The sequence below is a fragment of the Sminthopsis crassicaudata genome, chromosome 2 (assembly GCF_048593235.1).
Source record: "Sminthopsis crassicaudata isolate SCR6 chromosome 2, ASM4859323v1, whole genome shotgun sequence".
Taxonomy (NCBI): domain Eukaryota; kingdom Metazoa; phylum Chordata; class Mammalia; order Dasyuromorphia; family Dasyuridae; genus Sminthopsis; species Sminthopsis crassicaudata.
Genome location: NC_133618.1, coordinates 4906092 through 4962203, shown reverse-complemented (window position 1 = coordinate 4962203; position 56112 = coordinate 4906092). Strand labels below are relative to the sequence as shown.

The 56112-nt window shown below is 39.9% G+C and overlaps 1 long non-coding RNA gene and 1 pseudogene across 1 annotated transcript; both read right to left on the bottom strand.

Moving 5' to 3' along the window:
• Positions 1 to 20485: 20485 nt before the first annotated feature.
• Positions 20486 to 21869, bottom strand: LOC141552555 (tripartite motif-containing protein 43-like; annotated as a pseudogene).
• Positions 21870 to 45095: 23226 nt separating this feature from the next.
• On the bottom strand, positions 45096 to 47079 carry LOC141553929 (uncharacterized). Its single transcript, XR_012485724.1, has 3 exons — positions 46931 to 47079; positions 46611 to 46760; positions 45096 to 45537 (listed from the first exon to the last, which is right to left on the bottom strand). It is a non-coding gene; the product is annotated as an uncharacterized LOC141553929 (long non-coding RNA).
• Positions 47080 to 56112: the final 9033 nt, after the last annotated feature.

Sequence of the window (56112 nt, the reverse complement as noted above, 5' to 3'; positions counted from 1 at the left end):
CCTTCTTGCCTGGTTCCATTTTACCCGGCTTCTTTTTTTGCTGCTTGGATTTGATTTTTTCTGTGCAGCACAAGACTTGTATCAACATGTTGGCATATATCAGATTTAAGATATCTTTCTCCTCTGGCTAACACATATTGGATTACTCGTCATCTAGGGGAGGGCGGGAGGCAAAGAAGGGGAAATTGGAACACAAGGTTTTACAAGGGCTAATGTTCAAGAATTGCCAGGCATATGTTTTGAAAAATCAAAAGCTTTAATAAAAATATTTCTAAAGAGAAAGAGTAAAAACGGAATTGTGGATGAAATGAAGAACCCCTAAAGAAATCGAGGTGAAATTGCCAGAGGGAAGAGGAAACTTGGAAGAGGAACCAAAGGAGTCCACAAAAGCACCCCCAGCAACTAAGTCCCTTAGTTGACACCTTCTTCCAGATAAGAATAGTCCTGTGCGTCCATAAGCCTCAAAGGCCAGAGCACAGGTGAAAGTCCCCAGCGAAAACAAAGTAGCCAATGAAAGCCCAAGCAGGGGATAAGTACCTTAGTTAGAATAGAACTAAGTGTAAACAAGCCTCAGGGTCAAGAATTCACACCTTGAAGGAAGGAGGGCCTTCAGAGTCCTTTGTAGAAGAATATAAAAGGCCCAGGAAAGAAAGTCTGCCAATTTCTGTATGCTGCAAGCAGAAGAGTGAGGCTGCAGGAGAGGTCCCAGAAGAAAAAAGGAAGAGTCATGGCTGGTGAATTGGAAGGGTTCGAGGTTCGTGTCTTTGAAGAGTCAGACGATCCTATCTGCATCATTTGCTTGGGTCCAGACACTAAGCCAATCCCCCCTGGATGTGGGCACTGTATTTGTTCGTCTTGCCTCAGCAATGAACCCCTTCCCGCCTCCTGCTGTCCTGAATGCCAGGATTTCTACCAGCTGGATGCTCAGGCAGATATGGCCCTGTACCCCGAAGGAGAAGGCAAGTGTGAAATAGACAGCGAAGAGGAGCTGTTCTGGGATGATGGCGAGACCCCGCTGCGTGGGACCTGGCCTGAGTCAGAGGATGGTGAGGATCCCCCACTTTGGCCCATTGCGGTGGCTGCTCAGCACCACGGGGAGAAGATCCAGAGTAACCTGCAACTCTTGTGTGCAATGGGGGGGAAAGTCCAAGAACCTCTAGGAAAAGAGGAGGAAGAACCCCTCGTGGACTGTGACATGGATTGACTCTCAAAATGCAAGCAAGACCACTTTGGGAAATGACAAAGTCATCTAGCAGGACTCTTTTCTTCCAGCACACCTGGAGCCTAAGCAAATATTTGTGTGTACATGTAGACATGGGTCTAGATGGTGTGCAATCCATTGTATGGAAGAAACCTCTAAACAACCTGCACTAAGCTTGAGGTCACTCTTCCCTAAAGACAAAAGGGATATTCAATACATTGTACCATGGAAATCTGGTCAAGTAATGTCTGTACTCTTGTTCCTGCTATATCTTATCAATAAAGAGTGTTTGGCAAAAGCTCATTTTTAACGTTGTTTTCCATTCTTTCTCAAATGACTTTGGGCACGTCTGGCAGTTGTTTGCCAGCGGCATGGTGTCTTTCATCTGGGTCAGGGAACTTGAATTGTTCAAAGGGAATCAGTTGCTCTCGTATCCTCTTCTTACAAAGGCGGATATCAAATGAAGCTAGTGTACATCACTTGTGTTTCTCATTCCCAGTGCCAAAGCCATCCTCATCGGTGGGGAAAACAAAATAGAAGTAAGGTAAAAACCGAACCCTTCTAGCTTCTTTTACTTATCAATGATCTCTATCTCAGCGATCCCCAAGCAAGTTCCCATCATTTCGTTCTATATATTTTCTTCCATGAGAGCAAACAAGATTAGCATCATTTTCTTTTCTTTTATGTCCCTCATCAGCTTCGGGTTATTAGGAGATTAGTAATTCTGACATTGTCTTTCCATGACTAGGCCATTTTCTTATAAGTCAAAACAACATTCGTTCAAGTCTTGTTGTTTCAAAGGTGAGGTTTTTGTCCCCACAGTGGATAGGCCCAGGCAAACTGAATCTCACCTATGAGGGTGTTGGAAAAAATAAAAAAAATAGGGGCGGCTAGGTGGCGCAGTGGATAGAGCACCAGCCCTGAATTCAGGAGGACCCGAGTTCAAATCTGGCCTCAGACACTTAACACTTCCTCTCTGTGTGACCCTGAGCCAATCACTTAACCAGAGCCTCAAAAAATAATTAAGTAGATAACTAACTAACTAAATCAATAAACAATAAAAACAAATAAAGCAATAAAATCATAAAAACCAAGGAGAGGGCAAAAGAAATTAATTGTAGCAAATGGAAGGATGGCTGCCCAGTTTTTCTCACGGGCAAATCACAGAGTTGATAGGATGCCTCCTCAACAGGAACGAATCTGGATAAAAATCTAGCAGTGGAGGCTGAGCAATCAGGCTTGAGGTTTGGTCCATTGTGCCACCTAGCAGCCCGAAATCACCTACAAGCACAATCCTACAAGAGTCAAAATGAACATCCATATTTCAGGATGAGAGGGCTTAGCATCTGATATTCCAAAAGGCTAAGGACCTTGGTCTATAGCCAAGAATACCTCACCCGTCCACAATGAGCATTTTGTCCAGGCAAAAAGATGGAGGTTCCATGAAAGCGTAGAATTTCTTCTCTTTCTGATGAAACAACTGGAACTAAACAAAAAATGTTGGATTCTCAACATGGCAGAACTGTACTGTTCTGCACACATATATTGATATTGTATCTAGGATGTGCTATAACATATTTGACATGCATGACATTGCCTGCCATGGCATGGAGGGCTTGGAGGGAGGGAAGGGAGAAGTCAGAACCAGAAGGGAGTGCAAGGGAAAATGTTGAAAAAATTACCCATGCATATCGTCTATCAATAAAAAGTTATAATTCAGAGAGAGAGAGAGAGAGAGAGAGAGAGAGAGAGAGAGAGAGAGAGAGAGAGAGAGAGAGAGAGAGAGAGAGAGAGGAGAGGGAGAGACAAAAAGAGAGAGAGAGAGAGAGAGAGAGAGAGAGAGGAAGAGAGAGAGAGAGAGAGAGAGAGAGAGAGAGAGGGACCCTCAAGGGCCAAAATGTTTGTGGCGGCCCTCTTTGGTAATGGCAAGGAAATGGAAGCTGAGTGGATGTCTGTCATTTGGGGATGGCTAAATAAGTTACCTTATTTAGGAAAATGATGGAATATTAGTGTTGTGTAAGAAACCACCAGCAGGATGATTTCAGAGAGCCTCAGCAGAGACTGACATGAGCTGATGCTTAGTGATATGAGCAGAACCAGAAGTAGGGCACCATGCATGGCAACAACAAGATCATACGATGATCAATTCTGATGGACGTGGAAATCTTCCCAATGAAGGATTTCAACCACGTCCACTTGTTGAGAGATGAAGAGAGGCATCTACCCCCATGGAGATGACTGTGGGAACCGAGGGTGCTGCCCAATATTGCATTTTGACTCTTCCTTCTTGCCTGGTTCCATTTTACCCGGCTTCTTTTTTGCTGCTTGGATTTGATTTTTTCTGTGCAGCACAAGACTTGTATCAACATGTTGGCATATATCAGATTTAAGATATCTTTCTCCTCTGGCTAACACATATTGGATTACTCGTCATCTAGGGGAGGGCGGGAGGCAAAGAAGGGGAAATTGGAACACAAGGTTTTACAAGGGCTAATGTTCAAGAATTGCCAGGCATATGTTTTGAAAAATCAAAAGCTTTAATAAAAATATTTCTAAAGAGAAGAGTAAAAAGGGAATTGTGGATGAAATGAAGAACCCCTAAAGAAATCGAGGTGAAATTGCCAGAGGGAAGAGGAAACTTGGAAGAGGAACCAAAGGAGTCCACAAAAGCACCCCCAGCAACTAAGTCCCTTAGTTGACACCTTCTTCCAGATAAGAATAGTCCTGTGCGTCCATAAGCCTCAAGGCCAGAGCACAGGTGAAAGTCCCCAGCGAAAACAAAGTAGCCAATGAAAGCCCAAGCAGGGATAAGTACCTTAGTTAGAATAGAACTAAGTGTAAACAAGCCTCAGGGTCAAGAATTCACACCTTGAAGGAAGGAGGGCCTTCAGAGTCCTTTGTAGAAGAATATAAAAGGCCCAGGAAAGAAAGTCTGCCAATTTCTGTATGCTGCAAGCAGAAGAGTGAGGCTGCAGGAGAGGTCCCAGAAGAAAAAAGGAAGAGTCATGGCTGGTGTATTGGAAGGGTTCGAGGTTCGTGTCTTTGAAGAGTCAGACGATCCTATCTGCATCATTTGCTTGGGTCCAGACACTAAGCCAATCCCCCCTGGATGTGGCACTGTATTTGTTCGTCTTGCCTCAGCAATGAACCCCTTCCCGCCTCCTGCTGTCCTGAATGCCAGGATTTCTACCAGCTGGATGCTCAGGCAGATATGGCCCTGTACCCCGAAGGAGAAGGCAAGTGTGAAATAGACAGCGAAGAGGAGCTGTTCTGGGATGATGGCGAGACCCCGCTGCGTGGACCTGGCCTGAGTCAGAGGATGGTGAGGATCCCCCACTTTGGCCCATTGCGGTGGCTGCTCAGCACCACGGGAGAAGATCCAGAGTAACCTGCAACTCTTGTGTGCAATGGGGGGAAAGTCCAAGAACCTCTAGGAAAAGAGGAGGAAGAACCCCTCGTGGACTGTGACATGGATTGACTCTCAAAATGCAAGCAAGACCACTTTGGGAAATGACAAAGTCATCTAGCAGGACTCTTTTCTTCCAGCACACCTGGAGCTAAGCAAATATTTGTGTGTACATGTAGACATGGGTCTAGATGGTGTGCAATCCATTGTATGGAAGAAACCTCTAAACAACCTGCACTAAGCTTGAGGGTCACTCTTCCCTAAAGACAAAAGGGATATTCATACATTGTACCATGGAAATCTGGTCAAGTAATGTCTGTACTCTTGTTCCTGCTATATCTTATCAATAAAGAGTGTTTGGCAAAAGCTCATTTTTAACGTTGTTTTCCATTCTTTCTCAAATGACTTTGGGCACGTCTGGCAGTTGTTTGCCAGCGGCATGGTGTCTTTCACCTGGGTCAGGGAACTTGAATTGTTCAAAGGGAATCAGTTGCTCTCGTATCCTCTTCTTACAAAGGCGATATCAAATGAAGCTAGTGTACTTCACTTGTGTTTCTCATTCCCAGTGGAAAAGCCATCCTCATCGGTGGGGAAAACAAAATAGAAGTAAGGTAAAAACCGAACCCTTCTAGCTTCTTTTACTTATCAATGATCTCTATCTCAGCGATCCTCAAGCAAGTTCCCATCATTTCGTTCTATATATTTTCTTCCATGAGAGCAAACAAGAATAGCATCATTTTTTTTTCTTTTATGTCCCTCATCAGCTTCGGGTTATTAGGAGATTAGTAATTCTGACATTGTCTTTCCATGACTCGGCCATTTTCTTATAAGTCAAAACAACATTCGTTCAAGTCTTGTTGTTTCAAAGGTGAGGTTTTTGTCCCCACAGTGTATAGGCCCAGGCAAACTGAATCTCACCTATGAGGGTGTTGGAAAAAATAAAAAAAAAATAGGGGCGGCTAGGTGGCGCAGTGGATAGAGCACCAGCCCTGAATTCAGGAGGACCCGAGTTCAAATCTGGCCTCAGACACTTACACTTCCTCTCTGTGTGACCCTGAGCCAATCACTTAACCAGAAGCCTCAAAAAATAATTAAGTAGATAACTAACTAACTAAATCAATAAACAATAAAAACAATAAAGCAATAAAATCATAAAAACCAAGGAGGGCAAAAGAAATTAATTGTAGCAAATGGAAGGATGGCTGCCCAGTTTTTCTCACGGGCAAATCACAGAGTTGATAGGATGCCTCCTCAACAGGAACGAATCTGGATAAAAATCTAGCAGTGGAGGCTGAGCAATCAGGCTTGAGGTTTGGTCCATTGTGCCACCTAGCAGCCCGAAATCACCTACAAGCACAATCCTACAAGAGTCAAAATGAACATCCATATTTCAGGATGAGAGGGCTTAGCATCTGATATTCCAAAAGGCTAAGGACCTTGGTCTATAACCAAGAATACCTCACCCGTCCACAATGAGCATTTTGTCCAGGCAAAAAGATGGAGGTTCCATGAAAGCGTAGAATTTCTTCTCTTTCTGATGAAACAACTGGAACTAAACAAAAAATGTTGGATTCTCAACATGGCAGAACTGTACTGTTCTGCACACATATATTGATATTGTATCTAGGATGTGCTATAACATATTTGACATGCATGACATTGCCTGCCATGGCATGGAGGGCTTGGAGGGAGGGAAGGGAGAAGTCAGAACCAGAAGGGAGTGCAAGGGATAATGTTGAAAAAATTACCCATGCATATCGTCTATCAATAAAAAGTTATAATTCAGAGAGAGAGAGAGAGAGAGAGAGAGAGAGAGAGAGAGAGAGAGAGAGAGAGAGAGAGAGAGAGAGAGACAAAGAGAGAGAGGGACCCTCAAGGGCCAAAATGTTTGTGGCGGCCCTCTTTTGTAATGGCAAGGAAATGGAAGCTGAGTGGATGTCTGTCATTTGGGGGATGGCTAAATAAGTTACCTTATTTAGGAAAATGATGGAATATTAGTGTTCTGTAAGAAACCACCAGCAGGATGATTTCAGAGAGCCTCAGCAGAGACTGACATGAGCTGATGCTTAGTGATATGAGCAGAACCAGAAGTAGGGCACCATGAATGGCAACAACAAGATCATACGATGATCAATTCTGATGGACGTGGAAATCTTCCCCAATGAAGGGATTTCAACCACGTCCACTTGTTGAGAGATGAAGAGAGGCATCTACCCCCATGGAGATGACTGTGGGAACCGAGGGTGCTGCCCAATATTGCATTTTCACTCTTCCTTCTTGCCTGGTTCCATTTTACCCGGCTTCTTTTTTTGCTGCTTGGATTTGATTTTTTCTGTGCAGCACAAGACTTGTATCAACATGTTGGCATATATCAGATTTAGGATATCTTTCTCCTCTGGCTAACACATATTGGATTACTCGTCATCTAGGGGAGGGCGGGAGGCAAAGAAGGGGAAATTGGAACACAAGGTTTTACAAGGGCTAATGTTCAAGAATTGCCAGGCATATGTTTTGAAAAATCAAAAGCTTTAATAAAAATATTTCTAAAGAGAAAGAGTAAAAAGGGAATTGTGGATGAAATGAAGAACCCCTAAAGAAATCGAGGTGAAATTGCCAGAGGGAAGAGGAAACTTGGAAGAGGAACCAAGGGAGTCCACAAAAGCACCACCAGCAACTAAGTCCCTTAGTTGACACCTTCTTCCAGATAAGAATAGTCCTGTGCGTCCATAAGCCTCAAAGGCCAGAGCACAGGTGAAAGTCCCCAGCGAAAACAAAGTAGCCAATGAAAGCCCAAGCAGGGGATAAGTACCTTAGTTAGAATAGAACTAAGTGTAAACAAGCCTCAGGGTCAAGAATTCACACCTTGAAGGAAGGAGGGCCTTCAGAGTCCTTTGTAGAAGAATATAAAAGGCCCAGGAAAGAAAGTCTGCCAATTTCTGTATGCTGCAAGCAGAAGAGTGAGGCTGCAGGAGAGGTCCCAGAAGAAAAAAGGAAGAGTCATGGCTGGTGTATTGGAAGGGTTCGAGGTTCGTGTCTTTGAAGAGTCAGACGATCCTATCTGCATCATTTGCTTGGGTCCAGACACTAAGCCAATCCCCCCTGGATGTGGGCACTGTATTTGTTCGTCTTGCCTCAGCAATGAACCCCTTCCCGCCTCCTGCTGTCCTGAATGCCAGGATTTCTACCAGCTGGATGCTCAGGCAGATATGGCCCTGTACCCCGAAGGAGAAGGCAAGTGTGAAATAGACAGCGAAGAGGAGCTGTTCTGGGATGATGGCGAGACCCCGCTGCGTGGGACCTGGCCTGAGTCAGAGGATGGTGAGGATCCCCCACTTTGGCCCATTGCGGTGGCTGCTCAGCACCACGGGGAGAAGATCCAGAGTAACCTGCAACTCTTGTGTGCAATGGGGGGGGAAGTCCAAGAACCTCTAGGAAAAGAGGAGGAAGAACCCCTCGTGGACTGTGACATGGATTGACTCTCAAAATGCAAGCAAGACCACTTTGGGAAATGACAAAGTCATCTAGCAGGACTCTTTTCTTCCAGCACACCTGGAGCCTAAGCAAATATTTGTGTGTACATGTAGACATGGGTCTAGATGGTGTGCAATCCATTGTATGGAAGAAACCTCTAAACAACCTGCACTAAGCTTGAGGTCACTCTTCCCTAAAGACAAAAGGGATATTCAATACATTGTACCATGGAAATCTTGTCAAGTAATGTCTGTACTCTTGTTCCTGCTATATCTTATCAATAAAGAGTGTTTGGCAAAAGCTCATTTTTAACGTTGTTTTCCATTCTTTCTCAAATGACTTTGGGCACGTCTGGCAGTTGTTTGCCAGCGGCATGGTGTCTTTCACCTGGGTCAGGGAACTTGAATTGTTCAAAGGGAATCAGTTGCTCTCGTATCCTCTTCTTACAAAGGCGGATATCAAATGAAGCTAGTGTACATCACTTGTGTTTCTCATTCCCAGTGGAAAAGCCATCCTCATCGGTGGGGAAAACAAAATAGAAGTAAGGTAAAAACCGAACCCTTCTAGCTTCTTTTACTTATCAATGATCTCTATCTCAGCGATCCTCAAGCAAGTTCCCATCATTTCGTTCTATATATTTTCTTCCATGAGAGCAAACAAGATTAGCATCATTTTTTTTTCTTTTATGTCCCTCATCAGCTTCGGGTTATTAGGAGATTAGTAATTCTGACATTGTCTTTCCATGACTCGGCCATTTTCTTATAAGTCAAAACAACATTCGTTCAAGTCTTGTTGTTTCAAAGGTGAGGTTTTTGTCCCCACAGTGTATAGGCCCAGGCAAACTGAATCTCACCTATGAGGGTGTTGGAAAAAATAAAAAAAAAATAGGGGCGGCTAGGTGGCGCAGTGGATAGAGCACCAGCCCTGAATTCAGGGGGACCCGAGTTCAAATCTGGCCTCAGACACTTAACACTTCCTCTCTGTGTGACCCTGAGCCAATCACTTAACCAGAGCCTCAAAAAATAATTAAGTAGATAACTAACTAACTAAATCAATAAACAATAAAAACAAATAAAGCAATAAAATCATAAAAACCAAGGAGAGGGCAAAAGAAATTAATTGTAGCAAATGGAAGGATGGCTGCCCAGTTTTTCTCACGGGCAAATCACAGAGTTGATAGGATGCCTCCTCAACAGGAACGAATCTGGATAAAAATCTAGCAGTGGAGGCTGAGCAATCAGGCTTGAGGTTTGGTCCATTGTGCCACCTAGCAGCCCGAAATCACCTACAAGCACAATCCTACAAGAGTCAAAATGAACATCCATATTTCAGGATGAGAGGGCTTAGCATCTGATATTCCAAAAGGCTAAGGACCTTGGTCTATAGCCAAGAATACCTCACCCGTCCACAATGAGCATTTTGTCCAGGCAAAAAGATGGAGGTTCCATGAAAGCGTAGAATTTCTTCTCTTTCTGATGAAACAACTGGAACTAAACAAAAAATGTTGGATTCTCAACATGGCAGAACTGTACTGTTCTGCACACATATATTGATATTGTATCTAGGATGTGCTATAACATATTTGACATGCATGACATTGCCTGCCATGGCATGGAGGGCTTGGAGGGAGGGAAGGGAGAAGTCAGAACCAGAAGGGAGTGCAAGGGATAATGTTGAAAAAATTACCCATGCATATCGTCTATCAATAAAAAATTATAATTCAGAGAGAGAGAGAGAGAGAGAGAGAGAGAGAGAGAGAAAGAGAGAGAGGGACCCTCAAGGGCCAAAATGTTTGTGGCGGCCCTCTTTTGTAATGGCAAGGAAATGGAAGCTGAGTGGATGTCTGTCATTTGGGGGATGGAATATTAGTGTTCTGTAAGAAACCACCAGCAGGATGATTTCAGAGAGCCTCAGCAGAGACTGACATGAGCTGATGCTTAGTGATATGAGCAGAACCAGAAGTAGGGCACCATGAATGGCAACAACAAGATCATACGATGATCAATTCTGATGGACGTGGAAATCTTCCCCAATGAAGGGATTTCAACCACGTCCACTTGTTGAGAGATGAAGAGAGGCATCTACCCCCATGGAGATGACTGTGGGAACCGAGGGTGCTGCCCAATATTGCATTTTGACTCTTCCTTCTTGCCTGGTTCCATTTTACCCGGCTTCTTTTTTTGCTGCTTGGATTTGATTTTTTCTGTGCAGCACAAGACTTGTATCAACATGTTGGCATATATCAGATTTAGGATATCTTTCTCCTCTGGCTAACACATATTGGATTACTCGTCATCTAGGGGAGGGCGGGAGGCAAAGAAGGGGAAATTGGAACACAAGGTTTTACAAGGGCTAATGTTCAAGAATTGCCAGGCATATGTTTTGAAAAATCAAAAGCTTTAATAAAAATATTTCTAAAGAGAAAGAGTAAAAACGGAATTGTGGATGAAATGAAGAACCCCTAAAGAAATCGAGGTGAAATTGCCAGAGGGAAGAGGAAACTTGGAAGAGGAACCAAAGGAGTCCACAAAAGCACCCCCAGCAACTAAGTCCCTTAGTTGACACCTTCTTCCAGATAAGAATAGTCCTGTGCGTCCATAAGCCTCAAAGGCCAGAGCACAGGTGAAAGTCCCCAGCGAAAACAAAGTAGCCAATGAAAGCCCAAGCAGGGGATAAGTACCTTAGTTAGAATAGAACTAAGTGTAAACAAGCCTCAGGGTCAAGAATTCACACCTTGAAGGAAGGAGGGCCTTCAGAGTCCTTTGTAGAAGAATATAAAAGGCCCAGGAAAGAAAGTCTGCCAATTTCTGTATGCTGCAAGCAGAAGAGTGAGGCTGCAGGAGAGGTCCCAGAAGAAAAAAGGAAGAGTCATGGCTGGTGAATTGGAAGGGTTCGAGGTTCGTGTCTTTGAAGAGTCAGACGATCCTATCTGCATCATTTGCTTGGGTCCAGACACTAAGCCAATCCCCCCTGGATGTGGGCACTGTATTTGTTCGTCTTGCCTCAGCAATGGACCCCTTCCCGCCTCCTGCTGTCCTGAATGCCAGGATTTCTACCAGCTGGATGCTCAGGCAGATATGGCCCTGTACCCCGAAGGAGAAGGCAAGTGTGAAATAGACAGCGAAGAGGAGCTGTTCTGGGATGATGGCGAGACCCCGCTGCGTGGGACCTGGCCTGAGTCAGAGGATGGTGAGGATCCCCCACTTTGGCCCATTGCGGTGGCTGCTCAGCACCACGGGGAGAAGATCCAGAGTAACCTGCAACTCTTGTGTGCAATGGGGGGGAAAGTCCAAGAACCTCTAGGAAAAGAGGAGGAAGAACCCCTCGTGGACTGTGACATGGATTGACTCTCAAAATGCAAGCAAGACCACTTTGGGAAATGACAAAGTCATCTAGCAGGACTCTTTTCTTCCAGCACACCTGGAGCCTAAGCAAATATTTGTGTGTACATGTAGACATGGGTCTAGATGGTGTGCAATCCATTGTATGGAAGAAACCTCTAAACAACCTGCACTAAGCTTGAGGTCACTCTTCCCTAAAGACAAAAGGGATATTCAATACATTGTACCATGGAAATCTGGTCAAGTAATGTCTGTACTCTTGTTCCTGCTATATCTTATCAATAAAGAGTGTTTGGCAAAAGCTCATTTTTAACGTTGTTTTCCATTCTTTCTCAAATGACTTTGGGCACGTCTGGCAGTTGTTTGCCAGCGGCATGGTGTCTTTCACCTGGGTCAGGGAACTTGAATTGTTCAAAGGGAATCAGTTGCTCTCGTATCCTCTTCTTACAAAGGCGGATATCAAATGAAGCTAGTGTACATCACTTGTGTTTCTCATTCCCAGTGCCAAAGCCATCCTCATCGGTGGGGAAAACAAAATAGAAGTAAGGTAAAAACCGAACCCTTCTAGCTTCTTTTACTTATCAATGATCTCTATCTCAGCGATCCTCAAGGAAGTTCCCATCATTTCGTTCTATATATTTTCTTCCATGAGAGCAAACAAGATTAGCATCATTTTCTTTTCTTTTATGTCCCTCATCAGCTTCGGGTTATTAGGAGATTAGTAATTCTGACACTGTCTTTCCATGACTAGGCCATTTTCTTATAAGTCAAAACAACATTCGTTCAAGTCTTGTTGTTTCAAAGGTGAGGTTTTTGTCCCCACAGTGTATAGGCCCAGGCAAACTGAATCTCACCTATGAGGGTGTTGGAAAAAATAAAAAAAAAAAATAGGGGCGGCTAGGTGGCGCAGTGGATAGAGCACCAGCCCTGAATTCAGGAGGACCCGAGTTCAAATATGGCCTCAGACACTTAACACTTCCTCTCTGTGTGACCCTGAGCCAATCACTTAACCAGAGCCTCAAAAAATAATTAAGTAGATAACTAACTAACTAAATCAATAAACAATAAAAACAAATAAAGCAATAAAATCATAAAAACCAAGGAGAGGGCAAAAGAAATTAATTGTAGCAAATGGAAGGATGGCTGCCCAGTTTTTCTCACGGGCAAATCACAGAGTTGATAGGATGCCTCCTCAACAGGAACGAATCTGGATAAAAATCTAGCAGTGGAGGCTGAGCAATCAGGCTTGAGGTTTGGTCCATTGTGCCACCTAGCAGCCCGAAATCACCTACAAGCACAATCCTACAAGAGTCAAAATGAACATCCATATTTCAGGATGAGAGGGCTTAGCATCTGATATTCCAAAAGGCTAAGGACCTTGGTCTATAGCCAAGAATACCTCACCCGTCCACAATGAGCATTTTGTCCAGGCAAAAAGATGGAGGTTCCATGAAAGCGTAGAATTTCTTCTCTTTCTGATGAAACAACTGGAACTAAACAAAAAATGTTGGATTCTCAACATGGCAGAACTGTACTGTTCTGCACACATATATTGATATTGTATCTAGGATGTGCTATAACATATTTGACATGCATGACATTGCCTGCCATGGCATGGAGGGCTTGGAGGGAGGGAAGGGAGAAGTCAGAACCAGAAGGGAGTGCAAGGGATAATGTTGAAAAAATTACCCATGCATATCGTCTATCAATAAAAAGTTATAATTCAGAGAGAGAGAGAGAGAGAGAGAGAGAGAGAGAGAGAGAGAGAGAGAGAGAGAGAGAGAGAGAGAGAGAGAGAGAGAGGGAGAGGGAGAGACAAAAAGAGAGAGAGAGAGAGAGAGAGAGAGAGAGAGAGAGAGACAGGGACCCTCAAGGGCCAAAATGTTTGTGGCGGCCCTCTTTGGTAATGGCAAGGAAATGGAAGCTGAGTGGATGTCTGCCATTTGGGGGATGGCTAAATAAGTTACTTTATTTAGGAAAATGATGGAATATTAGTGTTCTGTAAGAAACCACCAGCAGGATGATTTCAGAGAGCCTCAGCAGAGACTGACATGAGCTGATGCTTAGTGATATGAGCAGAACCAGAAGCAGGGCACCATGCATGGCAACAACAAGATCATACGATGATCAATTCTGATGGACGTGGAAATCTTCCCCAATGAAGGGATTTCAACCACGTCCACTTGTTGAGAGATGAAGAGAGCCATCTACCCTCATAGAGATGACTGTGGGAACCGAGGGTGCTTCCCAATATTGCATTTTGACTCTTCCCTGTTGCCTGGTTACATTTTACCCTGCTTCTTTTTTTACTGCTTGGATTTGATTTTTTTCTGTGCAGCACAAGACTTGTATCAACATGTTGGCATATATCAGATTTAAGATATCTTTCTCCTCTGGCTAACACATATTGGATTACTCGTCATCTAGGGGAGGGCGGGAGGCAAAGAAGGGGAAATTGGAACACAAGGTTTTACAAGGGCTAATGTTCAAGAATTGCCAGGCAGGTGTTGGAACTGAGCAACGCTTCCGGCAGCAGAGGTATCTGTCGGCGCAGGTGAAGATCTGGTATCCAAACCGGCGGTACAGGTGCACGAGGCAGCCACAGGACGTGTCCCTGGTTTCTCACCTCGCAACTTTGAGTGAATCTCATCCGCTCCAGGGGCCTTGGTTTCCTCACGGATTAAAATAACAGCAGCGGGCTGGGCTGAGGTCTAAAATGCCTTGGAGAAGTACACCAACGGCTCGAGGCCTCGCTGCTCCCCGGGATTCGCTGGATCCATCCCTTAGGAATCACTGCTGACACTCAGATGCGCTTTTAGACAGCGCTCGGGTTTGCCAGACGCTGTCCTAACTCAGCGTCCTGATGGGGGAGTTAGTCCGATTTCTGTTTTGCCACTGACGTAGCCCCGACGTGAAGAGACCTGTCACGGTCCCAAAGCTAGTGGCGGTCAGAGGTGGAAGCGGAACCAAGTTTCTCCTGCCTGCCAGTCCAAACTTCTCCCGATGCACCCTGCGCTCTGGGACGCTCCCTTTGGGACCGATGGAAAACTTGAAATGGATGCTTTAGATCCATTTGAATCATTTAGATCCAATTTAATACGAAATTGGACAAGGGAGATCAGGAGAAGAAAGAGGTGAAAGTGGGATCTCTCAAGACCGCGGAGCAGCCCTTGGAGGTGCAGAGCTACTGAGGGACAAACCCCTTCCCTAACTCGGGTACATCAAAGAGAGGGCGTTTCATTGGTGACAGCCCACTCCACTTTATTTCCAATATCCCTAGAAAAGAGATTTCTTTCTCTTTTGTTTTTCATCCCTTTTCCTCAGCCTTATCTCCAAGTAAATTCCAGGAAGGAGTAAGTTGTTTTTTTGTTTGTTTGTTTGTTTGTTTGTTTGTTTTTGTTTTTTAAAGGGAAATTGTTGCACAATTCTCTATGGAAATCATTCAAAGCTTTCGTCTCATTTTTTTTTCTCAAACTACCACTTATAAATAAAAATTTTAAGGGAAGGAGAACTGAAGTTTCAAGACGGAAAGCCATGAATTCCCATTCCTCCGACGGGATATTTGCAGGCATGGGAAAAAATAATGCAGCCTCTGGAGTCATTTTTATCATGTTCCTTCTCTTCAGTTTCATCCCAAAGGTTGCTTTCAGTCCATACTGTCATACTAAGTGCATACTTAGTCATACTAAGAAACAGGAGGTGGTGAAGTAAGATGTGTCATCTGGTGATTGGCAAATAAACATAGGCTTCCCGGGATGACTATAGTTCTCCAGACAATGCCCTGAGAATAAGATTCTGAGAGCTGTTTAGACTGAAAGAAATGAAATCAAATGTACACACACAAGAACGCGCGAACACACACACACACACACACACACACACACACACACACACATTTATTAAGATCCAGGACTCAGTTGGGAAATGTTCTTTTGGTAAATGGGTGAGAAATCCAGTCCTGATGTTTAAATTCTCCACGAGGCAAATGGGAAATGTTTGGATGGCCATGGAACATCAGACACTGTGATGCATTATTGGTGAGTCTTGTGAATTGATCCAACCCTTCTAGAAAACAACTTGGAATTAGATATTTTTTGAGTGAATAAGTTATTTTTAAATTATTTTTTGAGTTTGGTGGGGTTTATTTTATTTTATTTTAAAATAATAGATTTTATTTTCAAAGTATTTGCAAAGATAATTTTCAACATTCACCCTTGCAAAACTTTTTGTTCCAAATTTTTCTCCCTCCCCTAGACAGCAAGTAATCCAATATGTTAAATATGTGCAATTGATTCTTCTATCTATATTTCCACATTTATCATGCTGCACAAGAAAAATCAAGATCCAAAAGAAAAAAATGAGACAGAAAACAAAAAGCAGGCAAACAACAACAAAAAAGGTTCTCATGTTCAGTTCCCATGAGCTCTTTCTGGATGCAGATGGCTCTCTCCATTACAAATCTATTGGAGGAATTATATATTTTTCAAAATTTACTAAACCCATCCTTCGACCCAGAGATATCAATCCTAGATCAAAGACAGGAAAAGATCCCGTGTCTATAGAGCTTTATTTATAGCAACTTTATTTTTCTTTTTGGTGGTAGCAAAAATCTCGAAGCAAAGGAAATGCCCAACAATATGCTTGTTTATTTTTAATATGGTAGATGGGTGTAAAAATGAAATATTATTGAACTAGAAAGAAAAAGAAACATGAAGAATTTAGAGGAAATTGGGAAGACTTGGATTGAAGCAGAATGATATGAGCAGAACCAGGAAAGCAAGATATATAATGATTAGAATGATGCAAACATGAACATTGAAAGGCAAGCCATGTCTGACCAGTATTGATCAGTCTTAATTCTCATAGCAATGAAGAATGCCTCTCTTCTCTCAGCAGCTCCAAGTGATGAATGAAGCTCATGTGATCAGATATAGGCAGGATATTCCTTTGTTTTGCTTATCTACAGTTCTTTGTGAAAAGGAAGGGATTTTTTTCCCCACACTATTTGAGCAGAATCATTTAGAGGTTATAACAATCAAAAAAGGCATCAGTAAAACTTACACTTAAAATTATTCACTTAACATATGTAAAAATTGCCAAACTGCAAGGACAAGATTTGCCTTCTCTAAATTCCCACGGGGGAAATGACTTACTCATCTGACAAATACCTGTGATCTCTCTTCAAGTTTCAGTGTGACTTGGCTCATTTTTGTTCAGAAGGAATGGGAGGGAAGGAAGGGAATGAGAGGGGAAAGAAAAACTCTTCTACTTTTCTGACAGACCTATCTCTCTGTTAAGATTAATTTAAAAGGCTATATTCCTTGCAGCATCCTCCGCCAAAGTCCCCCTGTCAATTTTCCATGCCTGTAATCTTCTTCCCATCAACATCTGCTCCTTTTGTGTGGGCATCCCTTCTCAACAACTTCTTATCCTTGTAAGAGGTTTCAGCAAGCAGGATCTCCGGAGGTAATCAGTCTTTTATCTCTGGAACCCACTCAGACCCATCACTCCAGTCTCCTCTTAATGTTCCCAACCTCCAGAGATGGGAAGTAATTGACCTCTAAAGAAAACAAAAAAGGTCTCAGGAAGATAGCCTCAGTCCTTTCCTGACAGTCTTGAATCTGGGGGCTCACCTAGGGCAGGTGGATAAGTCAATAAAATCTCAGACTTCCTGACTCCTCTTGGCCTCCTTTCCCCTTTCCTTCCATCCTTCCCTCTTTCCAAGTTCCCAATGAGTCCAGCTTTCTCCTGAGATCAGCTTTAGATTACCTGTAGTTCACATCTCAGGGCTGATGTATGGAATCCTCAGAGGATAATAAGTATCTAATAAGGATTATTATCATTTCAAATTATTAAATTCTCATATTTCAATGGGGTCAGACATAATAATAAAGTATTAATAAATGATTGTTATTATTATTGAAAACCATTTACCTCATCTTGTTGACTGGATTTCAGATAAAAAGTCGTAGGATAAGTTGATATGTTTTTTTTTTTTAATTTAATTCTGACTTCATGAATTCATTTGGGGTTTTCTCAGCAAATATACTGGAGTGGTTTGTCATTTCATTCTCTAGCTCACTTTATAGAGGAAACTGAGGCAAACGGATTGAGTGATTTGCCTTGAGCCATAGACCTACTAAGTGTCTGAGGTTAGATTTGAACCCATGAAGGGGAGTTTTTCTGACTCTAGGTGGGGCACCCTATTCACTGCCCTGCACAGCAGTAGTAGTTGCTCCTGCTACCAATAATTTTTGGTATTTAGTCTTCTATAATCTGTTGCATGGTTAAATCACAAAACTTTTAAAAACACATAATTGAACAAAAGCATTAAACTGTCAGCTCCATCTCTGTAGGGTCAAATATCCTTGCTATTTCCTAAAATAATTTGGCTTCCATAATATTAATTTTAGCACTTTATTGGCTAAGTTCTCCAGGATTTTTAAGGTCTGTATTTGTGCTATTTCTTTCTTACGCCAAAATATTCCATTATCTTTATGATAAATAATTTGTAAACCCACAAAAAGTGCTTCTAAATATTTTGGTATATTTCTATGCTTTCTTATCAATGATCTACTTGGAATGCCCAGAAGTCGAATCTCTGGAGCAAAGAATAATGGACATGTTAGGCATTTTGCATAATTTCAAATTGCTTTCCAACACAATTTCACTGAATTATAACTCTCCCAAACATGGCCCAGTGTGTCTATCTATTCCTTCAAAGAAAGGAATAATCTTGCACCAGAGTGGAGGTTAGTAACATGCTTTACTAATGCTCATGCATTCCTGCAAGATGTATAAGCCAATAATTCTGCATCTCATCTGGCCTGCTTTCCAGTTTTCCAAAGAAGCTCAAGTTTCACTCTCCACCTTTGATGGGCTCACTCTGTCATTCATTATACTTATTGTATATAAAATTCCTTTTTCATATGTGATCCAACTTGAATGGAACTTCTTTTGATTGCACAAATAACCAGAAAATTTCCACATCCTTCTTTAGAATATTCCCTCCTTTTGATTTCTTGACTCCTTGAAGCCCCTAAAGTAGAATTCTTGATTTATGGGGATTTAAAATTTTTCTCTTTCTGTTGCTTTGACTCTTTTCCTTGAGTTAACTTTTTGTATTTCACTTCCCATTGTGGTTTAAGAGTATCAAGAATTCCTGATGTCTTGTTCTTTTCCACATTTCATTACATAACTTTTCCTTTATACTGCCTTTAATTGAATGTTTTAGTGTCCAAGTTTTCTACTTGCAGGTAACAGATTGAGATCGATACAATCCTCCCATTTTTTTCCCATGGGTCCTCATTAGTTTTCTCAAGGTACTTCTGCCATGGTAAATCCTTGCCATAACAACAAACAATTGCAAAAGGCATTACATGCAAGCCCTGGAATATTTTTAAAACTCTGTCAAATATTGTATGTGAATGTGTTCATGATGGTTAGGACCATGTTTAGAGCCAGTTTTTTAAACCATTGTGTTTTGGTATGGTTGGTCTCTTAGTTGGATTCCATCAGACTCAAAAAGGACTTATTGAAATTTGAAAGGAAATGATTTCTTATTGCACAAGAATAATCAATTCTGTTTATTCACCACAGTCTGTTCAGGAATTCTCCATTCATCATCATTTCTTGCCTTTTTTAAATAAACAAATTTTAGCATTCATTTTTCACAGTCATTTTCTACATACTCTTCATCATTCATCATTTTTTTGGTCATATTAGTAAATCTGATAGACAGTTGTTTTATTTTGCATTTCTCTATTCAAAAGTGATTTAGACAACTTCATCCATCCATCCATCCACTTTTCAAAATCATGAGGGACTATTTTTGCAAGTGAATACAACATTTATGAAACAAGTGCAAAGTATTGTGTAACTTTTGGATACACAAATAAAGAAGACAGATCTTGCTCTTAAGGAACACACATCCTAATGTGGGTAGGGGATGCAGAGAGGGAAGAAAAGAACACTTAGGGAAGGTTTCAGCTGCTAATGAGAGGGAAAGGTCCTATGACCCTCGGGGTACATTGAGAAAGCAGATGCTAATGCTTTAACGTCATTTCCATGGATAAAATCATAGCATTGCTTGATAATGCTAAGGACTTTTGATGGCAAAGACTTTTAATTCTGAGTCTCAGTTGTTGTGGTTGTGTCCAGAGCAATTGAAAGGCTATGTGTCGACAGAGTCTGCTTCCCAGGAGGAGGGTTGCAGATACTGGATTGGAAATTGTTATTCCTAAATTTCTTGGGTTCCAGATCTTGGGCTTTATCCATCAGAATCTGAGGCACTCAAGATGAAGGGATAGTCTGATCTGCCTCATATATGTTGCCTCTCATTTTCCCCACCAGGTACTTGATAATTCTAGGCTTTCCCTCCCTTGTGGCTGGCAGTTGGTTGGCTAATTGTGAGAAGGTCTGTTCCCTTCATCATGCTTATGGCCGTGAGGGCTAGTCTAGAAGCAATAATTTTGGTCTGGTAAGCGTATCCTTGTCTAATCTATCTAGGCATAGATACTTAAAACTGTGTAACTGGGTAATTCGGGTTACCCTCTTTGCTTCATGTCTATAATCTATAAAATCTACTAAATGATTAGGGAAGGAAAGGGCACATCAGTTTCTCTAACAAGAAAAATCTCAAATGTGGTCAGTCCGAAGTGAATAAAATTAATGAAGAACAACAAAAATACAAGTCAAATAAATACTAGATATTTTCTTCATTTTATATTAAAGAAAGCAAAATGGAAAGTTGACTACAATTCAAGGGGAATGTTTTGCAACATGTTGAAATCTATGGCCATTGTAGTGCAATAAATTCTAAGAGGAAATGAAGCATAAAACTACAGGACCAGATTGCTCAGGTATGATTTCCAGTAATTGAGGAAAGATTGACATTGTTAAAAAAAATACCTGAACATAGCATAAAAGAATCCAAAAGAGTGGGGATTGAACCCCTCAACTTTCAGGGTGGAAAGTCTAGTCTCCAGTTGCTAAGCAGGGAGACTCTTGTTGAAAGGATAGAGTGAACACAGCCAAGGAGGAGTTGAGAACTCCCTGGAGAAATGATCATGGATAGGAATAGCAGCAAGCTCCAAGGGGAGAGCCCACTGCACACAGAGTCATGGGACCAGGCTTTGTTCCTGGAAGTGGGGGGCCAGGGGAAAAGATGGGCTGGACGGGGTCTGTGAAGGGAATAGAATGGAATTTATAAATAAGGGAACTTTGGAGAACATTGTAAAAGGCCAAAGTCCCAGGGGAATATTCCAAGAACACCCCAACCCGAGGTAGAGGGCCTTTGATTCGATGGTTCAGTGGCCTAGGATAGGTATTCTCCTTCTTTCTTGACACAGCGAAGCAAGAAAGCAAAGTCACAGGAGTCCATGTCCCTGGTCCTTTTCCTCCTCAAGTAGGGGGTGTAGATCCCCAGGACCCACTGAGGCAGTTGAGTCACATCCACCTCCCAGTACTGACTGCCCGAGCTGAAGGCTTGCCCAGCAAGCACAGCATGGCAAGAAGGGTCCTCAGTCTCCTCTGGCCAGTCCTCTCCAGCCTTGGCACTCTTGAGGTCCTCAGAAACAGAAACACAGGAAGCAGCTGATGTGGTGTCCATGGTGAGGTCCACTCGGAATCTGTGGAGCATCTGGATCAGGCCAGGGATGGGATATTCTCTCAGTTCTGGGGTGACAGCCTTGGCCCTTTGGGCCAACACAGCCTCGCTCCTCCCCAGCAGCTGCTTGGCATCTTGCAGCAGATCCAGATTGGCTTGGCGGCCCGCTTCCTGCAGCTCTTGCATGAGTTCCTGTAGGCTCTGTATGTGCTGGGAGAGTCTGTCCTGGCTGGCCTTCTGGTCTTGCCTCATCCTGTCAAGGCATCGCTTCTCTTCCTCGATCAGTAACTGGTGAAGTTGGAAGAATTCTCCCCTGATCATCCAGTCCCAGTCAATAGCAGGTCTCTTCACCTGAGCAAGAAGTTGCTCACCTTCCTCCAGATGTTCCTCCAAACGACTGTGAATGTGCTGAAGCTCCCTTCTGTATTTGTCAGCAGCCTCTTGCACGGGGGCGATTTTGTGAGCCCCATGCTCTGGGCTTTCAACACATGTCACACACAGGGCTGTCTGGTCCTCCTCACAGAACAGCTTGAAGAGTTTCTTGTGAGTGACACACTGGCTCTGTCCTTGAGTGCTCTGCAAAATCTTGGAGCTGAGCTCTTTGCCCAGCTCAGTCAACTCTGCTAGGCGCCAGTTCACCAACTGGAGTTCCCTGCCCTGGGAAACTTGCCTGCATTCGGGACAGGAGAAAGTTGGAGCTCCACCTCTCCAGCTGGAGGAGAGACAAGCTTGACAGAAACTGTGCCCGCACCCAATGGTGACAGGCTCACAGAAGTAGCCCCTGCAGATGCTACAGGTGATCTCACTCTGCAGTTCCTGCAGAAATTTCACAAGAGCAGCCATTCTCTCTCTCTCTCTCTCTCTCTCTCTCTCTCTCTCTCTCTCTCTCTCTCTCTCTCTCTCTCTCTCTCTCTCTCTCTCTCGTGCAGCAACCAGAAGAAGAGTCTTCTTTGACACTGAAGGCAGAGCTGAGCACAACTCTCAATGGGAGTCCTTCTGTGGGAGGAGGTCTCTTTTCTGTAGAATCTTTTCCTCTCAGAGCAGGTTTCTTGGGCAGTTTTGGAGCCTCCAGCCAAAGCGAAAGTAGAATCTCCAATCCTCTTCTTCCCTAATCCTGGCTCGGAGTCTCCTCCAGCTCTGGTCCTTATCCCAATCCAGAATGCTCTTCAGATTCAATGTTGCCTCTTTTTATCCTCCCAGAGAATGGGCTTGTGGGTACTCCCAGGGGCTGATGGGAACTCCTACAACCAATGAACTTGGTCCTTTTAAAGGTGTCAACTCCTTTTCAGAAGTCTAAAGGTGTAAACTCCTTTTAAAGGTTTAAAGGTGTGAACTCTGAGCTACAGAATTGTTTAGACAACCTGAATTAGCACTTAATAAACCTAACATCTCCCCCTTAATTTTGATTTAGAACACAGGGTGCTCATGACCTTGAAACAGGTAGACATAAATCCATCAATATGGTAGATATTACACATAATTACATAAGGACATGGTAACATAACACACAAATAACATGATCAAATAATCATCAATTGAGAATTTAGACATGTCCATAAGTCCATTGTCCATTAGTTAATGTGCCAGAAATCCAATAATTCCTGCACAATTTAAAGTCCTTTGATAGTCTTCATCAACAATTTTTCATCTCAAGGATGCCATGCTCACAGTTCCTATCTTCATTTAATAAGGTTACACTTCCGAAATTAAAGTTGAGTGAAGATTTCCAATGGCTTTGTGTCCTTTAGCTTTCCTCTCTTTAGATTTGGTTAACGAGTCAACTTCTGCTCATATTTCACTAAATTCGGGTTTAGAAATAGAATCACAAAGGCTGCATGGCCACTTACTGGGAATGTTACAGGGGGCTTCTTTCTCCCCAGCATCCGAGCTCCTCCCAATTCAAAATCTCTGAGTCTATTACCATTATGAGAGGAGGGAGGGAACTAGGAGCCAGTGTGGTGAGCACAAGAGTGAGGGGGCTTTAATGCTGCCTGTACCACCTGGGTGCCTTGAGGCTAATCACTTTCCTTCTGGGAGCTTTTTCATTGACAAAAGTGAAGAAATTCAACTCTGGGGTCCTTCTAGCTCTCTTATCTACATATGGCACTTGTGAGTCATTGAACTAGAACCCAGGTTTCACTTCTAGTCCTGTGGTTTCTCCATCAGATACCAGGCACAAAAATCAAGGTATCCTCCCCACCCCCAATATATTTAATATCACAAAATGAAGAAGAGAGTGAGGAAGTGAAGGGATTGTATTCACAAGGGAATATGAGAGAGAGAGAGAGAGAGAGAGAGAGAGAGAGAGAGAGAGAGAGAGAGAGAGAGAGAGAGAGAGAGAGAGAGAGAGAGAGAGGAAGAGGGTGAAGGAACAGGAAAGGGAGAAGGAGGGAGAGGGAGAGGAGGAGGGAGGGGCAGAGAGTTGCAGGGAGGGAAGGACAGACACAGACAGAGACCAAGACAGAGAGACAAAGAGAGAGGTGAGGGAAGCAGGAAGGGAGAGCGAGAGACTAGAACAGAAAAGGGGAGGGGGAGCAGAAAGGACAGAAAGACTTCAGAAACAGAGAATCTCTATCAGATTGACTAAGAAGTGAATGACAAAGAATCACTTTAATTGAAAGTTGGCCAAAATACACGACTGACCTCTTAACCACTTTGGAGATGGGGTGTGAGGGGGGAGTGCATGCCAACCAAGGAAAAAAGAGACAGGGAGATGCAGAGACAGATTCAGAGAGAGGACATTAGACGGGGAAAGGGAAAGAAAGAAGGGGCCAAAAGACACAGAAAAAGATGAAGAAGAAAAACAGGAGAGAGTGTCAGACATTGAGACAGAGAGAGGCAAAGCCCGACAACTACAGATAGGAAAATAGATGTAAACAGAGAACTGAGAAACTCAGAAAGATGTGTGTATGGGAGACAGACAGAGAGACAAACACTGAGACAGAAACAGAGAGAGGCAGAGACAGATTCAGAGAGAGGGCAGCTAGACGGGGAAAGGGAGAGAAAGAAGGGGGCAAAGAGACAGAAAAGAGAGATGAAGGAGGAAAACAGGAAAGTCAGAGATTGAGACAAAAGAAAGAGAGAGAGACAGAGAGAGACAGAGAGACAGAGAGAGACAGAGAGAGAGACAGAGAGAGAGACAGAGAGAGAGAGAGAGACAGAGAGAGAGAGAGAGAGAGAGAGAGAGAGAGAGAGAGAGAGAGAGAGAGAGAGAGAGAGAGAGGGAGGGAGGGAGGGAGGGAGGGGGGGAATAGACTTACACAGAAACAAAGAAAACTGAGAGACACAGAAATGTGTGCATAGGAGAGAGAAATAGAAATAGAGATAGAGATAAGAGACAGAGAAACAAAGAGACAGACACAGAGACATACAGAGTGATACAGAGAGAGGCAGGCACAGAGGGACAGGGACAAAAAGAGAGCGAGAAGAAAGCAAAGAGAAGAAGGAGAGAGGAAGGAAGTGGGAGAAGCGCCTTACTATTTTTGCTCCACATACGGCCAAGCTCAAGAAATTTGTAGTAGCTTCCCAGCAATGTCCTGGCAGTGTACTGTGTTAGGGACCCAGGAGCAGTCTCGTCACACTAAGAGGTCAGTTATCAGAGGCTGGCTGCCCATTTTAACCCAAGAACTCACGAAATGTGAGAGCGTTAGGCACCTGCCCTAGCTGTCCGAACCCCCTCCTGGACAAGCCAGGAGTCTTAGATAAGGAATACGCAATGAAGGTCGACTTCAAGGGAGAGAAGAGGGTCATTAACAGAATGATAATAGCTCGTGCCTAGGAGGCCACTTTTACAAAGCGCCTTCTTCACTGCAACCCCGTGGCCGTGACTATTTCCAGAGAAACAGGTCAATGGATTGCCTAGTGATGACTTTGAAACACGAAGACCTGGGTTCAAACCTCGTCTGAGCACATCCTACCAATATAGTCTTGGACTAGTTAGTCTCTTCTGCTCCCGGGGCTCAACCTGCTTTCTCCTCTTTTATTTTTTTTTCCTCCTTTTTGAGGCTGGGGTTAAGTGACTTTACCAGGGTCACACAGCTAGAGCGTCTGAGAGCAGATTTGAACTCGGGTCCTCCTGTATTCAAGGCTGGTGCTCTATCCACTGCACCACCTAGCTGCCCCCTCTCCTCTTTCAAAAAACCAGAGTCAAACTCCTTTGAGTCGTCCCTTCAGCCGCTACAGCTCTGGTCCCAGGACTCTCTTTTCTTCTATCTTTCAAAATTATTGACTTTTCAACAAGCATTTATATTTTTCTGCTAGTCCTGCACCCACTAGAGAAAAGAAAAAAGGAAAACAAAATCCTAACAACCTTCAGGGGAGCCCAACGAATCTCCCCCATCCAATACTCTTCATTGTCTCTGCTGGAAGAAATCTTGACATGATCTTTTTCAACTGTCTAATTTGATACAAGGGAAACTGAGGCCCAGAGGTGAAGCTAGTTATCCCAGAGTATAGAATCGTTAGCATAATTGACTGATCTTCCTTTGGGAACTTAAGAGTTACCAAACATATCATGTACAAAGGACTATGGACAGCATCACCTCCACTATGCAAAACGGAAGCACCAGAAAAGTTGTCTGGCCCGGGTCCCACAGCTGCGAGTGCCCCAGCAGAGGTTCAAAGCTCACATACCTTATCTTCATGTAATACTCTGTGCGCTACCGCCAAGGATTCGAACTCAGGTCCTCTATTTTGAAATTTGGGGGCTCCTGGGAGCGTCCTTGGAAATAAAAGCCCCCGGACCTCCCAGAAGCGATGGAAAAGAACTCGTGCTCTTCCCTCCTGTCTCGTTCGCTTGTAGGGCAAGGCCGGAGCTGGGAGAGGGGCGCGGAGGGCGGGGTCAGCTGCAGCTCCGGCTGCCCCGAGACCTCTTCTCTGAGCTCTCCAAAGCTCGTCCGTGAGGGACACGTCCAGGGCTTTTGTGGCAGCGCAGGTGTTGGAACTGGAGCGACGCTTCCGGCAGCAGTGGTACCTGTGGGCGCCCGCGCGCTGCAGCTCACCTCCACGCAGGTGAAGATCTGGTTCCCAAACCGGCGGCACAAGTGCAGGAGGCAGCCGCAGGACGCGTCCTTGGTTTCTCACCTCGCAACCTTGAGTGAATCTCATGCGCTCAGGGGGCCTTGGTTTCCTCACCGAGAAAAATAAAGGCAGCGGGCTGGGCTGAGCTCTCAAATGCCTTGGAGAGCTATACCAACGGCCCGAGGCCTCGCTGCTCCCCAGAGAAGCGCTCACTGCCAGCTCCCAGGGATGTGCTGGATCCATCCCTTAGGAATCACTGCTGACACTCAGATGCGCTTTTAGACAGCGCTCGGGTTTGCAGATACCTTCCTAACTCAGCGTCCTGATGGGGGAGTTAGTCCGATTCCTGCTTTACCCCTGACGTAGCCCCGACGTGAAGAGACCTGTCAAGGTCCCAAAGCTAGTGGCGGTCAGAGGTGGAAGCGGAACCAAGTTTCTCCTGCCTGCCAGTCCAAACTTCTCCCGATGCACCCTGCGCTCTGGGACGCTCCCTTTGGGACCGATGGAAAACTTGAAATGGATGCTTTAGATCCATTTGAATCATTTAGATCCAATTTAATACGAAATTGGACAAGGGAGATCAGGAGAAGGAAGAGGTGAAAGTGGGATCTCTCAAGACCGCGGAGCAGCCCTTGGAGGTGCAGAGCTACTGAGGGACAAACCCCTTCCCTAACTCGGGTACATCAAAGAGAGGGCGTTTCATTGGTGACAGCCCACTCCACTTTATTTCCAATATCCCTAGAAAAGAGATTTCTTTCTCTTTTGTTTTTCATCCCTTTTCCTCATCCTTATCTCCTTGTCAATTCCAGGAAGGGTTAAGTTGGGTATTTTTGTTTGTTCGTTTGTTTGCTTGTTTGTGTTTTTTTTTTTTTTCGTTTTTTTTTTTTTTTGTTTGTTTGTTTTTGTTTTTTAAAGGGAAATTCTTGCACAATTCTCTATGGAAATCATTCAAAGCTTTCGTCTTTTTTTTTTTTTTTTTTTTCTGAAACTACCACTTATAACTAAAAATTTTAAGGGAAGGAGAACTGAAGTTTCAAGACGGAAAGCCATGAATTCCCATTCCTCCGACGGGATATTTGCAGGCAAGGGAAAAAATAATGCAGCCTCTGGAGTCATTTTTATCGGATTCCTTCTCTTCAGTTTCATCCCAAAGGTTGCTTTCAGTCCATACTGTCATACTAAGTGCATCCTTAGTCCATACTAAGAAACAGGAGGTGGTAAAATTAGATGTGTCATCTAGTGATTGGCAAATAAACGTAGACTTTCCGGGATGACTATAGTTCTCCAGACAATGCCCTGAGATTAAGATTCTGAGAGATGTTTAGACTGAAAGAAATGAAATCAAACATACACACACAAGAACGCGCAAACACACACACACACACACACACACACACACACACACACACACACACACTCATTATTAAAATCCAGGACTCAGTTGGGAAATGTTCTTTTGGTAAATGGGGTGAGAAATCCAGTCCAGATATTTTTCTCCCATTTGATTTTGAATCAATCAAAGTCTTCAAAAAGTTAAGGAGTTCAATACTTCTGAGCCATTCATTTCTCTACAGTGAAACTTGAATGTTTATTATGGACGTCAGTGTCATAACAATTATTTCCTCTTTGAATTTCAAGACAACAAAGAACATTTAGCTCTATGTCACTTACTGGGATATGGAAAGGATGTGTGGTATTCTCTGTATGGGAAGCTACGTCAACCAATGCTAATACCAGAGTTAGAGCTAGAAAGTGAGTTAGAAATCAGCTCCCCAACTTCCTTGTTGCCAGACTTGTAACAAAAGGGATTTGAGTCCGGATCTCCCTGATACCCAGTAGGAAAATGATTTGTATATCTCAACATCAGATAATTCAAATGTAGAGTCAGAATAGGCAACATTTCCCCACTATGTTTTCCCTCTTTCCTACCTTATTCCAATGATGTGATCATTTCAAAAGAAATGCTAAAATTAATTTTAAAATTCATTTTGTAATGGAATTGAAATATTTTTACTTTTTACTTTAAATCGGGAGATCCAAATAAATGTTGACTGTTTAAAATGACATCTATTTTGGAGTCCAATAAAATATAGTGAGGAGTTATTGGATTCATTTACGTTACTTTTATGTTAGAGAAGGGAAGCCTCTTGTAGTGGATTGGCCTTTGATCCTTGACTGGGTGACCATGACCAAGTTAATCTCTCACGTCCAGAGTTTTGTCTTATAAGTTAAAGAGTTTTTCTATGACCTGTATTAGTGGCTGAACTTTTCCCATGAGGAGTTATTTGTATTGATGAATTCATCAATCTGGAAAAAAGAAAAAAATAGTTTTTTAAGATGATTATCTTAGGAAATGTCTTAATGATCAAGGGAATCCAAGTTCTGCTACTGTGTTTGCAAAGTTTTGCGTCTACTCTTTTGTTATGTTGGACTCTGTGTGACTCCATCTGACAAAGATACTGGAGTGGTATTTTACAGATGAGGAAACTGAGGCAAACAAGGATGAAGTAACTTGCCCAGGGACACAATGTCTGAGGGGGATTTCAACTCATGAACTCTTTCCAATTCCAAAGACCAATGTTCTGTCCACTGTGCCACTAATCTGCCCTTTTACTCACTTAGTGACCTTAGAAAGGTCCCTTACCTTTCTGAGCTCCTTTTTCCTTGTCATTGGAAGAGGTTTCACTACATGAGCTCCAAGACCCCTTCCAATGCTTTCATTAATAATGTTTGTAATCAAACCAGGCCAACTTGATATTCTTTGGAGGTTACTAGTTTTGGGAGCTTTAGGTGTTTGGGGGAGGGCAGGCTCCAATAGCAAAAGCATTTGTCAGACACAGATTTCCTTGAATAGACTTGACTCCTCTCAAATTATTCCATTTCCCCCCCCCCAAAAAAAAAAAAACTCCCAAAGAATCATTTCAATTTCAGAGAAAAACCAGAAATAACAAATCATCCCCAGTGGATGAAATACTGAAGTTGAGAATTAATAGCATTCATAGATTAAATCAAGAGTTCATGGAGTCATTACTAAAGACCAGAGAGCATGCTAGGCAAGAAAAATTCAAGAAAAATTTACTTCTGTCAAAAAGCTAACATCTTAAAGGGATTCTAAATATAAAGGTGTAGACATGGAAGCCTAGGCAGATTGAGGGACATAATCAACTTCCTATAGCTCCTTGAGGGGACATAGGCTTAAAGTTTTCAGTCTCAAAGGAAAACCTTGAATATGGAAGAAAAGATAGACCTCATTCCATCTTCACAATACCTTGAAAGAAGGTGTTATTATTACTCCCAATTTATAGAGGAAGAAACTAAGGCTGACAGAGATTAAATGATTTGCCCATAATCCCACAGCTAGTGTTTGAGATAGGATTTGATCCCAAATCTTCAGTCTCCAAATTGACTCTTCTTTTTAACTATGCTAATGGAATCTGCTAAATGCAAAAGAATGAAGGAAGGGGTTCCATAAAGTGGGAATAGTAAGGTTAGGCTTCCCACAGAAGGTGGAATTAAGCTCAACCTAATTAAAGGATGGCAAAGTACAAATGAGCAGAGTTGGTTTAATACAGTTATCCCTAGTACCTTGGAGATTTTCATATATCATATGCTGGCATAAGAAATTAAATGGTATTTAGGGGAAGTTTTATGGAAACCCAAAATAGGAAAAGAAGAGGAAAGATCATTAAAAAAATTTATAAAGTGATAGATGCATAAAGCATATAGTATTGTATAATGACAATGTATTTTATCTTTTAATACCATTATTGATATATCTTCTTTGGTATGAAGAGATTGTGAAAAACAACAACAACAACAAACAAAAAACAAAAAACAAACTAACTTTATGCACGTTTTCCAGATTGCAAGGGAAGCCATTCTTCTTTCATCCCTCCTGATGTGGAAGGGATGATTGTAATATGGTTTAAGGAAAGATGCTAGATTTGCATTTGAACAGCAGCTCTGCCATTCATTAGCTAAATGTGTAACCTTGGGGGCATCACAACCTTACTGGGATTCAGCTCCATCATCTGTTAAATGAGAACTTTGGAAAAGATAATTTCTAGCCCATGATCCTGGAGCTAGTTATTATTATTTTGTAATTTAATTCTGAACTTAATAATTATATATATATATATATATATATATATATATATATATATATATATATGTGTGTGTGTGTGTGTGTGTGTGTGTGTGTTATAATTAATAATAATATATATATAATATACATATATATAAATAATATATATATAGGGCAGAAAGAGTGGGATTGCAATAATATCAGGAATCTTTATTATTTTCTTTTAAAATATAGAATAAGTTCAATATATCTTTCTTTTTAAAATAAATTTAAGTTTTCTATTAATATAGTCTATTTTTCTTTTAACTTACATAAAAGAAAAAGAAGTTATTGGTTAGATATGCATTGTCTGACTTCCGGTCAAGATGGCGGCGTGGAGGCAGACAGCTGCTTGAGCTCCTCGTTTTCTCTCAGAACTTACTTCATGACAAGCCTCTGACTTAATGCTTGACCCAGAAAGAAATCCACAAATAATCACCAAGACAAGACATCCTTGAAAGTCGCCAGAAAAGGTCTGTGTTTGCTAGGGGGAGGGTCAATCAGACTGGGCCCAGACTGAGGGCAGGCAGCCAGAGCAAGACAGGCAGCTCACACAGCTCAAACCGGACGGGGAGGGGTGTGATCTCTGGCGTTTCTGTGAAAGGGCTTTTGTCTCAGTGTGGATGCTCCATCTTGGCAGCAAGCTAGGAGCGGCAGAGAGGGTGTAAACACCGGAGGTGAAGATTAAAACCCCAGAAAGCCAGCATCTCTCAGAGCCGGGCCACCTCCAACCCCCACCTGGACTGACTCGGTGCATTCTCAGAGCCTCAGAGCGCAGACTCAGTACAGTCATTGCTGTTCTGTTAGTGGCTCTCTGCTGTCCTACCCCCAGTCTGTAGAGGAAGCCCATTAATACCATCCAGCCCCATCCCCCGCAAAACAGACCAATTGTTTCTCTTGTCAGTTTGTTTTCTTTGATTCCTACTCTGACAAAAAGAACAAAAAATTCAAAAGGGCTCTAACCATTGACAGCTTCTGTGTGGAGAGGGAGCAGACTTCAAATGCTGAGGAGACTAGGAACAGACTGTCCCCAGATGTATTCCCCTGGGAGGGATATAAGCTGCTCCTCAATACAAAAGAACCTCATAGAGGAAATCAAAAAGGCTCTCACAAGAGAGCTGGGAGAGAAATGGGAAAAGGAAAGGGAAGCTTGGCAAGAGAGCCTGGAGAAGTCATCCCATGCATTCAAAGATAGAGTGGATAAAGAAATCAAATCATTGAGAAACAAGATTAGTGAGCTGGAAAAGGTAAACAACTCCAAGGAAAACAGGATTAGTGAGCTGGAAAAAGAAATCAGCTCTCTAAAAAATAAAATGGATAAAATGGAAAAAAATTCCATAGAAGATTAAAAACTCAATTGGACAATTACAAAGAGATATAAAAAAAGTGAGTGAAGAAAATACATCATTGAAAATTAGACTGGAACAAGTAGAAATGAATGACACAAGGAGAAACCAAGAGGGAGTCAAGCAAAACCAGAGAAATGAAACAATTGAAAAGAATGTCAAGTACCTTACCAGAAAGACAACAGACCTGGAAAACAGATCCAGGAGAGACAATTTGAGAATAATCAGACTCCCTGAAAAATGGGAGGAAAAAAAGAGCTTGGACACCATTTTCGAGGAAATTATCAAAGAGAACAGCCCAGACATTCTGGAAACAGAGGGTAAAATAGACATTGAAAAAATTCATCGATCACCTACTGAAAGGGACCCTAAAATCAAAACGCCAAGAAATATAGTGGCCAAGTTCAAGAACCATCAGACAAAGGAAAAGATATTGGAAGCTGCTAGAAAAAAACAATTCAGATATGGAGGATCCACAATAAGGATAACCCAGGATCTAGCAGCGTCCACATTAAAAGAACGAAGGGCCTGGAACATGATATTCCGAAAGGCTAAGGAACTTGGTATGCAGCCAAGAATAACTTACCCAGCAAGAATGAGCATCGTTTTCCAGGGAAGAAGATGGACATTTAACGAAATGAATGAATTCCATCTATTTTTGATGAAAAAACCAGACCTACATAAAAGGTTTGATCTTCAAATACAAAACTCAAGAGATTTCTAAAAAGGTAAAAAGAAATCTTGAGAACTATACTTCTGTCAAAAAAATATGTAAAGAACATATGTACAATTTGTCTTAGAAACTAGAGGTGGAAAGGAGATTATATCATAAAAAAGTGTAAAGTGGTGGTACTACATCTCATGAAGAGGCAAAGGTAACCTATTATATCTGAGAGAAAGAAAGGAGGGAGATGAACATAGCGTGTATCAATAGACATATTCGATTTATGGTGAAACTTCTTCCACTTCATTGAAAAGTGAAAGGGAAGGAGTCAGCTAAGGGGAAGGGAATACAGAAATTTCGAGGAAAAGGGGTAAAATAAGGGGAGCATCTTTAAGGTGGGGGAGGGATCCTAAAAAGGGAGGGCTGTGAAAAGCAAGTGGTGTTCACCAGTTTAATACTGGATAGGAGGGTAAAAGGGAAGGAAAGGGGAAAAGCATAAGCAGGGGTTAATAGGATGGCAAGCAATATAGAATTAGTCCTTCTAACCAAGAATGTGAATGGGGCAAACTGCCTCATAAAGAGGAAGCAGTTAGCAGACTGGATTAAAAGTCAGAATCCTACTATATGTTGTTTACAGGAAACACACCTGAAACAGGGTGAGACATTCAAACTAAAAGTAAAAGGGTGGAGCAGACTCTATTATGCTTCAGGCAAAACCAAAAAAGCAGGAGTAGCCATCCTCATCTCAGATCAAGCAAAAACAAAAATTGATCTAATTAAAAGAGATAAGGAAGGGCATTATATCCTGCTAAAGGGCAGCATCAATAGTGAAGCAGTATCAATATTAAACATGTATGCACCAAGTGGTGCAGCATCTAAATTCTTAAAAGAGAAATTGAGAGCTGCAAGAGGAAATAGATAGCAAAACTATAATAGCGGGAGATCTCAACCTTGCACTCTCAGAATTAGATAAATCAAACCACAAAATAAATAAGAAAGAAGTCAAAGAGGTAAATAGAATACTAGAAAAGTTTGATATGATAGATCTTTGGCGAAAGCTAAATGGAGAGAGAAAGGAATATACTTTCTTCTCAGCAGTTCATGGAACCTATACAAAAATTGATCATATACTAGGGCATAAAAACCTCAAAATCAAATGCAGTAAGGCAGAAATAGTAAATGCATCCTTTTCAGACCATAATGCAATCAAAATAACATTTAATAAAAAGCCAGGGGAAAATAGACCAAAAAAGAATTGGAAACTAAATAATCTTATACTAAAGAATGATTGGGTAAAACAGCAAATCATAGACATAATTAATAACTTCACCCAAGAAAATGACAATAATGAGACATCATACCAAAACGTGTGGGATACAGCCAAAGCAGTAATAAGGGGAAGTTTTATATCTCTACAGGCCTACTTGCATAAAATAGAGAAAGAGAGGGCCAACGAATTGGGCTTACAACTAAAATTGCTAGAAAAGGAACAAATTAAAAACCCCCAGACAAACACAAAACTTGAAATTCAAAAAATAAAAGGTGAGATTAATAACATTGAAACTAAAAAAAAAAAAAAAAGATTGAATTAATTAATAAAACTAAGAGTTGGTTTTATGAAAAAACCAACAAAATAGACAAACCCTTAGTAAACCTGATTAAAAAAAGGAAAGAGAAAAAGCAAATTGATAGTCTTGAAAATGAAAAGGGTGAACTCACCACTAATGAAGAGGAAATTAAAACAATAGTTAGGAGCTACTTTGCTCAACTTTATGCCGATAAATTCGATAATTTAAATGAAATGGAAGAATACCTTCAAAAATATAGCTTGCCCAGATTAACAGAGGAAGAAGTAAGTCGTCTAAATAGTCCCATCTCAGAAAAAGAAATAGACCAAGCTATTAACCAACTTCCTAAGAAAAAGTCCCCAGGACCAGATGGATTTACAGGTGAATTCTACCAAACATTTAAAGAACAACTAACTCCAATGCTATGTAAACTACTTGAAAAAATAGGGATTGAAGGAGTCCTACCAAATTCCTTCTATGACACAGACATGGTACTGATACCTAAACCAGGTAGATCGAAAACTGAGAAAGAAAACTATAGACCAATTTCCTTAATAAATATTGATGCTAAAATCTTTTTTTTTTTTAGAGACAAAAGATTTATTTGTTTTTTTTATTAATAATTTTTATTATATATATATATTTTTATAATATTATCCCTTGTATTCATTTTTCCAAATTATCCCCCCCCTCCCTCTATTCCCTCCCCCCCGTTGACAGGCAATCCCATACATTTTACATGTGTTACAATATAGTCTAGATACAATACATGTGTGTGAATATCATTTTCTTGTTGCACCATAAACGTTAGATTCTGAAGGTACATGTAACCTGGGCAGACAGATATTAGTGCTAACAATTTACATTCACTTCCCAGTGTTTCTTCTCTGGGTGTAGCTACCTCTGTCCATCATTGATCAACTGGAAGTGAGTTGGTTTTTCTTTATGTTGAAGATTTCCACTTCCATCAGAATACATCCTCATACAGTATTGTTGTTGAAGTGTACAGTGATCTTCTGGTTCTGCTCATTTCACTCAGCATCAGTTGATTTAAGTCTCTCCAGGCCTCTCTGTATTCCTCCTGCTGGTCATTTCTTACAGAGCAATAATATTCCATACCCTTCATATACCATAATTTACCCAACCATTCTCCAACTGATGGACATCCATTCATCTTCCAGTTTCTAGCTACTACAAAAAGAGCTGCCACAAACATTTTGGCACATATATGTGTCTTTCCGCTCTTTAGTATTTCTTTGGGATATAATCCCAGTAGTAGCGCTGCTGGGTCAAAGGGTATACACAGTTTGATAACTTTTTGGGCATAATTCCAGATTGCTCTCCAGAATGTCTGGATTCTTTCGCAACTCCACCAGCAATGTATCACTGTCCCAGTTTCCCCACATCCCCTCCAACATTCATCATTATTTGTTCCTGTCATCTTAGCCAATCTGACAGGTGTGTAGTGGTATCTCAGAGTGGTCTTAATTTGCATTTCTCTGATCAGTAGTGATTTGGAACACTCTTTCATGTGAGTGGATATAGTTTCAATTTCTTCCTCTGAGAATTGTCTGTTCATATCCTTTGACCATTTATCAATTGGAGAATGGTTCGGTTTCTTATAAATTAGGGTTGATGCTAAAATCTTAAATAAGATATTAGCAAATAGACTTCAGAAAATCATCCCCAGGATAATACACTATGACAAGTGGGATTTATACCAGGAATGCAGGGCTGGTTTAATATTAGGAAAACTATTAGTATAATTGACCATATTAATAATCAAATTAATAAAAACCATATGATCATCTCAATAGATGCAGAAAAGGCATTTGATAAAATCCAACATCCATTCCTACTATAAACGCTTGAGAGTATAGGAATAAATGGACTATTCCTTAAAATAATAAGGAGCATATATTTAAAACCTTCAGTAAACATCATATGTAATGGTGATAAACTAGAACCTTTCCCTGTAAGATCAGGAGTGAAACAAGGTTGCCCACTATCACCATTACTATTCAATATAGTACTAGAAACTCTAGCCTTGGCAATAAGAGCCGAGAAAGAGATCCAAGGAATTAGAGTAGGAAATGAAGAAATCAAATTGTCACTTTTCACAGATGACATGATGGTATACTTAGAGAACACCAAAGACTCTGCTAAAAAGCTATTAGAAATAATTCAGAATTTTAGCAAAGTCGCAGGATACAAAATAAATCCACATAAATCCTCAGGATTTTTATACATTACCAACACAATCCAACAGCAAGAGATACAAAGAGAAATTCCATTCAAAATAACGGTCGATAGTATAAAATATTTGGGAACATATCTACCAAAGGAGAGTCAGGAATTATATGAGCAAAATTACAAAACACTTGCCACAAAAATAAAGTCAGATTTAAATAATTGGAAAGACATTCAGTGTTCTTGGATAGGCCGAGCGAATATAATAAAGATGACAATACTCCCCAAACTAATCTATTTATTTAGTGCTATACCAATCAGACTCCCAAGAAACTATTTTAATGACTTAGAAAAAATAACAACAAAATTCAAATGGAAGAATAAAAGGCCGAGAATTGCAAGGGAACTAATGAAAAAAAAGTCAGAGGAAGGTGGTCTAAGTGTACCTGATTTAAAGCTATATTATAAAGCAACAGTCACCAAAACCATTTGGTATTGGCTAAGAAATAGACTAGTTGATCAGTGGCATAGGTTAGGTTCACAGGGCAAGATAGTGAATAAAAATAGCAATCTAATCTTTGACAAACCCAAAGATCCCAAATTTTGGGATAAGAATTCATTATTTGACAAAAACTGCTGGGAAAACTGGAAATTAGTATGGCAGAAACTAGGCATGGACCCACATTTAACACCACATACTAAGATTAGATCAAAATGGGTCCAAGATTTAGGCATAAAGAACGAAATCATAAATAAATTGGAGGAACATGGGATGGTTTATCTCTCAGACTTGTGGAAGAGGAAGGAGTTTGTGTCCAAGGGAGAACTAGAGACCATTATTGATCACAAAATAGAACATTTTGATTACACCAAATTAAAAAGTTTCTGCACAAACAAAACTACTGCAAACAAGATTAGAAGGGAAGTAACAAATTGGGAAAAAAATTTTACAGTTAAAGGTTCTGATAAAGGCCTCATCTCCAAAATATACAGAGAATTGACTTTAATTTATAAGAAATCAAACCATTCTCCAATTGATAAATGGTCAAAGGATATGAACAGACAATTTTCAGATGATGAAATTAAAACTATTTCCACTCATATGAAAGAGTGTTCCAAATCTCTATTGATCAGAGAAATGCAAATTAAGACAACTCTGAGGTATCATTACACACCTGTCAGATTGGCTAAGATGACAGAAACAAATAACGATGAATGTTGGAGGGGCTGTGGGAAAACTGGGACACTGATGCATTGTTGGTGGAGTTGTGAAAGAATCCAACCATTCTGGAGAGATATCTGGAATTATGCCCAAAAAGTTATCAAAATGTGCATACCCTTTGACCCAGCCATACTACTACTGGGCTTATACCCCAAGGAACTACTAAAGAAGGGAAAGAGACCTGTATGTGCCAAAATGTTTGTGGCAGCCCTTTTCATAGTGGCTAGAAGCTGGAAGATGAATGGATGTCCATCAATTGGAGAATGGTTGGGTAAACTATGGTATATGAATGTTATGGAATATTATTGTTCTATAAGAAATGACCAACAGGAGAAATACAGAGAGGCTTGGAGAGACTTACATCAACTGATGCTGAGTGAAACGAGCAGAACCAGAAGATCATTATACACTTCAACAACGATACTGTACGAGGATGTATGCTGATGGAAGTGGATTTCTTCAACATAGAGAAGAGCTAATCCAATTCCAATTGATTAATGATGGACAGAACCAGCTACATACAGAAAAGGAACACTGGGAAATGAATGTAAACTGTTATTTTTACCTTCTAAATCCAATTCTTCCTGTACAACAAAAAATTCGGTTCTACACACATATATTGTATCTAGAATATACTGTAATATATTTAACATATATAAGACTGCTTGCCATCTGGGGGAGGGGGCTGGGGGAGGAAGGGAAAAAATCTGAATAGGAGTAAGTGCAAGGGATAATGTTGTAAAAAATTACCCATGCATATGTACTGTCAAAAAATGTTATAATTATAAAATAAAATTAAAATTAAAAAAATTAGTTTTACAGGTAATGGGTAAAATATTAAACAAATTAAAAAATAAAGTAATAGTTCAAAAAAAAAGATATGCATTGTCAAACAAAACAAATTCATATTAGCTGTATCAAAAGAAAAAATGTAGAGTTCATTCCAACATGTAATTTAAAAATTGAAACATTTGTATCCTCCTTATTTATCTAATTATCCTTTATGTGATAAAACAGCTCTTTATATTATAAATATTTCTTTAAATTCTCCACGAGAAAAATGGTAAATGGTTGGATGGCCATGGGACAACAGACACTTTGATGCATTATTAGTGAGTCTTGCAAATTAATCCAACTCTTTTAGAAAACAACTTGGAATTAGATATTTTTTGAGTGAATAAGTTATTTTTAAATCATTCTTTTTTAGTTTGGTGGGGTTTATTTTATTTTAAAACAATAGATTTTATTTTCAAAGTATTTGCAAAGATAATTTTCATTACTCACTCTTGCAAAACTTTTTGTTCCAAATTTTTCTCCCTCCCCTACATAGCAAGTAATCCAGTATGTTAAACATGTGCAATTGATTCTTCTATATATATTTCCACATTTATCATGCTGCACAAGAAAAATCAAGATCAAAAAGAAAAAAGTGAGACAGAAAACAAAAACAGGCAAACAACAACAAAAAAGGTTCCCATGTTCAATTCCCATGAGCTCTTTCTGGATGCAGATGGCTTTCTCCATTACAAGTCTATTGGAAGAATTTTGTATTTTTTTTCAAATTTACTAAACCCATCCTTCGACCCAGAGATATCAATCCTAGATCAAAGACAGGAAGAGATTCCGTGTATATAGAGCTTTATTTATAGCAACTTTATTTTTCTTTTTTGGTGGTAGCAAAAATCTCAAAGCAAAGGAAATGCCCCAAAATATGCTTGTTTATTTTTAATATGGTAGATGGGTGTAAAAATGAAATATTATTGAACTAGAAAAAATAAGAAACATGAAGAATTTAGAGGAAATTGGGAAGACTTGGATTGAAGCAGAATGATATGAGCAGAACCAGGAAAGCAAGATATATAATGATTAGAATGATGCAAACATGAACATCCAAAGGCAAGCCATGTCTGACCAGTATTGATCAGTCTTAATTCTCATAACAATGAAGAATGCCTCTCTTCTCTCAGCAGATCCAAGTGATGAATGAAGCTCATGTGATCAGATATAGGCAGGATATTCCTTTGTTTTGCTTATCTTCAGTTTTTTGTGAAAAGGAAGGGATTTTTTCCCCCACACTATTTGAGCAGAATCATTTAGAGGTTATAACAATCAAAAAAGGCATCAATAAAACTTACACTTAAAATTATTCTCTTAACATATGTAAAAATTGCTAAACTTTGTAATGACAAGATTTGCCTTCTCTAAATTCCCACGGGGGAAATGACTTGCTCATCTGACAAATACCTGTGATCTCTCTTCAAGTTTCAGTGTGACTTGGCTCATTTTTGTTCAGAAAGAATGGGAGGGAGGGAAGGGAATGAGAAGGGAAATAAAAACTCTTCTACTTTTCTGACAGACCTCTCTCTCTGTTAAGATTAATTTAAAAGGCTATTCTCCTTGCAGCATCCTGTCCCGGTCCGCGGGACTCAGTTATTCATGGGGTACTGAGGAGAACGCAGCCTGAAAGAGAAACGGCGCCAGAAAGAAGAGGGAGACCAAGCAGATCCTTGTCAAGGTCTCAGTTTATTGCTCTAGGGGTACAGCCTATATAGCAAAAAGCATGAGAAAGAGAAGTAGGGTTGGGTCTGGGAAAGGAACATGGGAATGGCTGGTTCAATGAACAGGAACATTTTGCAGTTAGGATACACAATGTTGGAACATACACAAAATGTTGTAACATTCTATGGTCAGCTGATTCTTGGAAGGATCATGCCCACCTGTGGTCGGCCTGATTCTCGGAACAATTTGTCTAAGGGTAAGGCCCACTTAGGGGGGGAGAGACACCTGGGCAGGCCCACTTAGGGGGGAGAGACACCTGGGCTGAAGCCCTTGGCTCCCGACATCTCCCCCTTTCCTCTTTAGAAGCAAAAGATTGCATAACACAAGGGCTGGTGAAAGGCCTGTCTTAGGCTATGTGATTTGCATTATTCAAATCTATGCAGTTTCCATATATATGAGGTAAAGCAAAGTAATTAGGTAAGACAAAAGGTAACACATGAAATTGACACATAACAGCCCATATCTTGACAATACACAATAGTTCCAGTACACCAAAGAAGTACACATATCATTTTCAGGTCATTCTTTTTTCCATGCTTCTGTTACATTCAACATATAATCCCACATTGCAACAATCTCTGAGCATTTTCTTTTTGTATCAAGGTATACATATTTTGTAAAGAGCATTTGGTCCAATTAAATAATTTACTAATATTTCCAGTAAAACCCAAACCAGTAATAATAGTATCATTTAAAAACTTGTAAGAACTGGCCTTGACATTTTAATGTGTTTTTGGTGGGGTAGGATCATTGTGGGCAACTATTGAGCATTTACAGTCAAAGCTTGAGAAACATCTTGTCCAGCACTGCGCAGTCTGCAGGCCAAGGCCTCAAGGTCTATTGAATTAACTGTACCCAAACCAGTTCCAGCACCACCAAGTAGGGTATGATACCAGGTTCTTTTCTTTCTAACACAATTCATCAGAGGAAGAAAAGTTATATTATTGGCACAAGTTTTAGGAACTCTTATGATTGATGGAGGATGTTTTGTAGGAGGGGGAGGTGTCAGTGATAGACATTTATCTAATAATGAGGCTTCAATACCGCTATCAAGATTTTACATGCACCGTTCATCAGTTGCTTTTCAATGTTTGTCTCAGCTTGTTCTCTGCATTCAGTTGGGAAGTCCACACCCTCGGAGTCCACCAGTCCTTTAATTCTGGTATGCTGAGTCCACTCTCTTTCCTGTGTAGCACTGCTGTATCTGATGTCAAGAGGATCTGGAACAGTCCTTTCCAGCTCGGGGTGAGTTTGTCCCCCTTCCATGTCTGAACCAGGACCCTATCTCCAAGCTAGAACTCATGCACTGTTGAAATCCTAAGGGAGGAGTCTGAGCAATAAGCCTGTTTAGTTGTAAAGTTTTCAGATGTTACAGTAAAGACATAATATATTTCCTTAAAAACAAATCCTTGGTTTCAAGTATTGGATACAAGGAAGAATTTTGAATTCCTTTTGGATAAGGGTGACCATACAATAAATAATTCATAAAGTGACAATTCCACATCTCTTCAGGGGTTTTGTTTTAATTCTTAATAAGGCAAGGGGAAGGCACTTGGTCCAGGGCAATTGTGTCTCTAATGCCAATTCAGTCAGTTGCTGTTTAATTTCCTTATCCATCCTTTCCACTTTACATGATGAGGGAGTATGCTATAGCTTGGGCCACAGATTGGAGGACCTTGGCTGTGAAACAGGTGCCTTGGCCTAAATATGCCTGCTCCACCATCCCATACCCTGGAATGATATGCTCAAGAAGTACTTTTACAATTACTGAGGCTCTTGCCTAGGCAAGGGGAATGGCCTCCACCCATAAGGTCAGATGGTCCACTACGACCAACAAATATTTGAGACGCCCCACTGACAGCAGCTTGGTAAGGTCCACATGTATGCTTTGGAAAGGCCTGATACCAGGAGGCCTTCTTCCTTTTAGACTTGTCATTGGGCCGCCCTATTCATCCTCTGACAAACAGGACACCCGCTGACCAGTTGCCTTCTATTGTGTATAAGACAGTGCCACAGACCTTGTCAGCACCACATCACACAGGTCTCGGACATTCCAATGACTGCCCTGATGTAAATGTTGGGGTACGTGTCTCATACCTGCTGTGGTCAGTACCTCTCTGCCATTAGGGAGGAGCCAGTGCCCCTCTTTATTCTCCTGAGCACCAAGGCTTTAGATTTCCTGCTACTCTTCTGGGGTAAGGGAAAGTGGAGACATTAGAGGCATAAATGCCAGAATTAGCACCATTATCTCCTCAGTACTTACAGATTCCTCTTCTCCAGGCCATATTGCCTCCTCATCTGCAAAGCAGTTTCTCCTTATCTCAAATGAATCTCCTCTTTGGTGCTCCTGCACATGAATCACTGCAGCCTTCTTAGGTAACATAAGATTAGTCAAAATTTCAGAGAACAATGCCCTGTGTGCCAATCCCTTTCCTTTACTGTTTTCCATTCCCCTTTCTTCCCATATTTCCCAAATATTTGAACAATTCCCCAAGCATATTTTGAATCAGTCCTTCAAGCAATTTTAGGGCTTGATTTACTGCATATAATTCACAAATTTTGAACTGACCACTCTTTTGGCAAGAATCCAGCTTGAACCAGAGTCAAATCTTCCCTATTAACAATAGCATAACCATTTTTTCCTTTTCCCATTAACTATTTGTGAAGAACCATCTATGAACTATTCAGTGCCTTTTAACAAAGAAACTTCCTACAAATCTTCCCTAATCTTAGTTTGGTAATCAATCACATTTGGACAATCATGTTCAAGGGACACATGTTCCCCAGGGGAAGCAGATCAGAACATGGCTGGATTAAAGTTATGGTCTCGTGAGAGTACCAAATCGTCTCTTTCTAATAATGTTGCTTCATATTTTAAAATCCTTGAATCAGTCAGCCACCTCCTGGCCCCTTTGATTCAGAATTGATTGAACCTGGTGCAGGACACTCACTATTAAACTACCCCCAAAGGTTAATTTCTGACTTTTCTTCTACCAAAAATGCTGTGGCTGCCCTTGCCTTAATTGTGCTAATACTTCTAAAGCCACATTGTTTACTGTATTTACATATAAATAAAAAGCCTTTTCCAATGATGGCAAAAGTAAAACAGGGGCTGACGTTTAAAAACTTTCTTCCCCTTTTGAATCCTATTGAACTATATCAGGCTTCTCTTCCAACAAGTGAGTTAATAAAGGCTTAGTTAATAATGCATATTCATCAATCCAGGTTCTACAACACTCCACCCATCCTAGAGATCTCTGCAAACTCTTTTTTCGTTCTAGGCTTAGTAATCTGAAGAATCCCCTCCACCTATACAGGATCTAGTTTCTTTTTTCCCTAGGCTTATAAAATGGCCTAAATATTTTACCTCATGTTTCATAAATTGCAATTTGTCTTAAGAAATTCTCCGTCCCTGTGCTCCTAAATAATTTAACAAACTTATAGTGACTTGGACAAGGTCACTTTTTTTCTGCCCTGCCACAAGAAGATCATTTACATATTGTAAGACTTTTAACAATAAGAAAATTATCCCAGAATGTTCACACAATTCTTATGTACCCATATAGATGTTACATAAATTGAATATTATACCAATCATTTTGCTTTTTTTTTTTTTTTTAGATACCCAATACACAGAAAAATCCCAAACTACATATTGTCCATAACAAACATTTTCAAAAGGACAAAGGCGAAAACTATTATACTTGGAGTCCCTTTAAATAGATGGCATCAATACAATTAATTAAAACTTCTATTTTCACATAAAAGAATCTGAAAAGTTCTTAATAACATCAATTAAACATTTTTTTTTATAAATAGCCCATTCAGACTATTTATCACATTTCTGATCATATTCTTTAAACAAAAAAACCATTATGTTTCAAAGAAACAAATATTCAGTCAATTAACGTCATGTGAGAGTAGCCTGTACCCCTCCCACACTCAACTTTACCAGTTTGGTGGGAACCAGAAACAAAGGCAACTTTCCACTGCTGCCCTTCCCCCCACTGAATTTCCTACAAAGAAATTCTTCTCAAGATTTAGGCAATCATTTAATTTCCTTTCTTTTTTTTTCCCCCAACTGATTCCTTCTTGATATCATTCAAGTTTCCAATTTACTCCTATAAATCAATCCTTCATAAATCTGCATTCTCCTCTCCAGTTCCCTTCAGAACTTTTAAGATTTACACTACTTAGATAACTCCATAAAACATAACAATGTTAACAAATTACCCCACATGTTTCAGAAGGTAACATACTGAATCAAACTAATACAGCTGCTTTTAAAAGTTTTCTTTCTTTTTCTTTTGTCTGAGTGCTTCAAGGCCACTAGTAGAAGCTTCCCAGGTGGCATTAAGCAGATAAGATTGTATTGTCGTTGCTCCTCTTTAGCAGACTTTGAAAATCTGTTTTTCAGAGAAAACTTCCCCACCAGTTTAAAATAGTCAATTTTTTCTTTTACTTACAAATTGGCACAACAGGTTAAAAAGTTTAAAATCACAAACAATTTTTATATTAAGTAACATAAAAATAATCAATTCCCAAATTTCTTAATCATTGTTTTTAAAACTTAACAAAGCTCTTAAATCACCAAAGCCAACTAGAGGCTTTTCCTAGGACCCCTGCCGCCAGAGAGAAGTTTGTTTCACCTTGAACATTCTTCCCTCCCAGAATCCAAATAGAGCTTCCCTAAACTTCAAAGCCCATTTTAATGCATTTCTCTGCCTTCACAAGGAATGCCTAGATATTCCATGATTTAAGACCACTCTGAAAGAATTACTATTCTGAATGAATTCCAATTTCCCCAATTCAGCCTGATATTTTTCTAAGCCTGCAACACAGAGGCTGAATTCTTATCTCTTACTAGCTTGCTAACTTTTAACACAGAACAGAAGCAATGCAAAGCAGACATACACACACAAACACAAAACTCTATTTTCACCTTTTACATACAGATTTAAATCTGATGTACCCAAATAGTCCTGGGATAAACATGGGAGGTGGTGGATGTGGAGCTCTTTTTGGGGGATCCGGCATTTTAATTATAATAGACGGAGGTTTGGAAGGATTTTTATCAGCTGAAGGAATAGAAGTTAAAGAGCCTGCCCCGGATAAGGGGCTGAGGCAAAACTCCGCAACTGATAAGAGCTGCAGTTTATCCGGCTCTCTGGGGGCTGCTTCTATGATTTCATGAATCAAGCCCCAGTAAGAAAAAACTGTCCCGGGAACTGCCTCAGGGCCCCCCTTGTAAGTCAGCAAAGGGGGAGCGGCTACTGGGCTTGAAGCCGGGAGGAGGATCGTCTTTGTAAGCAAAGTTTGCAGGGAAGAAAGTTCAGTGGAAAGCTACATATATATATATATATATATATATCTATATCTATATCTATATCTATATCTATATCTATATCTATATATATATATAAAGAACCTAACTAAATCTTTTTTCTTTACTCTAACCCCTCTTTCTCTGAGGGATGCTTTAAGGTCCTTTGTAAAAACCTGCTCTTTAGATAACTTATACCAAATCTTTTTTCTTTACTCTAACTCCTCTTTCTCTGAGGGATGCTGTAAGGTCTTTTATAAAAACCTGCTCTTTAAATAACTTATGGCCCATTCTTATGAGATGGACGAAACTACTCACCAAGGACGGAAGACTTTCATGAGCGGTGAAAGCGGTCCTTGAAACTTCTCAGGGGTCGCAACGACTTCTTCGGGTGGGGGTCCATCTGGCAAGGGTCCATACCTCGAAATCCACGTTGGGCGCCACTTGTCCCGGCCCGCGGGACTCAGTTATTCGTGGGGTACCGAGGAGAACCCAGCCTGAAAGAGAACGGGCGAGAAAGAAGAGGGAGACCAAGCAGATCCTTGTCAAGGTCTCAGTTTATTGCTCTAGGGGTACAGCCTATATAGCAAAAAGCATGAGAAAGAGAAGTAGGGTTGGGTCTGGGAAAGGAACATGGGAATGGCTGGTTCAATGAACAGGAACATTTTGCAGTTAGGATACACAATGTTGTAACATTCTATGGTCAGCTGATTCTTGGAAGGATCATGCCCACCTGTGGTCGGCCTGATTCTCGGAACAATTTGTCTAAGGGTAAGGCCCACTTAGGGGGGGAGAGAGACACCTGGGCAGGCCCACTTAGGGGGGAGAGACACCTGGGCTGAAGCCCTTGGCTCCCGACAACCCATAAGTAGAAAAACAAATAATAATGATACAAAGCTGGATTCCCACTTCAGATGGCGTCCAACACAAGTTCATGTCCTTGGCCTCTAGACAAGCTGAAGGCCAGAGTCCAAGGGCCATACAAAAAGTCACACATCACCTCCATTTGATGATCAGTCTTGCAATGTTAGAAGGGTCTGGTTAAGTCAGAATGTGTATAATGGGCAAAAGTTTGATTTTGTGACTCATCATACTATGTGTGATGGCAAATATAAGTGAAAAGTCTTCAGTTTAAAAAAAAAACTGGACTAAAACACTAAAAAAAAAAACTTTAACATTAAAATACCCTAAATTTCATAGACCTAGAGAACTCAAGGATAGCTGTAAAATTTGCATTTAATGAAACTTTGTCTCAAGCCTTTTTTTCAATGCTGCAGTAATCCTAATAGACAAATTTTCATAGCAGAACTAGAGATAGAGTATGGGAGCATCTTTCACACTTATCCCATCAAACTCTAGTGTTGCCCCCCTTTCTTTGCTAGGTAGCCTGAATTACTAGTATATGAAGTCAACAAATCACTGAGCTTGCATTTAAAAAGAGATTCACAGCAAATCATTTGAAGATAGAATAATATAAACTTGTTAAAAACTAGACCTATATATAAACTTGTTAAAAACACAGAGAAATGCATAATTAAAATATGGATTAAAGAATCTAAAATATTGTTACCTTAATTGTTGTTGTTTTTTCAAGAAAGTCCAAGAATAGCTTCCATGTCTTCATATGGGTATTCTCTTTTAAGAAGTTTTTGGGGAGTTAAGTTTTCATCCAATAATTCAGGTCTTAAATGAACTCCAAAAGAAACTCTTCTCCTTTTTGCTGATGATCAATTTAAGATAACTTGTGTTATCTTAAAGAAAACATCATACATATATATATATATATACATATATATATTTGCATATAAAATATGTATACATATATTTATTGTATTTACCTCTATTATACCAACATAGTCAAAGGATATGATGTATACTTAATATACTTACCTCAATATACAAAACACCACAAAAGATAAGAATACATCACTATATACACACATATTTATAAAGCTTTTTTTAAAAATTGGATCTGAGAAAGCTCAAAAACTCTTCTCCTGAAAAAGATGAGTCTGTATTATCCTGGAACTTAACTTTGAATCACCCTAAAAAAGCATTAAGAAAAATTAAGTGTTGCCTTTCAAATGTCATTCTCCCAGTAGCATCTTTGCAAGGGTTATAAAGCATGGTTAATTATTAAGGACCACGCCTAGGTGAAGGGGCAGGTCAATTCTCGGAGAGCCTCCACAGCTGTGAATCATAACACTTGAAGGAGTTCTAAAGCAGCCTTTACTGACACAGGTGTTGCTTGTGGACTGGGAAAATAAATTGGAGGCAGAGGGAAGAGAAGAGATGTCAGACAATGTAACAGCCTCTCAGTTGGGAACTCAGAGAACAGCAATTCTCCTTGAATCACCATCATCCTCTCAGAAGAAAAGAAAATAAAAAGGTATACCAAAGGCAAATCAAAATTACATATTGTGTTCCCAACAGATAATCAACCTAATTTCTTTTTTTACTTTACACGATCAAATTTGTTGTGAAGACCAACAGTTTTGGGAGGGAGGGAAGTGAGCCATTAAGCATCAAAAATCTCTTTGTCTACAGAATAAGAACCCAGCTAAATATGTTATAAAATATGTTTACATGTGGACAGAAATTAGATTCACTTAACTTTGGAGAAGTTTGGTTAGAAAAACTTGAAGCAGGAGTTTTCAAGATTATTGATTTCAAACTGACTGATAATGGGTGACAGGTTATTTTAGCTGCATCTTCATCACTTCATGATTCAGTATAGGGAGATCAAAATATTGTCTTTTTCTTTTTTCCCCCAAGGCTGGGGTTAAGTGACTTGCCCAGGGTCACACAGCTAGGAAGTGTTAAGTGTCTGAGATCAGATTTGAACTTGGGTCCTCTTGAATTCAAGGCTGGTGCTCTATCCACTGCACCACCTAGCTGCCCCGATTAAAATATTGTCATCTTGAGTTTCCTCATGGGCTAATTTAGAAAGAAAAGGGGATTTTTTGGGTACTGATTTGAAGTAAAACATCTAAATTATTTTGTAATCCTGCAAATATTTCAGTAAAAATGTTTTCTCTTTTTGAGATAAAGTAGTTATTAGGTAAAAGAGAAAGACATACTTTGGAAGTTATCATTTCTGACAAGCTTTCAAAATTGAGTTTATCTTTAGTTGCTTTATTCTTTGGAGTAATCTTATTTCTCTTATCAGTTTTGTTTATTTTTGGCCAAATATGGAGATTTGCCCCCATAGTTAAACTAGTTAGTACCACAACACAGTAAAAATTAGTTTTCTGTTTATAGTGAGATACCCCATACTCTCTTTTAATCAGTACTTATTAATTTGATAGAATCATGTCAAAGTATATAAGGCCCAGAGCTGTGTGCTACAGATTCTAAGTTCACTTGCTTAACTATAAAAAAATTAAAGGCCTCCTCACCTTGTTTCCTATTGTCATGGTGACCACGCCTAGTGTAGTAGAGATTGCAACTACATAAAAAATCCCCCAAAATATTTCTGTACCTCCAGATCAATAACCCTTCCAACAGGAGCAGAAGACCATCTTATGACCACTTAGGCACTGACTGTAATAATTTGTTCCACTTCCTCTTGCCCAAATTAAGAAGAAGCCTGTCCATTTTATGTAGATAGACTTTGACTCACCCAACATGTGACCCTGCTGACATGTTGCTTATTTTAGCTTATGTATCACAACTTAATGGGATTATTCTGTATTGGGTATACCTGTTCCAGAATGTCTGGACATCTAGCCCTATAAAAAATAAGGCCTTGGAAGGAGGAGGCATCTTAGATTGTGAAGAAGAACTGGAATCTACTCAAGGAAATGGAAATTGAGTAGATGGCTATCATTTGGGGAATGTTCCCATCAATATGAACTGAATAAGTTAATCTAATAGAATAGAATAAGTGTAATAGAATATTCTTGTTCTATAAGAAATGATGAGCCCTCTGATTTCAGAAAAGCTTGGAAAGTCTTATATGAGCGGATGCTAAGTGGAGTAGAGCCAAGAGAATATTGAACATAGCAACAAGATTGTGTGATAATCAGTTGTGATGGAATTGGCTTATTTCTTTTCATTGTTGAAAGGCAATTCCAATAGACTTGTGATGGAAAGAGCCATCTGCATCCAAAGAAAGAACTATGGAAATTGAATGTAGATCAAAGCATAGAATTTTCACCATTTTGTTTTTGTTGTTCATTTGCTTGGTCTCTTTTCCTTAATTTTTTCCCTTTTCCTTTTGATAGGATTTTTCTTGGAATATGGAAATATATTTAGAAGAATTCCACATGTTTAATCTATATTGAACTGCTTGCTATCTGGGGAAAGAGGGGAAGAAGGGAGAAAAATTGGGGAACATAAGGTTTTGCAGGGGTGAATGTTGAAGACTATCTTGCATGTATTTGAAAAAGTAAAAAACTATTTTAAAAAGATTTAGGATCCCCTTCATTATAGGGGACCATGGATGCTTTAATAAAGTGCCATTTGTTCAAATGTCTGCCTCAGTCTCTCATTTTATAGATTAGATAATTTTAATCACCACAATGTTGGTGACCTAGATGGAATAAGCCTCTTTTGGCCAGCCCCTGTATGGGACCCCAAAAGGAAGTGCACACCAGGTTGAATTTTCAATGGCTCCCCAATGGACACCAGCCCTTAGATGTTGGACTCCCCTTGTTGTCTGCACCCAAATTCTCTGACTCTGAGGTAAGTCTTATCAAAATTGCTGAGCATGCCTTGACTTACCCTAAATAAATTTTCACTAAGAAGGGTTCCCAATTAAACTAAGAGAAACTATTTTTGATTTAATTTATCTAAAGATTTGGAGCACTCAAATTCTATTTTTATAAAAATTCTATGGTTATAATTTTAACTTTTTAAAAACATAGCTTCCTGTTCTCTTTTTTCCTCCATCTTTTTCATTTTGTTAACATCAAGGAGATTCAGCAATGGAATTGCAAGTTCCTCATTTTTAGCCATCTAACCACAGAAACTTCCTGTTGGATAAAATAGATTTTTTTTTTGCATTTAAATTCCTTCATCAAAATATAGTTAAATCATTTTTGTCATTAGTAAAGAAATCTTTTAAATTGGTTGAGGGAAAACTTTTATTCTGGGTCAGGGGAACCATTCTATAATCAGTCGCTTGATGGGTAGGGTTTGGGAAAATAATTTTCCACTCTAGGCTTCTAATAATACCTTGACAAAGCAGTAATTTGTGAGAGAACTGATAGTGTTAGGGGAGAGATTCCCAGCCATAATAGTAAACTGTCAAGCCATGTGACCACCCTGGGTGCAATCTTACCCCCTTCTGATTTGTAAAGAAGATTCATTTAACTTTAGAGATGGAAAGAAAAGATTATTTCCCCTTATATTTACTTAGTATTGAGTTAGTTGTTGATAATCAGAGCTAAAATTTTAGGAAGTTTTAGAGGAAAGCAAGTATAAAATTTGACTTTTAGACCCCAGTTGATCAGCCTAAGAAATTAAGAATTGCCAAAGCAAATCCCTGAATATTTTAGAGTTAGCTGTAGGACAATACCATGTAGGTGGTCTCAGGCTGATAGAAATTAAGCTCCTTGGTTCATATTCCAAGGAGATAATCTCCAGAGCTTTCAGTTGGGGAACTTCTCAGAAGATTAAGGCAGATCTTAAGGAATCTAGTCCAACTCTCTTAGGGAAAGTTCTGCCCAAGAATTGATACTTTTCTTGTCAGGAACACCCACAGGAGAGATGGAGTCAGGTATAAAGCAAGCAGAGCATCCTACAAGATCTCATTTGGGACAGAATTGGACTCCCTGTTGGTGGATGACTAAAGAGCTATTCAGCTGTGTAAAGTTAGGTCTGAAAACACAAAGGGTTTAGGGGACTATGTTGGAACTTTTGGAAATTAGAAATTCCACAACTATTGAACATACTCTCAAAATCAGTTTAGAACAAGTGAACAATTGATATTGCTTAATTTATTGTCAGTTTTTCTTCCTGTGGTTATACTTTAAAAAAAAATAGAGAAAGAAAAAGTTAACAAACTCTTCCATCTGTCAGGAACTCATATTAGGAACCAAATACAAAGTACACTTAAAATGGGTGAATCCTTTGACAAATTAGAATAAAGTGTTAGTAAGTTACATTTTTATAAATTCTAAGAAGGTTAACATAATTAAGAAAGAGAAGGATTATCCTAGGCTGACAGATTATAAATTCTATATTTAATAGAGGAGACAGGTAAGATCTTCAAAATTTCCTAGAGAAAAACTTTAGAAGTTCATGTTTGATTTAACATTGTGTATTGTTATATGTTCTTTGTGTGTCTGATGAAACCAAGTTGAAGAATAGTGAGTTTTTACTTCATACAATCAGGAAAATCTTTAAAAGAATGGGAAATATGTGTCTTGTCATTGCTGTTCATGCTTTGTGCTAACTCATGGCGAACAGGTTTCTTACCTAAGCCCTTTTCTTTTAATGTGACCAGCCAAAAGAAACAGTCTATAAAAAACAACAAACTTTCAAAATAGGCTTAAAAGAGGATAAATCCCTCCTTTTATTTCTGTTGGCAATACTGACCACATTGAAGATTGAGGAAAGAGAGATACCGAAATTAATTTAAAACTAAGATTTTAAAAATCGGAAACCAAATTTGTGAAAAGGGAATAATTAAATCCCTTTTATTACTAATTTGTAATTTGAATGACTTTATAGAAAATATTTTGATAAGCCTGTAAGGTATCTCCAAATTTTGTAGAGTTTAATGAAAACAAAATCAAAAAATGCCCAATATGTTATGTTTTTTTAAGGGACCTTTTTAAAATGACTTAAGGAATGATTGAAAGCTGAAGTTTATTAATTTAAGAATTGTCATGAGTTATGTTTAGGAGAGTTTCAGTTGGGGGGGGGCAGCTAGGTGGCGCAGTGGATAAAGCACTATCCCTGAATTCAGGAGTACCCAAGTTCAAATCTGGTCTCAGGCACTTAACACTTCCTAGCTGTGTGACCCTGGGCAAGTCACTTAACCTCAGCCTCAAAAAAAAAAAAAAAAAAAAAAAAAAAAAAAAAAAAAAGGAGAGTTTCAGTGAAATAGGAATTCAGGAAAGTGTTACAATAAGAAAAATTTAGGAAATGTTGTAGGAGAAAGTAGATTAAAAATGTTGTAAGTCTAAAAAATTACACAACTCGGTATTTTAAAAATTAGAGAAGTTCTAGTTTGCTAATCTCTAAGTCTGAAGTTTTGTGGTATCAATCTGTGGTGGTAGTAATTTTAGTATAGAATCTTACAGTATTACTAAAAAATAAGCTCAAAGCATAGAAAAAGCCTGACACATGATGGGCACTGCATAAACTACTATAATTAGCATGAAAGTGCTAGGAGATAAGATAAATTAATTTCTACTACTTGATAACTTTGGTAATTCGAGAAGGCTTAGAGAAGCTGCTAAAGCAAACTTCTTATTAAAAAGTACCTCTACCTCATGATTTTTAGTTTAGTTAGAGAAACACCTCAAACATCTATTGTATATTTAAGACATTATAAGTTACTGTTTAATTAAATGGAACATAATCATAATTATAAATCGTGCCTATTTCCTATTCTCTAATGTCACCTGGGACTGACCCCTTCAGTTTTGCATTGCCCATAGAGAACTACCCAATGCATTTAGATTGTAATAATCCATAGGAAAAATGTATCTTTTCTGTAAACAGGACAGGTAGGGAGAATGAGAGAAGTAATTCCTTTAGACTCCTACTCTATTTCAATCAGTATTAGTCAATTTAATAGAATGATATCAGAGTTCTGTATAAAAGATCCCAGAGCTGTGAGCTAAAGAATCTAAATTCACTTGCTTAATTATAGGAAGTTAGCTAAAGGTCCTTGAACCTTGTTTTGTCTTATCATGGTGACCGAGCCTAGTGTGGCAGAGATCACAACTACATGGAAAGCCCCCAAATATATTTTGCACCTCCAGACCAATCATTCATTCAATAGGAGCTGATGACCATAGCTTTACCATTTCCTCTTGTCCAAATGAAAGAGAATCCTGTCCATCCTGTGTGGAGACATTATTCACCCAATTTGTGACCCTGACATTATTTTAGCTTGTGTCAATCAGTGGAATTGTTCTGTATTGGATATAACTCTTCTAGAATGGCTGGCCATCTAGTCCTATAAAAATAGAGCCCTGAAAGGAGGAGGCATCTCAAATCAAGATCTAGGGTCCACTTCGAGGAGAACATGGATCCTTTAATAAAGTGCCATTGGTTCACACCTCTACCTCAGTCTTACTGAAGATGGGATAATTTTATTTTTTTTAATTGTTTTTATAAATTTTTGACAGTATATATGCATGAGTAATTTTTTTTATAATATTATCCCTTGTATTCATTTTTCTACATTATCCCCTCCCTCTACTCCCTCCCCTAGATGACAGGCAAGCCCATACATTTTACATGTGTTACAATATCACCTAGATACAATATATGTGTGTAAATCCCATTTTCTTGTTGCACATTAAGTATTAGATTCGAAGGTATAAGTAACCTGGGTAGATAGACAGTAGTGCTAACAATTTACATTCATTTCCCAGTGTTCCTTCTCTAGGTGTAGCTAATTCTGTCCATCACTGATCAATTGGAATTCGATTAGCTCTTCTCTATGTTGAAGATATCCACTTCCATCAGAATACCTCTTCATACAGTATCATTGTTGAAGTGTATAATGATCTAGTTCTGCTCGTTTCACTCAGCATCAGTTGATGTAAGTCTCTCCAAGCCTCTCTGTATTCCTCCTGCTGGTCATTTCTTACAGAGCAATAATATTCCATAACCTTCATATACCATAATTTACCCAATCATTCTCCAATTGATGGACATCCATTCAGAAGATGGGATAATTCTAAACACATTGGTCATGTTGGGCAAACTTGATCTCAGTGATTCAGATGAACCACCACTCCATCTACCACCCAATGGCAGCAAATCATAATTACAGAGGTTATATTTTAGAAAAAAAAAATTACGTGAATCGTATTAGTAGTCATGATTCATTTGTTTACCTAGCAACACCCTTCAGGTTAGCAAAGAGTTTTCTTCTTCACAATGACCATAGGAAGGAGGGATATCTTGCTCATAGGTATAAAAAAAGCAATGGCACAAAGCAATATCCCCACCTCAGATGGCCATGGTCTCTAGACAAACTGAATACTAGAATCCAAGAGCCCTATAAAAATGTAAAAATCCACCTGATGAGAGGTATTGCAAGCCTAAGGATCTGATGAAGTCAAAGGATCATGGGCAAAAGTGTGATTTTGTTCATCTTCATACTGTTATGCATAATGGCAAATAAGCAAAATTGTCTCAGTTTTTTAAACTGCACTAAAACCAAACATTCCAAATTTCAGAGACTTTGTGCATGCAGGGACAGTATAAAATTGTTATAAAATTAACAGTGAAATTTTACGCTCTCAAGTCTTCAACACTGCAGTAATCGTAAGAGCCAAAAATAAAAGCAGACATAGAGAAACTCAAGAAATGGCAGCATCTTTCACAGGTATCCTATCAAGCACTGATGTTAATCACCACCACCCCATGCTAGGATACTCTGAATCACTAGTATATGGAGCCAACAAATACTCGAGCTTGTAGGTAGAGATTCATAGAAAATCATTTGAAGAGAGAATGATATACCACCACTTTGGAAAAAAAAAAAAGAGCACATGGGGACTATAGACTAGAGAAATGCATGATTTGAAATTCTGATAGATTAAATTCTTGTCAAGATTTTTTCTGGAATGATTTTTCAAGGCAATCCCGAGACAACTTTTACATCATCTTATTTCTGAGGATTTTGCTCTTTTAAGAGGATTATTGGGAGTTAAGTTTTTACCAAATAATTACCTTGATAACAACAAACGTAGATAACACAAGCCTATATATACACAAAAACTTTTTTTTTAAAGTTTTTTAAAATGAAAATTGGATATTATGATGCTCAAAGACTTTCATCCTGAAGAGGATGAGTGATTCCCCCTTGGAAATATTATGAAAAATTAAGTGTTGAGTTTGCAATGTCATCCTCCCAATGTCATTTTTAAGTTCTTAATCATCCCCACCCCCAGAATCCTACTGTTATCTTCATAGCTGGCCCAATGCCAAAATGTTAAATGCAACTGAAATTTAATCTATTTCTTCATTTAGTTTCAGTTCTAACTTACAGAGCAAGGCTCTACTGGTAGTTTCACTACATTCCCCTCATCTCATCTCCCCAACAAACAGTTACTTACCCTGGCCCAGAGTTGAGGTACTTAGGGATCTAGTTGGTATTGCCCATGAATTATGGGTGCTAATGTGACTAAGAATTAATACTCTTAGATTTTCAATGATAAAGCTTTTAAATAAACTTTTTATACACATTTTATTTTATATAAATTATCTTTAATAAGGCAACGAATAATACATAATTATATATACCATATGTAATTTTATCTATTTAAATTACCTTTAATACAAGTAATACATAAAAGGGCCTTGAAAATAGGAGGCAGTGGGTAGGAAATGAGTTGCTGAGTGGGGGTGCAGCATGAGCAGATTTCAAGAATGAGGGATTATTGGTTTGGGTCCTTCAAAACAAAGGTTTAAGCAACAACTCAGCAATGGAGAAGGGGCTCCAAGGAGTCCCTCCACTCTGTGGCAGGAGACCATAGTTTCTTGTAAATAAGCAGCCACGCCAGGATTCGAGGACAGAACCTTTGGCTTTGTCCATGCAGCATGACCATTTTCTTCTTCGTCCCAAAGATTTTTCAAATGTGATGAGGTTGTGATGAAATTGTTGCAAAATTAGATTGAAGTGAACATCTGGATTGGCCTTTATGGATAAAAGAAGGGGACACGTCCACAGAGTGGGCACCTTGGCAAAAGATGGGATGGGGCCATTCCAAAGGAGTTTATCTGTGCAAGGCATTTGATGCTTTTCTGTCCTCTTTCCCTGAGTGTGAGGTGAGGTAATTTCTGGTAAGTGGGAGGCCAGAAGGCAGATCCATCTTGATCTACTTGACAGAACCCTGATCAGGAGCTAGGATAAGCAGAATTCACATCTGGCCTCA